Genomic DNA, 72,089 nt, shown 5'->3' on the forward strand with positions numbered 1-72,089 from the left:
ACGTGGCTGTGGACTCTTGCTGACCACTCTCTCTGGCCTACACTGCAGACAGCAGTGTTCACAATTCAGATTCAGTTGTTATTGCAGATGATGCAGTTCTGTAGGCAACCGACATTGCTCCTAGTACGGCCCGCCCGCAGCACACATCATCGCTGGCTGTGTACATGCTGAATGCTTTCGATGTGGCTATCTGAGTGCACTAGAACTGATGGACCTTTATGATACAATGTTTTTGTATATTATTTCAGATCTACTGCCTGTGTCTCAGTATACCACAAGTAATGGTTCTTTTACAATAGAATCTTGTGTGTATTATTTTACATATACTGTCCCTACCTTACTGCAGCACAAACTATTAACCCTGGTATTATTGAATCTCTGTGTGTGATCCAATGATTACTGTTGTAGTTGATGCTAGCAGCAACTAGTCCCTGAGGGCTAATTTACACTCATCCCACATGCATCCAGCACAGATGTCACTGGATATGTGACCCTGGTAATTAAAAGGAGTTGAGCGCACATGCCTGTACCCACTTCCACTATCTGTGTCCGTGTGTTCATTATCTATGCTTGATACTGCCCCTGGGCCATACCACATTACATTGTGCTGTGGACAGCGTATGCAACCATGTTACCTCTGGCAGTGGGGAAAACTTTGGTTATGTAACTTTTAGGTGCATGGCTATCACAGGTTTAAGGCTGCTTTACAGACCTTGAATATTGATGAAGATGATGGTTGCATGTAGTGTGTAGTGTAAGGTATGTGTACATAGCAAAAAGCTTTCAAAAAAGCTGTCTAAGCAGAAGAGGTGTGTCTCATCAAATGCTGTACAGAGAATGATTAAAGTGGGTGGCGTTCTCCAACTGCTACAATGGGAAATTTGATGAACTAATCGAATGCTTTTTTTTAAGATCACATGGCAATCGCACACCCAGTACGCAAGGAGACCGCACCTGGCGTGATGTTGAGAAAATATATTTACTATAAGTACATTACAGTTAGGAATATATATAGGTTTAAATTATTTTAGATTATTGCTAGTTCTCATGTACACTTTAAAGTTATTTAGATATAGTTTTGAGACATAAAGAAAAATGAGGCAATGGTGGACCCGGCGTGACACCATACGTCTATGATGTAACCAGGGCCTGGCAGCGTGCACTTGTCGTATACACAACACGCAGCAGGCGTGACTCCATAGATTCATGACGTACAGCTTGGTAGTGCGTACCCATTGCATACCAAAGTAGCAGCTGGCACGACCTCATATGTATATGATGTTACGCGAGACGTGGTGCCATGAACCCGTCAGATACGAAATGCGCATCATTTACGAGTTTAGCAATATGGCAAATAGGATTCACATGCTGATGGAGCTTGGTACACTACCGGAAATGGGACTCCAGTTTTATACAAAAAAAAAAGATATAAATTTTTTTTTGAAGATATAAAACATTACACAATTTTGTTTTGTTAACTTTATTTTTATTGAGTTCCAGACAATGTAAATTACATCATACAATGAGTACATAGTGCAGCAATCGATCAAGGCCTTATCGTGCCTCCCACTTGCCCACCAAGTGACTACCTGAACCAAAGGGAGATCCACCAGCTTGTTAAAGGTCCCGGATTGCCGACATAGCCAATACACATACTAAGTTCTCCTAGCCGAAACTCACTTTCCCAAGAAGAACTAAGAAGAAAGAACCCCCAACCACCCCCCCGTCCCACCCCACCCAGAACCAGTGTGCCCAAGGTAGTCCCATTGTGTGTATATCCATGTGTATCAAGTATCCACCTATCCCCCCTTGTTCCCCTCTGGAGAAGGAGAGTCCAAGAGTCTGAGCAAACGTAGGTATTTCGGGCATGTGACTTTGTTGAATTCTGCCGACAGGAGTGCAAGCATCGGTCGCCAAGTGGTCGCATAAGTTGACAGAGACTGGGTGAGGGAAGCCTGGAGACGCTCCATGCCCCCTATGTACCAAATTCTGTGGAGCCACCCTGTATGGGTCGGCCGTGTCTGTGTGCCCCAAAGTGATAGTATGTGCTGTACTGCTGCACCCAAGACCAGGCCCATCTGTTTGCCACAAATGGATTTCAGGGGAAAAGTAATTTTGTTGAGTAGGCCTAGGAGTGTGTATGCTGGAAACATAGGGATTTCGGTGTCAAACTGTCTGTCAACGTCATTGAGAAATTCTTCCCAGAATCCCTCCACCTCCCGACAACCCCACAGCAGATGGATTAGAGTGCCTTCCTCCCGGCAGCTACTCCTTGCTCACTTTGCCACTGGATTCAACGGTGATGGATCAAACCCAGAACTTTTGACTGGGTGTGAGTGTTTGATTAGTTCTGATGCTCCGTCCATCACCACCCCCTTTTGTACCACTTTGGCTGCCATAAGTGTGGCAGGGTATGCTCAGACGTGAGTCCCTTGCTCACATTGCCACTGGATTCAAGCAAGCTGGGCTGAAGACGGCTGGAATGCCAGAAACTGGTCCTCGGAAGCTTCTTTCCGGTCCAGGGAAGGCATGGCTTGGCAGTTCTGATGCTCCGTCCATCACCACCACCCCCTTTTGTACCGCTACTCCAGCAAGCGGCACTCTGACGTGGATTACCACGATTCAAACGGACGGGGGTCAGGAACAAGTAGGTGGCTAATTTCACCGCCGCCTCCCTACTCGCAGTGTTCCATGCAGTGTGGTTTGCTCTGTAGTATATGGCCTGCCATTCCTGGTCAGAAAGAGCCATGCCCAGTTCACCCTCCCACCGCTTCTGACCCGCGGAGCGCGATGTGGGGGTCTCAGGGTAAAGCATACGATAGAACTCTGAGATTAGTTCCCGATCTGATTCCTTAGTGACAAACCATTTGTCGAAGGCCAATCATTTCCAACCCACCAGCGGGCTTACTGATATCTGTGTGGGTTGGGAAGGTCATAAAACCGAATAAGGTCAAAAAATTGCATGAAGATTTGAGATCGAATAGGAGGCCAGCGGACTTGAATGCGGATGTGCGCCATTTTGGGAAGGCCAGTTTATCCATCCCGGGCTCAAATTCTGTATTCTCAAACAGCGGTGTCAGCGGAGAGGGAATTGTAGTGAGCCCCTTCCGGGTAGCGACGGCATCCCAAACCCAGATGATTGTCCGCGTTCCAGGGGATTTGTTGAGATATTTCGGCCTGTCCGTGTGCCTATTGAACGGAATCCTCCATAGGGCAGTTTGTGCCATCGCATGGTCTTGAAAAAGCCACAGTTTTTTCGACTCAGGCCGGCTTCATTCCACCAAATACCGGAGTTGGGCTGCCTGCAAATACTGTAGGAGGTTAGGGATACCCAGTCCTCCCTCGTCTGGAGGTTGATGGGACAAGTCCCTGCGCAACCCCAGCCTTTTCCCTGCCAAGATGAACTGTTGAATGGCATCTTGTAGCTTACAGATAGCTCCTGTGGGGGGGCCAACTGGGATGGTTTGGAAGACGTATAAGATTTTGGGCAAGATGGACATCTTTACTGCAGCAATGAGATCCTGCAGTGACAGTGAGTGGTGTTGCCATCTACTTAGATATAACTAAACTCAAAGAAAGGGTCCCAGGGGAATGTTTTAAGACCCCGACTGCTAAACCCCCTGACTCGAAATTACACCAACAACAATTAGCAGTGAGTTTGAGTGGAAACCTATCCCAACATGTACCCAAACAAAAATAGAAAAAGGGAAAGGTCAACTATTGGAACGAGTTCCCATCAGTCCACCATCGAGACCGCCCTTCATCATCTGGGATCTCTTGTACAAATCAAGGTTATCTGGGAAACCCCTAATGACCCGGCAGATGATATAACCAAGTCAATGGATACCCCAAATAATATACCACGTGAGTGAATATGGTGTGTCTAGTGGGGAACTGAATAGCAGTGCTTAAGAAAAGTGTAAGTGAAAAAAGGAGAGAAAAAGACTCTAAAATTAGGTCGTGATCGGGGAAAAAAACTTTAATATGCACCCTCACACTCCTAAATCAATAAAAAACAGTGCGATTAGTAGTATAGAGCTCTAATGGTCCTGAAGAAGCAGCTGGTGACCTATAGGCTCCAATAACTGCAGAAACATGTCGACCTTACATCTCTTTTAGTAGTTATTTGTTATACTACTAATCGCACTGTTTTTTATTGATGTAGGAGTGTGAGGGTGCATATTAAAGTTTTTTTCTTCATCTACTTAGATCTCCTTGGATTTGAGAGATGAGCCGTCCATAATTTGAGGAAACTGTTTGCTCTGTGGACAGGGTCAAAGTTATTCCTAAGTATGGGATCTCTGGGTAAACGCGCAAGTCCCAAAAGTCCGAAGGAGTATGCACGAGCCCTGAGGCATTGCTACCCAAGGGGAGAATCAAGGATTTCTCTGTGTTAACTTTGAAACCCGACACCGCCCCAAAGGCTTCCAGTTCGCGTAAAAACATGGGCACCGACCTCCGAGGTGAATCACGAGCTGCCAGGATATCATCCGCGTATAGACTGAGCGCGTGCTGCTCCCCCCCCCCAAAAGAAACCCCCTGGATGTCAGGGTTGTCCCAGATTCATTGGGCAAGGGGTTCCACATAGAGCGCGAACAGGAGTGGGGACAAAGGGCACCCCTGCCTCGTGCCCCTCTGGATGTCAAATGGTCTCGAAGTCGTGCCATTCACCTGGATCGATGCCCTCGGCTTATCGTAGCAGCTCGCGACCCAGGCCCTATAGCGATACCCAATGCCAAAGTGTGCTAGCGTCTTGTCTAGGAACCCCCAGTTCACCCGATCAAATGCCTTTTCAGCATCAATTGATAATAGCATGGCATCCGATTGATTATAATGGGTTTTGTCAATGAGATGTAGGAGGAGTTTGGTATTGTCCCTGCATTGGCGTTTCGGAATGAAACCAGACTGGTCCGACTCAATGATGCCAGGGAGACGCAGACCCAACCTGGAAGCTAAGACCCCTGTGAACAATTTTAAGTCAAGGTTTAGTAAGGAGATGGGTCTATACGCCGAGCATTGGGTGGCACCCTTACCTGGTTTAGGCAGCACAATGATGTCCGCTTCTAACATATCTGGCAGGATAGAGACTGGTCCCTGGAAAGATTTGAAGAGCCAGGTTAAAATTGGCGCTAACAACAGGCAAAATGACTTGTAGAAGCCTGCCGAGAAGCTGTCGGGCCCCGGGAATTTCAAAGGTTTGAGTCTAGATATCGCTCTGTTGACCTCCTCTAACCGGATAGGTGCACCCATAGCTGCTGCCCCGACGACGTTGAGGGCCGTGGTCGCTGCTTGACTAAGAAAGTTCTCCCCCGCCGTGTCTATAGTCTGATCCCTGCTGTACAGGGATGCATAGTACTCCCTAAAAGCATCAGCAATCTGATCATCGGAGGTGACCGATGTGCCCCGAGCATCCCGAATGGTAGTAACCTTGGCTTGTTGGGTACGGGCTCTAAGTTTTCTCACCAGAAGTCACCCTGTTTTGTTGCCCCCCACATAATAGGTGTGTTTAAGCCACAGGGTCACAAATTCCACGCGGTCTAAATCTAAACCCGCGAGCTGTGCCCTTGCCGCCTTCAATTGGTGCAAGACCCTAGGGGCCCCCGTACAGCAAAGAACCCGCTCGAGCTCTGTAACCTTGGCCATGCGGAGTCCTCTCTGTTCTGCGTGGAAAGTGCTATCAGCTCCCCCCTCACCAATGCATTCAGTGCCCCCCACAGTGCTGGGAGGGGTACGTCAGGCTGATCATTAAGTGAGAGATAGTCGGTGATATATTTCCTAAGCTGCTGGAACACCCCATCCCTGTGTAATAAGGATTCTCGCAAACCTCCATCTGCCCTTAGGTCTCTGTGTACGGGGGACTGTAAGGGAGAGTGACAAGGCATCATGGTCTGAAAGTGCAGCAGGAATTATTTCCACATCATCTATTAACAGGTAAAGTTCTGAGGAAATAGTCAAGCCGCGCACACATGTGGTGTACGTGTGAGTAAAATGTATATTGAGTACCCTTGGGGTGGGTCTCTCGCCAAAAATCCATAAGCCCTCTCTGGCTCAATCAAGTCCTCCAGTCAAGTGAAATCGCCCCAGTCATGCCATAGTGATGCCCCGACCTGTCCCTGTCTCTGTCCATAACAAGGTTGAGGTCTCCCCCTATCAGAACATATTTATCTTGGTACTGTAAGACGTCCGACACTGCACCCTTAAGAAAGGATTTCTGCCCTGTGTTGGGAACATAAAGAGATCCCACTACCATAGTCATGCCTCCCAACGTGACCTTATGCACCAACAGCCGACCTTTAACCTCCACCACTCTCTCCCCCATCGAGCCCTGGAAGTGTTTGACTACCAGTATGGCTACCCCCACCTTTTTATCTGCGGTTGAGGAATAATATTGATGTGGAAAGATGCGAGAATGCATCCTATGCCAGTCCCTTGAGAGAAAGTGTGTTTCTTGAATGAGACAAATGGAAGCCCCCGAGTTCTCCAGGTAGGACAAAATGGCTCTTCATTTGATGGAAATATTGAGACCCTTAGCATTGAGGGTAACTATCTTCATGGTGGGGCCTGGCACAGTGACAGGACGCGGCAACATCGCAACCTCCAGGGAATCTCAGACACCATAAGCCACCCCATAACGGGTCCTCCCTCCTGCAGACACACCGGTTCACCCTCCACATTCCCACCCCCTGCCTCCGCCCCCCGCCCCCACCTGACCCACTCATTCCCCTCCCTTCCCCAAACTCTTCCAAACTCCCCCTCACCCACCCTAACTCCAACTGAATGTCCCCAACAGGCAATCACTGTCCCATGTCTACCGTCCAACCTCACAGACATGTGGAAAAGCACGTATTCACACGTGCAACCTCGACCCCTAGTGGCCCCCCACTCCGCCCTAAGCAGCTATGACTTAGTGCAACTGTAGCCCCCGCTATATGTTCATTCAGGCTATAGGAGAGGTGTCTCTGAGTACAGCCGTCACTGCAGCCTCTAGTTCTTGCGACACAGTGGCCAGGTCAGGTTTCAAGCTCGTCGCCGGTGAGGATCGTCGTCTGCGCACCGTTTACCATCCGCCGTCGTGGAGTTGCTGGGACCGGGGTGGTGAACCTCCAGAGTCTGTGTGATCAAGGCCCAAAAGGTCTCAGGTTTCCTCAGAGGGACCTCATCTGATGCAGCATGCCATTCCACTTAAAAATCAGTCTGAATGGATGGCCCCAGGCATATGCAACTCCTTTGTCTCTGAAAAAGGATGTGACCTCCTTGAACGCCTTCCTTTTCTGGAGGGTTATAGCAGAGAGGTCTTGAAAGAGTGCCACCGTGTGACCCAGGTATTGTAATGGTTGCTTCCGCCTAACTTCCTTGAGAATCTTTTCTTCCAGGGGGAAATCCGGCAGAAAAGCAAAAATGTCCGGAGGAGGAGCCGAGGCCCGTCGTGGCTGGCCCACCCTTTGCGCCCTGTCAATCTGAATGTCCACCTCGGGACCGGCGCCCAGGATGTTCCTGAAAAGGCCCTGTAGATATGAGGCAACTTCTGCTCCTTCTGCGGACGGTAGAACCCCCTGGACTCATATGTTGTACCTGTGTGATCTATTTTCAAGATCCTCCGCATAGACTTGCAGATCCCCCTGTTGTTCCTTGAGACAGATCAGTTCCTGTTGGAGTTGTTCCACTTCGGCACTCCTGGCTTGATCATTGCCTTCTAGAGCAGCCACTCTTTCCCCCAGACCATCCACATTGCGTCGTATCTCCCTCATTTCACCTGCCACCTCTTGTTTAAGCGTCTGAAAGTCCTCTCTAAGTGAATTAAACAGTGTCTAAAGAAATGTGCGGGTGATTGGAGCCTCCCCCGTAGTGTCCTGCGGCTGCGGCTTGGATGGGGATGTGGCTGGGGGGCCTTTATCACCTTTGGAGGGGCCTTTGACAAGCATGTCCGTGAGGGTGCGCTCCCCCTTTTTGCACGCCGATGCCATGATTTCCCACCACCACCTGCGGCAGGCGCTCAAGTTTCTTGTGATGTGCCTCCTTCTGTGAGCCCCTGCCTAGCGGAGACCCCAAAGGTTGCAGCCAAGTATTCCTGGTGGTCGACACGGGTGCCCAATGGCTAAAGTGATCCTTCGGCAGTAGGCTATGGCCCCACCCTGAGGGGCGTGATCTGACCTCTGCCATCGGTCTAGCACACCTCTCCTGTGTGCCCCGTTGTTGTGAGGATTAGCCGGTGGCCGGCAGTGCGGAGGATTGGGCACCAGTCCAACTCTGTCCCTCCAGTTGCTGGCTGCTTGTGGTGCAGCAATGCGGGGGGGGCAGGAATCCCGCGAAGAGGCGGCGAAAAGCTGGACCGGCCACCGGGCACCCAGTCACGAGCACCCACCCATCTGTTCTCCAGGTGTGCTTCCCTGTGTGCACTCCACAGACTAAGCGCTCACCAGTGGCGCAGTGCTCCTCATTGCTCCCTGCCAACCCGGGAGTGATGCTGTGGGGCCTCGGTCAGGGCAATTGCAATTGCGGCGGGGCAGGTCCTGCTGTTACGAATCAGCGGGTCCTCCTCTCTCTCTGGGCCAGGGCCCCAGCTTCAGCCTCCACCAGCACACCACCACACGGGGGTCACATCCTCAACCCAGCCCCGCTCCAGCAGACCGCTCGCCTCTGCACCGCTGAGAATTACCCAGGCGGGGGGAAACAGCAAGGCCCCCCAACAACGCTGCAGGGCCTCTTCCCTGGGCCTGGCCGCCAACCCACTCACGCACCCTCAGCGCCGTGCTGTGACGTTAGGACCCAGTCCGGCAGTGCCCCAGCTTCCAGTCGGTCGCCGTTCCAGAGACCTCACGCAGTGTCCGCCTTGTGTAGGCAAAGGGGGCCTTGGGGTCAGCTTCACGGGACAGGGCCCTCCCTGCCTCGAGGTCCGCGGTGCCGGGCTACGGCTACGTGCAATGTCCCTGGCCCTCTCGGTACACAGATGCGCTGTGTCAATGTCTCAGCCCCAGGCTCGATGGGCGCCCACTCCTCACCTTGGGTTGTCACACGGGGGCAAGCGGGCCAAAATCCCAGCGGGCCACGCGTCGGTCGTCTATAGGCCAGCCCTGCAGCCTCGGCCTCGATTTTCGTGGCTCCGGCGATAGGAGCCAGCAGGTCCCGCTGGCTTCTCATACTGGGCAGCGGCGGGGTGAACCGCACACCCACCGCCACCGATTCGCTGCAGCCCTCTCACTGCCTCTACTGCGATGGGCAGGCGCCCCGAGGGAAAGCCAGCCAGGCTCCGGGGTACCTCCGCAGAGCTGGAGTCCGCCACCCAGCCATTTCTAAAATGGTGGGCAGTGTGGTGCACAGCACGGATGGCCCCGCAGCTGCTGTGTCGTCTCACAGCGCCCCAGAGACTGTCTCTGTAAGTAGCTCCCACACCCCCACACTCAGGGGCCAAAAAATCTATACTTTTGGGGGCATTTAAGCTAATTGGCCAGGCGAAGGAGCCTGGACCAGGGAGCCTCACGAAAGCACGTCCGACTAGTCCGCCATCTTGGCCACGCCCCTACATAATTTTTTAAGTAAAAAAAAAGGATAATAGAGTTCCAAAATATTACAACAAATTTGGAAAAATATAGTTTTATAAATATTAAAACATGAAATTAACATTTAAAACACTTTCAAAATGCACTGAAAAACCATAGGTTTTGTAGATGTTAGAGTTAGGAATTAGCATTTAAAAAACCTTTGAAAATTTAATAAAAAACCATAGGTTTCAGGGACATTACAGTTAGTTGGACATTTGACTCATATAAAACCAGAGAAATGTGCCCATTGTAGTTAGCTGAGCGAAATATAACTCGCGCGCCTGCAATGCACTGCTGATGACGTCACATATTACAGCACTCATGACATGGGCAGTGACATCACTGATGACATCTCAAATGACATCACTTATATATATATGGAAATTAACATGGAAAAAACACTTATTGTGACCCCCTTTTTTCTGAGCCCCGCTTGATGAATCACCCCCAAACTTTCAGTATAGGAGCTGAGCTGGATAGACTTTTATTTTTGGGAGAATTTCACAAATATATATATATATATACATATATATATCAAACACAAAGTGCCCGTTTTGAGAGGCACACAACAGTACCCCGCCCTCCGGGCTTTAACACATGACATGCCTTTCTGCTCCTTAATATTATGTTTGCCGACGCGTTTCGGGGGAAGCACCCCCTTCTTCATGGGCTGCAGCAGGAAACACTCGATGTGCAACATTGACATTGGGTGACCTTTTATTAATTCAAGCCTCCAGATGGGCGTGTGCTGCGCACACCGCTCACACTGCATGATGGGACTTGAGGTCCTGAATGATGCAAATTGGGTTTCTTTACCTTTGGTAAGGTCGAGTGTTCTTGCTCCGGTTGTGCATTAATGTTCATTGCCTATAGTAGGCTGGGATACAGTCCGGCACGTTTTCATTTCAGTTTGGAGTCCTGTGCTCATAAGGTCCCAAACAGTTTAGAACTCAGAGCCTCGTGTAGCTGTCAGTTCCGCTTCGATGTCAGCACACGATGGTGCACTCTCCACGGCCGAGCAAAGGAATCTTTGTGAAATTCTCCCAAAAATAAAAGTCTATCCAGCTCAGCTCCTATACTGAAAGTTTGGGGGTGATTCATCAAGCGGGGCTGAGAAAAAAGGGGGGGCTAAAAAGTGTTTTTTCCATGTTAATTTCCATAGGAAAGGTAGCGCTTGGTTCAGAAAGCTACCTTTTTTTAAATGGTGTAAATCCTGCTCAGTAGTTGCTGAGAAATTAAAAAAAATAGAATCAAAAAATCAATTTCCCATAGGAAACTTTAGCCAAGTCTACATCCTGAACTGCTTAACGGAAGGACCCCAAATTTGCCAAAAAGGTACTGCTTGGCTCAGACTGCAAGCTTTTTAAAAATGGTGTAATTCCGTTCAGTAGTTGCTGATAAATTAAAAAAATAAAAATATCGCTATCTAGATGCATGGTGGATCCGCAGACCCTCCCGAACACAAGCTTTTTTCTTATTGGCTGTCAACACTCCAAACCAGGAAGTGTTGGCAGCCATCTTGTGAAACAAATGCGAAAAACAAGAAAAGGGGGCAGGGTAGAAATACCCTGGCCCCCTAGGCCTGCTCAGGGGGTCGGACAAGGACCCTCAGGGTCAGCGGCATTTACTCTGGGGTCATGAATCTAGCCGAGAAAATAATTGAAAAACTAAGCACGGGCTCCCGTGCTTCGTTGTGTTGAAGCCCCCGGGTGGGCCAGGTCCCGAGGGAACAGAATTTTTTTTATGGGGGACCCTCATACCCCCCACACTGCCCCGGAGACCACCACCTCCCCGGGGATTGATTTATGAGTTGTGGGGGGCACGCAGCCCCCCACAGCCCCGGCACTGCCACCCCCTGGGGCTCATTTTTAAATGTGTGGGGGGACCTCCAAGGGCCCCCAAGCCCCGGGGACCACCACCCCGGGGCTTTCATTAATTATTTGCAGGGGACACGCGGCCCCTGCTACCCCGGGAACAGCCACCCTGGGCTTTTTAATTAAATAAATAAACCAGTGGGTGCGTTTGCACAGTGGTGCAGGAGGGGGCGTGGCCTGATGTGACAAGTGAGCAAGCGCACCCTGTGGCACGTTTTAATTTGGGGAATTAAGTCCCCTTGAATCCTGAGGGTCCCTGGGGGCCAGCTAGCCCACTAGGTACGTCCAGTATGCGCCACAGAGTTGCATTGCAGAGAGATGTAAAAAGGGCGTTGCCTTGGACCACCTCTCTGCAACGCAACTCTGTGGCGCTAGCTGGAGGTACATGGTGGGCTAGTTGGCCCCCAGGGACCCTCAGGATTCAACGGGAATTAATCCCCCAAATTAAATCCTGCCAGGGGGCATGTTTGCACAGTGGTGACAGGAGGGGGTGGGGTCTGATGTGACATGTGTGTACTTATGCAATCACTCCACCAAAACCCAAGAACTTATAAATTCACCATGCACTGTCCTTGCAGCACTCTAATCACTCAGTCACTACCAATGCACTCATGAAATGACCCGTGCACTAACTCATGCACTGCTACAATACCCTGAGTAGTACCCATACTGTCCAGCCATTGCCCAGTCACTATCCATGCACTCCTCCAATCACCCAGAGAGCACCATGTACTTATCCAATCACTCTGCCAAAACCCAGGCAATTATAACTTCACCATGCACTCTCCTTGCAGTACTCTAATCTTCCAGTCAGTACCCATGTACTCATGGAGTGACCCAGGCACTAACACATGCACTGCTACAATCCCCTGTGCACTACCCATTCAGACCTCTAATCACCTACACAGTACTGATTCACTCCTCAAATTACCCAGGTTGTACCCATGCACTCTAGAAATCACCCTGTCACTACCCATGCACTCCTCCAATCACCCATCCAGCATCAGGTACTTATCCAATCACTCCGCCAAAACACAAGCAGTTATAAAATCACCATGCACTGTCCTTGCAGCATTCTAATCATCCAGTCACTACCCATGTACTCATGCAGTGACCCAGGCACTAACTCATGGCAAATACGAACGGGGTCATGCTCATTACAGGGGTACCCCAACGCATAGTGTTCCCTAGTGTATGTATGTGTTTTCACTGTATTCTAACATGGTCAGTGACATCACAGATGAAATTACTGATGACATCTCAAACGACATCACTGACGACATCATCCAAGTCAAAATCTGATGCACCTCCTCACACTCTAATATAATCTTTGAGACACCCACTGTAAAATACAGACTACCATTTTTTAAACAATCAACACACTAATGCCAATTACTACATACGCACTCACTGATTCCTAGGTCGACACACACATCCACTCATTCACCCATACAATCACTCATACATATAGTCACTCATCAATACAACACTATTATATGCACTCATACACCTATACAGACACTCACACACCACCACTCATTTATGGAGTTAATCACACACCTAGTCAGTCATGCAAAGAATCAATCACTCCCCCATTTCCTCACCTATACAGTTATACACACACGACCTCACTTATTCAAACATATACTAACACATACTTACTCTCTTATACAATCACTGATAAAAGTACACACTCATCCATACAGCCACTCTCACAGTCTCTGACTCTCACGTATAGTCATTTATATACTCCAAGTCTCACATACACTGCTTTTTACATATGTAGTTACTTGGACATGTACCACTGAGACATCCAATCTCTCACCAACACACCCATACTCACACTCACCCGCCTATAGAGCTGTTTCCACATGCACTCTTGAACCCATACACCCAGTGAATCAACCACTCACACATCTATGCACAGAGTCACACACCTCCCACCCACACACACACACACACTCAGTCTCCCATACAAATACTCAGGCAACCAATCAATAACCCATATAGACACTCATGTAGCTACTGACCAGCACATGCAGCAGCTTATACAACACCAGACATGCTGATACACACATTCAGATAGTTTAGACACTAACCCATGCATTCAGTTAGACACATTTAATCACTCACATATACAGTCACTCATGCACATATTAAATCCTCCATCCAGACACTTATACACCCACTTATTCTTCAATACACCATGGCATATATATAAAAATTTAGAGAAACACACAGTCACTGGATGATGTATGTATGTATATATAGTAGTATATATGTAGTTCGAGTACCAACAGTACGAACTACCTGTGGTGGAGTCCTTCAGGGGGGAGGAGCAACGGCAGCCAACCCAGCTGCGGCAGGACATCTAAAGGTGCAGACTCACTTCCTTCTTCCCATTATTTCCACTGCTCTGACGAAGGCTAAAGACGCCGAAATGCAATCGCCTATGTGGAATTTTGTTTAAATAAAGGCTTCCTACCTGTCCCCGTGTTGGTCTCCGCCTTTTCAGTTTGGGAAGGACTTTTGTGCACATATATATATATATATTCACTGAAAAAACCATAGGTTATAGACCATATATAGTTAGGAATTAGCATTTAAAAAACCTTATTTTACTCACACAAAACCATTGAAATTCCATATATAGTTAGTTGCACTAACTATATATCGCGCACCTGCAATCCACTGCTGATGATGTCACATATTACATCATTCATGACATGGTCAGTGACATCACTGATGACATCACTGATGACATCTCAAATGACATCACTGATGACATCACTGATGACATCTCATTTGACATCAATGACCACATCACTGATGATATCATTCATGTGACAATACAATGCATCTCCTCACATTTTAATATAACCTCTGTTTCACCCAGTGTTAAATACAGAATATAATTTTTGAAACCATTGACACACCAATACTAGTTACTACATACGCACTCACTGATTCCTACGTCTACACACACCTTCACTCATTCACCCATACTATCATTCATACATACAATCACTCATCTTTACAACACTATCATATGCACTCATACACCTATACAGACACTCACAGTCTGCCACTCATCCATGGAGTTACTCACACACCTAGTCAGTCCTGTAAAGAATCAATGACACTTCCATTTTCTTGTCTACACAGTTAAACATAGAGCACCTTACATTTTCAAACATATACTAACACATACTTACCTTGTTATACAATCATTGATACAAGTACACATTGATCTGCACAGAGTCACACACCTCCCAGCCAGCCACACACACACTCAGTCTCCCATACAAATACTTGGACAATCAATCAGTAACCCATATAGTTAATTATATAGCTACTGATCAAAACATGCAGCAGTTTACAGAACAACAGACATAATGATGCACAAATTAAGACACTTTAGTCACTAACCCATGCACTCAGTGAGACACATTTAATCACTCACTCATGCATTCAGTCATGCACCTACTAAATCCTTTGTCCAGACACTTATACTTCCACTCATTCTTCAATATGTAAGACACATTTTAACTTTACAGAAACATACAGTCACTGGATGTTGTCATCAGTGATGTCATCAGTGATGTCATTTGAGATGTCATCAGTGATGTCATCAGTGATGTCACTGACCATGTCATGAATGATGTAATATGTGACATCATCAGCAGTGGATTGCAGGTGCGCGATATATAGTTAGTGCAACTAACTATATATGGAATTTCAATGGTTTTGTGTGAGTAAAATAAGGTTTTTTAAATGCTAATTCCTAACTATATATGGTCTATAACCTATGGTTTTTTCAGTGAATTTTCAAGGTTTTGTAAATGCTAATTCCTAACTATATATGGTCTATAACCTATGGTTTTTTCAGTGAATTTCAATGGTTTTTTAATAGCAAATATCATAAGCTGTCGAATGTCAAGTACGTGGTAAGTGAAAACATTTTCGTGTTTATGCACACTGATCTGCTTTGAATGGTGCCCCCCCCCCCTCATTTCTATTAGGAGTACTCTCTCTTTGCAGATAGTGAAAGGTAGTTAACGCAGGTCTTTGCCCCCATTGTAATCCGTCGTGCCTGCTTCTCTCTCCATTTGATTCATTGTTATCCAAGTATTTACTGTTTTAGAATTAGTTCTCTTTGGTTCATTCTCTATTTACAAACAAACACAGAGTCGCAATACTCTGTTTAGTCTTTGCAGATAACGAAAAATCGTGTAAAAAAAAAGAAAAGGAATCGAGCAAAATCAGTAGGCCACTAATAGGATCTCTTTTTGACCTCGCTAAAATAGAAACATTAGGAACAACCCCTCATGACAAATACAAAACTAGTGAGATGAACTGAACTCCACACAATGATGGCTGCAAAACAGCTCGGCTCCGCCACCCACCCCGCCCAAAATAACGATAAAGAACGGCTGCCATGATTGGTTGCGGAATGACCACGACGGAGCTACGAAATGGTGCTGCTCTCATGCTAACCCCAGCTTCAGTCTGAAACATCCAGAAACACTGTAGACTACCAATTCGATCAGTTCCGGTAGTGCCCCAATGTAACCCGGTAGAGAAGAACTAGCCCTCCCCTCTTTGACTGATGGTTCTTGTTGCCTGTCCCTTCTGTTGTCATTTAACAGAACTATTTAGCCTGCTGAAAGGGGTTGTGTTCCGACCGCTGGTTGGTGGAGACATTTTGACTATATTCTGTACCTGCGTTGTCGCGTAATGCGTCATATGACGCGCCGCGTTAGCGCATCCGGAAGTCATCCGGGGCGCGCAGCGCGTAACGTAAGCATAACAAGTCATGTGACTTGTTAATAAAACTTTTCATTGGTTCATTTTACTTTTCTTATTGTAATGATGAAAGGCTTGGTCATATGACCTAAAAATTACGCTTTTCATTACTTCCGAACATTATTTTTTCTTAAATATATGTTATAATGTTCCAGGCTAATGTACTTTCCCGGAAATTTTACAACTGTCCTGCAAGTAAAATATATTCTTTTTTCGAGAAAAAGAGCGTTTCTTCGTCCCATGACGGAGCCGTTGAGCAAAAGAGGGTCGACCTGCTGTCTTAGTCGCCGATACGCCTGAATATGAGATTCTTATCGATCACTTTATGTTGCAGGAATAGAAAACACAACAGCCCTTGACCATTTATCTTTACTGCGTTCCTTCGTATTATACCTTTTACCCTTCATGTAATTGGTCTGCTTTATTTCACTTGCCTTTTAATGATTCTAAAACAGTGACTATTATTAAAAACTTTACCAATGTATATACTACTACCATGTTTTCTTTTAAAAACCTTTATTGTGAAAATTTCATTATACAAATACGAGCCTATAACCACGTGGGCCGGCCACGGAGCAAACTGTAATCGTATATGATGAATAGACATTTACACTGTAGAGGAACGTAACGGGCGGGCCATTAGGTTGCAAGAACTAAGGTGTCTAACAGTTACGGAATCGGTGGACGTACATTTTATAATTAAAATACGACAGGGCCAGTTACAATAAAATTATCTAGATATACATTTGCGGGCAAGTACCATGGGTGACGTTAATTTGAACTTTCAACAGTACAGTAATCAATAACACATCAGAACTTAATATCAATAGGGATGTCGAAATATTCAATCAATTCTCGTCCCCGCCCGCCATGTGCTTCAAAACTGCATACGTATCTCGTGATTTCAAGGTTCTGCAACCAGTACACAACAAGGAGTTACGAGTCCCATTTATTCTGGCGCCATTTTGGGCGAGGACGGGCAGGTCCAGGATATAGTCAAAATGTCTCTACCAACCATCGACTATGATGATGTTCATATGCTGTATTTATTAGAGTAACACTCATCTGTCCACATGAAATTAATTTGCCACAATCTAAACATGTCATTTTAATCTTTCCAAAGTTCTTCTAAATATTTGGGACCGTTTCCCTTGCCTCTGAAGCTCTCAGTGCCACTTCTTTGATGAATGTACTAGCAGGTCACGGGTTCTCCTCCAAATCTCTCTTTTATGCAGCACTATAATTAATTGGTGCCACCTCTCCATATGACGATGCATGGTATAGTTACCACAACTATATTTTTTTTCGGTTCCTCTGGAGAGTTCATCGTGGCAGATGAAGCGTGTAACGTACCGGGCATTTACCTTTTTTTGCATGTACAGGAAAGGAAAAAAAAATCGAGCGTCCGAGTTCTAAGGTGTCCCAGGGCCATTTTAGTGGACCAGGCCCAAATCCAAAGAACAGGCCGCCATTTTGAGAGTCCTGTTGCAGCCGCCTGTCGCTGTAGCATCAAGAGCAGCCGAAACTCAGCTGAATGGCAACTGAAACGGTAAAGGGGCGCCCCACTACAGCAGACGAGCCAGGCCCAAATCCAAAGAACAGCTATCTCACAGGCTAATGGGGCAACCCACGCCGAGTTTCAGCATTGTAGGATGACCACACAAGTACAGCAACTTGCTAGACATCACCTCGGTGCCATCCGGATCTCGGCGCCCCACTGCAGATGAAGTGCCTCTCAACTATGAAACCACCACGGTGACATCCGGATCTTGGCGCGTTGTGCTGCCTTCGGCCTATTCGCACATCGGTCCGCTACTGACGCCATCTCACAGGCTAATGGGGCGACCCACGCCGAGTTTCAGCATTGTAGGATGACCACACCAGTACAGCAACTTGCTAGACATCACCTCGGTGCCATCCGGATCTCGGCGCCCCACTGCAGATGAAGTGCCTCTCAACTATGAAACCACCACGGTGACATCCGGATCTTGGCGCGTTGTGCTGCCTTCGGCCTATTCGCACATCGGTCCGCTACTGACGCCATCTCACAGGCTAATGGGGCGACCCACGCCGAGTTTCAGCATTGTAGGATGACCACACCAGTACAGCAACTTGCTAGACATCACCTCGGTGCCATCCGGATCTCGGCGCTCCACTGCAGATGAAGTGCCTCTCAACTATGAAACCACCACGGTGACATCCGGATCTTGGCGCGTTGTGCTGCCTTCGGCCTATTCGCACATCGGTCCGCTACTGACGCCATCTCACAGGCTAATGGGGTGACCCACGCCGAGTTTCAGCATTGTAGGATGACCACACCAACTTGCTAGACATCACCTCAGTGCCATCCGAATCTTGGCATCTCAACGCCTAGTGGTATCTTCCATACAAAAAATATTGTTACGCTGCCTTTGGCCCCATTCGCACATCAGTCCGCAACTTAGACATCACCTCGGTGCCATCCGGATCTTGGCATCTCAGCGCCTTGTGGTGTCAGTCAGAAAATATTGTTGTGCTGCCTTCGGCCTATTCGCACATCGGTCCGCTACTGACGCCATCTCACAGGCCAACGGGGCGCCCCACGCTGACTTTCAGCATTGTAGGATGGCCACACCAGTGCGGCAACATGCTACACACCACCTCGGTGCCATCCGGATCTTGGCATCTCAGCGCCTTGTGGTGTCTTCTACACCGGAAATATAGTAGAAAATATTGTTGCGCTGCCTTTGGCCCCATTTACACATCAGTCCGCTACTGACACCATCTCACAGGCCAACGGGGCGCCCCACGCCGACTTTCAACATTGTAGGATGGCCACAGAAGTGCGACAACTTACTAGACACCACCTCGGTGCCATCCGGATCTTGGCGCGTTGTGCTGCCTTCGGCCTATTCGCACATCGGTCCGCTACTGACGCAAACTCACAGGCCAACGGGGCGCCCCACGCCGACTTTCAGCATTGTAGGATGGCCACACCAGTGCGGCAACTTCCTACACACCACCTCGGTGCCATCCGGATCTTGGCGCGTAGTGAAGCTGCAGCAGCTGCAAATAAGCTTCAGACAGTGTTACAACCGCTGCTCAGAACTCTCAACTATGACACCACCTCGGTGCCATCCGGATCTTGGCGCGTTGTATTGCCTTCGGCCTATTCGCACATCGGTCCGCTACTGACGCCGCCTCACGTGCCAACGTATTTTCTCCGCATTTTATACCCTATGCCGCATAACAGGTCATGTGACTTGTTTATAAAACTTTTCATTGGTTCATTTTACTTTTGGTTTCCTAATGATGGAAGGCTTGATCATATGACCTAAAAACAACACTTTTCATTGGATGAAAACTTTTTTTTTCCCCCAAACGATGAAAGCCCCACCTTGTTTCTGGATGTTTCAGACTGAAGCTGGCGTCAGCATGAAAGCACCACCATCTCGTAGCTCAGTCGTGGTCATTCCGCGAGCAATCATGGCAGCCGCTCCCCACCAGAAGCCTGCAGGAGTCGGAGCCCCCAAAACTTTTGATGAATTCTCAAGGCGGAGGGGACGCTTTCGAGAATGGGGTCCAAGACCTAGCAGACAAGCGTCCGATTTCCAAGGTGTCCCAGGGCCATTTCAGTGGACCAGGCCCAAAAAGGAAACAGCCTGCCGCCATTTTGAGAGTCCTGTGACAGCCGCCTATCGCTGCACCGCAAGAGTGGGCGCAACTCAGCTGAATGGCGGATTTTGACACAGTGGACCAAAAGCGGACGGAATGGCAACTGAAACGGTAAAGGGGCGCCCCACTAAAACAGATGAGACTCCACCTGGAGAGGCCCGTTCACGCCGCCTCCCCCGGGGCGCTCCACGCCGTTATTCGGAGCAGCATTGTAGGATACCAAAACCAGTGCGGCAACTTACTGGACATCACCTTGGTGCCATCGTTCTGCTGCCTTGGAACTATTCGCACAACAGTTTGCTACTGATGACCCACCCCCCGCGACGCCCCACGCCGTTATTTGCTGGGTGGCAACTTACTAGACATCACTTTCGTGTCATCTAGATTTCGGCGCGTTCTGCTGCCTTGGAACTATTCGCACAACAGTTTGCTACTGATCACCCACCCCCCGCGACGCCCCACGCCGGAAATCTGGACGTTGTGCTGCGTTGGGACTATTCGCACAGCCGACCGCTACTTCGTTGTTTTTCTCTAAAAATGTTTATATGTTATTACTATTTTTGTTTTCTTGTATATATTTATAAATTATTAAAGTTTTATAATCTTACTACTTTGTCGGAGTGCTATATATTTTTAATGTGACACATAATTGTAAAAACTTTGATGTACAAAGAGTCATCCCTTGAATCTTCCGCTTCACGCTCGGTCCCCTCCCCAATCACAATACAGGATGGTTTTCAGATAATAGCAACGCTTCTGCTGTGACGGATCTCATCGAGTGTGGGCCTTGATCTACTATAACTCCTTTGAAGACGGGTGATTCTTTACAGCTGTGGCCATAAACTACATCTGCAGGGCTAGCTGATAGCCTAGGACCGGCCTGGACAATCGGACACAGAGGAAAAGGAGTGTCAGAGGGTGCGGTAGTGAATAGGGCGAAAGGGAGGTGTCGGGCGGGCACAGGGTGTGATTCTCAGGGAAGAACAGCGCAGATGGGGGGAGGTTTATTACCCATGCATAAAACAGAGAGCGGGGGTGACCACTGCCTGGGGGAGATGCTTGCGAGGGTGGGGAGCCATGCTAAGGATCGACAGCGTGCACAGAGTGGATCTGGTCAAGGCATCTAAAATGGCTGCCGTGCACGACAAAAGTGTGGCATTTGAAAAAAGACAAGATGGCGCACACAATGTTTTTCAACAATTCCTGATTTCCTTCGAATCGAACGTTAACAGACGTTGGGGCATATTACCAAAGTTAAGCGATATTTATCCCTAACGATGCATTGCAAAGATTTTTTTACCGTCAGAAATTATCGCAGATAAACCTTGCTATTATCAAGGTTTATCGCAAATACGATAAAAAACGAGCGCAATGCATTAATATCGCTGAAAACTCCGCGATATTCATGCATTACCGAGCTAATGCTCTTAGCCATGTTATCCACCTCCCATTGGATAACATGGCTAAGAACTGCTCAGGGCAGCTGTTACTTTTTGGAGATATTCGCGCTTATCTCGAATATTTCCAAAAGTTGATAATAGGAGATAGCGATGTTAGCGACTGTTTCCAGTCGCTAACATCTTGGCATGCCCACTTTGCATGTCATTAGTGATAAATATCACTCACATGCAAAGTGGGACCCAAGATGGTCGCTATCTCCTACTAGCCGTCGCTAACTGGTGTTAGCAACAGCTAGGTAATACACATATAATTTTATCTCCGCGAAGCGGAGCGCTGTTACAGATATATATCTTGTTTTTGAACGTTAATTTCTCAAAATGCACTGAAGCACATATATTGAGACATAGCAAAGGCACATCGGGCTACCAGTCCCTAATATTTTACCAAGTTTCGTGCAAATCCATTCAGCCGTTCGATTATTATTATTATTTTTTTTTTTTGCCCCGCGGGGCCCTTTTAAAACCTCCACATCAAACCTAGGGGGTCAGCGAGGATCTACTATGCCCCCTTATGGTCATCAGCCGTTCGATTATTATTATTATTTATTTTTTTTGCCCCGCGGGGCCCTTTTAAAACCTCCACATCAAACCTAGGGGGTCAGAGAGGATCTACTATGCCCCCTTATGGTCATTTGCCCCTTCGCTTTGGCCTCCTCTTGTCTCTCGATCCTACCGAGAGACAAGATGGCAGCCGCTACGTACTGTTTGGAATGTTTACAGACACCGGAGAGCCAATCAGCTTCGCTTCGCAAAGCTCCGTAACGCGAAAAGTACGCGAAGCGGTGCGCTGTTACAGATATATATCTTTTTTTGAACGTTAATTTCTCAAAATCCACTGAAGCACATATATTGAGACCTAGCAAAGGCACATCGGGCTACCAGTCCCTACAATTTTGCCAAGTTTCGTGCAAATCCATTCAGCCGTTCGATTATTATTATTATTTTTTTTTTTTGCCCCGCGGGGCCCTTTTAAAACCTCCACATCAAACCTAGGGGGTCAGCGAGGATCTACTATGCCCCCTTATAGTTATTTCCCCCTTTGTTTTGACCTCCTCTTGTCTCTCGATCCTACCGAGAGACAAGATGGCGGCCGCTACGGACTGTTTGGAATGTTGACAGACGCCGGAGAACCAATCAGCTTCGCTTCACAAAGCTCCGTTGCGCGAAAAGTCCGCGAACCAGAGCGCTAACCGGTCCGCTGTTACAGATATATATCTTTTTTTAAACGTTAATTTCTCAAAATCCACTGGAGCACATATATTGAGACCTACAAAAGGCACATCGGGCTACCAGTCCCTACAATTTTGCCAAGTTTCGTGCAAATCCATTCAGCCGTTCGGGCTAAAAGTGAGGCCAACCGCCCTATGGAAAACTCAATGTTAAAAACACGTTTTGGGACCCCCCTTTTTTCTCGGCCCCCACTGGACGAACCCCCCCCAAATTTTCAAGGGCTGCTCAGAAACAAAATGTGCCATTTTCCTGAAAATTTCAGCCGATTCCGTCCACAAACGCCAAAGTTATTAGACATAGAATTTTCAAAAAACCCATAGAGAAAAAATCCTAACTATATATACCTACTGGCGACCGCCAGTAGGTAATATATATATATATATATAAATTCAAATAGCCCAGCAGCCGCCAAGCTCCGCTCTCCTCAAGCCTCAGAGCGAAGGCGGTTCGTGTGTAGGTAGCGAACCTACATATCAAATCAACAACTTGGCTTTCCGTTTCTTTGCCAAATAACACACGAACTCAAATTGCTGAAGAAAAAGCCTTTAATGCAGTTTAAAGGCTACCAGAATACTCTACGCGTTTTGGGAGCTTACCTCCCTTGCTCACGAGTGAAAGTGTTTAGAATCTCGATAGGTTTTAAATCAACATGTGACATTTCCTGTGCATAATCATAGAAAGCAGACTAGTGCTGCAAAAATTAAATGTGAATAGTAACTAACGCAAACATTACTACATATTCCCAATTCATATGCTAGACAGCTATATAATTCATATTCTGAAGAAAAATGTTTTGTAGTTTCTCATAAACCCAATTATTACAATAAGTTTATAAGTTTATGGAAGTTCCAGTCCTGGTTAATTTTCCCTTGGATTAACAAAAAATGTTTTTCTTCACTAGCTCTTGGCTAATTAATTACTCTATATTTTTTCATAGAGCTTCCACTTTTCTCTTGCCCCAGTGGGCATATGTAATTCAGTTTGTTTCTTTTTGTCCAATTAGTTATTCCGCCCAAGTGGGCATCACCTCCAACCTCCCTCTATATGCTCATAGGCTCTGAAACATTCATTCTCTTCATATATCGTCTCACTTGAAAGCTGCCACTAGTTCATATTTTCTTCCTCTTTCTGTCTTCGTTAGTATCTAAGAAATATATAAACAAAGAAAACAATTACCACTTATATTCTCCCATTCCCCTTTGTGATTAAAAATCATTCTATTCTTATTGTGAGACAAATATACTTCATCATTTCGGTCCTAAAGACTTACATGGTTCAAAAAACTGTGGTAACTCCTCAGACAATTAACAGAAAATTCACATTTAGGTCCGCCATTAACTTCTTACAAAGTATCTCTACTCTCATTACCTCTAAAACCTCTTAAAAGTTCTCAAAACAAAACTCATACCCCTGATTCTTCTTAGCTATTTCTGACAAGGCATAGTTTGCTCAATCCTTTACCCTAGATGTGTTTCTAGTTCCTCGTCACAGTTATGTCCTATCGGGGCTGTTGTTTGATACTTAATAATGAATCTGGATTCCAACCTCCGAATATATATATATATAGCGATGCAAGATATTCTGGAGAATCCTGTGCTCCATCTCCCTTAGAAATACAGTTCAAAGTTCATAAACAGTGAGAACATACTATCGGGTCAGAAGTAGCCATTTCAAAACTAAATATACAAAAAGCAGCATATGTGAAATTATATTGAAAATAAGTAAATAAATATAGCAGCAATAAATATTAATGCATCCTATCCAGCTAGGTGCAATTATGTTATGATACTATTTATCGATCATCGACATTGAGCAAATACTCCGTAGTATTATATATATATATATATATATATATATATATATATATATATATATCCCGATTTCTCGGCCCACACTCCTTTCTTTTTTTGAAAAAGACGATACAGACCCAAATTTTACTGGTCCTTTTTTTTATTTAGCTTTTGCCCTGCACCAACCGCAATTATTCATTTCGGCCTCCCAAAGGCCTTGATCACATGACGTGCATCATCATCCCTTACTGTAATTTAAAGTGACAGTGCATAAAACTTGTGACTAATCTGATAATAGACATAGATGAGTACTTTAAAACATCAGCACATTTGACTGCATATAAAGGTAAAGATAAAACCATGTAAATGTAAAATACACTTACAGAGAGATTAATATATTATCATTGACAATGCATCCATAAAATTAAATATTTAAATAGTTGCAACATCTCTAAAAAAAAATGTAAATGCAATATACAGCTAAGATGGTAAAATGCATGGTAAAATACACATTGAAAAAGTTAATTAAATAAAAAACTTTTTGGGGAAACAAATATCATCCAACAGTGTAAAACCATCATAAGCTGTTAGACGTGCTAAATGTTAAATCTTTCACGCCCAAGTGGGTCTTTCAGACCTTCAAAGTCTACTAATCATAAAAGTGCAAGTGCAACTAACATAAAGTGCCACCAAAGAGTACAAATGTGCAAAAAGTGCAATATGATAAATAGATGATAATTTAAAAGCAATTGCAGAGGCAGCGGCTACAAAATTATTATTTACCCATAGTTGTGCTTGGCTACTGAAACTTCAGTACTATAAACAGGTATAAAAATCTTCACTAGAGTTGAGACCCTGAGGTGTTTTACAGTCCAACTCTAGTATATACCTGGTCTCAAGTTGTCTGAGGAGAGCTTCTCATTCCCCACCTCTTCTCAGCGGGGAGACAGTGTCCACCACAAAATATTTCAAGACACTCACATCCTTCTTGTGAAATTCTCCAAAGTGCCTAGCAACGGGATAAGCCTGATCACCATTGATGATTGCCCTCATGTGCTGGAGTATCCTCTTGTGGACCTGCAACCTCGTGCTACCCAGGTAGCGCAGGGACACTCAGGCACATAAACTGCAAACTCAATTTTGCACGTTGGTTTTTTATCAATGCGTGTAGGCTCATTTTTAAATGGTGTTGTGTATTCAGTTCTGTTTATCCCGTATTTACAGGCCTTACAAATTGAGCACTTGCAGAAACCCTTGCTAACATCCAACTAGGTACTGCTAGATCTCAACTCGGGACTGCTCTTAACTGACGAGTCACTCATAGATCTGGCCTTCCTGAATGTAATATTGGGTGACCTTGTTACGTTGCCACCCAATACAGGATCGTTGTCTACTAGTAACAAGTTTTTATTCACTATATTACGGATCAATCAATCAATCAATCAAAGCATTTATATAGCGCACTACTCACCCAGATGGTCTCAAGGCGCTAGGGGAGGGGGGTCCGCTACTGCTCGAACAGCCAGGTCTTGAGTTGCTTCCTGAAGGCGAGGTGGTCCTGGGTCAGGCGGAGGTGGGTCGGGAGGGAGTTCCATGTCTTGGCGGCGAGGTAGGAGAAGGACCGTCCCCCTGTGGTGGCTCTTCGAATGTGGGGGACGGCAGCGAGGGCGTGGCCGGTCGATCGGAGCTGGCGTTTGGGAGCGTAGAAGTTGAGGCGACTGTTGAGGTACCCTGGGCCTTGGTTGTGTAGGGCTTTGTGTGCGTGGGTGAGGAGACGGAAGGTGATCCTCTTGTTGACCGGGAGCCAGTGCAGGTCTCTCAGGTGTCCGGAGATGTGGCTGCGACGGGGGATGTCCAGGATGAGTCGTGCTGAGGCGTTCTGGATAGGCTGGAGTCTCTTCTGGAGTTTGGCGGTGGTTCCGGCGTAGAGGGAGTTGCCGTAGTCCAGGCGGCTGGTGACGAGGGCCTGGGTGACCGTCTTCCTGGTCTCGGTGGGGATCCACCGGAAGATTTTACGTAGCATGCGCAGGATGTTGAAGCACGACGAGGAGACGGCGTTGACTTGTCTGGTCATGGAGAGGGAGGAGTCCAGGATGAATCCCAGGTTGCGTGCGTGGTCTGTAGGTTTGGGTGTGCTGCCCAGGGCGGGGGGCCACCAGGAGTCGTCCCAGGCGGAGGGTGAGGATCCCAGAATGAGGACTTCCGTCTTGTCCGAGTTCAGTTTCAGGCGGCTGTTCTTCATCCATTCGGCTACATCTTTCATCCCTTCGTGAAGGTTGGCTCTGGCGGTGGCGGGGTCGTTGGTGAGGGAGAGGATCAGCTGGGTGTCATCAGCATAGGAGATGATGTTGAAGTTGTGCTGGCGTGCGATGGCTGCGAGGGGGCTCATGTAGACGTTGAAGAGGGTAGGGCTGAGCAAGGAGCCTTGGGGAATGCCGCAGATGACTTCGGTGGCTTCAGATCTGAACGGTGGGAGGCGGACTCTCTGTGTCCTTCCAGCGAGGAAGGAGGTGATCCACTCCAGTGCCTTCTCCTGGATTCCGACGTTGCTGAGACGCTGTACTAGTGTACGGTGGCAGACAGTGTCGAAGGCCGCGGAGAGGTCTAGGAGGATGAGGGCTGCTGTTTCTCCGTTGTCGAGCAGTGCTCGGATGTCATCGGTGGCTGCGATCAGGGCTGTCTCGGTGCTGTGGTTGGCCCGGAAGCCAGACTGCGAGAGGTCGAGGGATCCGTTCGTCTCGAGGAAGGCGGCCAGCTGCTTGTTGACGGTCTTCTCGATGACTTTTGCAGGGAACGGGAGCAGCGAGATGGGGCGGTAGTTCTTGAGGTCGGTGGGGTCGGCTGATGGCTTCTTGAGAAGAGCGCTGAGTTCGGCGTGCTTCCAACTCTCCAGGAAGGTAGCGGTGTCGAAGGAGGTGTTGATGATGTCCCGCAGGTGGGGTGCGATGACAGCGTCGGCCTTGTTGAAGACGTGGTGGGGGCAGGGGTCGGTCGGAGATCCGGAGTGGATGGAGTTCATCGTGCGGACGGTGTCTTCGGTGCTGATCGGGGTCCAGGTGCGGAGGGTGGTGGTGGGGGGGCGGTGGTTCGGTCATGGCGTGCGTTGGTTGAGTGCTGAAGCTGTTGTGTTTGTCCGCGATCTTGTTGTGGAAGTAGGTGGCGAGGGAGTTGCAGAGGTCTTGCGAAGGGGTGATGTCGTTGTTTCCGGCATTGGGGTTGGAGAGCTCTTTAACGATGTTGAAGAGTTCCTTGCTGTTGTGTGCGTTGTAGTCCAGTCGTTCCTTGAAAGCAGTTTTCTTGGTGGCACGGATGAGTTGGTGGTGTTTTCGGGTGGCGAGCTTGAGGGCAGTCATGTTGTCCGGTGTTGGGTCTCTGCGCCAGGTTCTCTCGAGGTCTCGGCAGTTCTTCTTGGAGCTCTTGAGTTTGTCGGTGCACCATGGGGCTTTCTTGCTGCCGGGCCTGTGGGCGGGGTCCTCAGGGGGGCGAGGGCGTCTGCGCAGTCGCTGATCCACTTGGTGAGGTTGGTGGCCGCTTGGCTGGGGTTCGTTGCGCTGGTGGGTGGATTCTTGCTCAGGGAAGTCGTGAGCTGGTCGGCTGTGATCTTGTTCCAGCTTCTGCGTGGGGCCTGTTGTTGTTGGTGGTGGATCGTGGTCCTTTTGAAGCTGAAGTGGACGCAGCTGTGGTCCGTCCAGTGTAGTACGGTGGCGTGGCTGAAGGCGATGTCCTTGCTGGATGAGAAGACGGGGTCGAGTGTGTGTCCGGCGTAGTGGGTGGGGGTGGTCACCAGTTGCTTGAGTCCGAGGTTAGCAAGGTTGTCCAGCAGGGTGGTGGTGTTGCGGTCGTTGTTGTTCTCCAGGTGGAAGTTGAGGTCCCCGAGGAGGATGTAGTCAGCGGAGAGGAGGGCGTGTGGGCTGATGAAGTCGGCCATGTCCTCGCTGAATTGTGTGCGTGGTCCCGGGGGTCTGTAGATGAGGGTGCCTCTGAGGGTGGTCTTGGGGTTGATGTGGACCTGGAAGTGCAGGTGTTCGGCGGGTGTGAGGGAGTCGTCGGTGTTGGTCGTGATGCGGATCGTGTTCTTGTGGATGATGGCGATGCCTCCTCCGGTCTGGTTGATACGGTCCCTACGGATGATCTTGTAGCCGTCTGGGATGGCGATGGCGATGTCGGGCGCTGAAGAGGCGTTCATCCAGGTTTCCGTGAGGAAGGCGACGTCTGGGGCTGTGGTGTCAAGCAGGTTCCAGAGCTCGACGGCGTGTCTGTGGACGGAGCGGGTGTTGAGCAGGATGCATTTCAGGTGGCTGCTGCTGTTGCTCGTCTTGGTCTTGGTCGGTGCTGGAGAGGTGCAGGTCCGGATGCAGGTGAACTTGCAGGAGTGGCAGCAGAAGGGTCCGTAGGTGCGTCTCGGGGTGGCTCGGTAGCAGCCTGGGAGTCTGCCGGCGTTGAGTGCGTAGAGATCGGTGGCGGCGTAGGTCCGGCGGGAGGGCTGGTGACTGCGGGAGCCAGAGGTCCTGGCACTGGGGGCCGTCCAGGCGCGGACGGGCGCAGACGTGCTTACCTTTGGCGCACCTTCGGCGCTCATTCGGTGCTCCCGCTGCGCGCGTCCGCTGCGCGGTCGCTCAGGGGGCGTCATAAGAAGGAAGCCGGGAGGGAGGGTCCGCTGGGAGGTGGGAGCTTGATGTCCAATCGGCTGGCGTGGGGGCGGGGCCGCAGGCAGGCAGCGGCGGGAAAGCGGGTGCAGGCAGGCTAGGCGGGCGGCCCTGCGGCGGCTGGGGCGCTGAAATCGGCGTCGGCGCAGTGCGGCGTTGGTCACAGGCAGCAGGAGGCTCAGGAGGGCTCAGGAAGCAGGAGAGGTGAGGAGCGTGGGGGCGACCAGGCCGAGGGCGCAGTGGTCGCTCCCACGGATAGCCTTGTGCTGGTTACTGTAAGTCAGGATAAGCCGTGATGGTTGTTCAACTACTATTGGCGACTCAATAATTTTTTGAGCTTTGCACATTAGAGCCTGAGATCTTTCCATCTACCTGGTTTTCTCTATGGCTAGCTTACCTTCTCCAATAGAGTATCCCCTAGCCGAAAATCCCCTACAGCTATACAGTTGATCTTTATCACATTCAGAGTTAGTGCTGCAAATTCTACAAATTCGCAGCATCTCACCATACGGGATGCTGTGGACCAAATGTGCGGGATGATGGCTAGTAATAATATGTTGCCAGATGCCGGTTTCCAAAACAATCTAGTCTCAAGATTATTATTGATAACCATTATTTCAACATCCAAAAAGAAAACAGATTCTCTGCTGAGTTGGCCGGTAAATTGCAGATTCAAGCTATTATCGTTGGTCTGCTCTATAAAATGCAGGGCACTCTCTTCGGTTCCCTTCCAATTTATAAGCAGATCATCGATGTAGGGATACCAGCGCATGACATGATCAGACAAAGTTTCAGCAAACAATACTCTCAAAACCTGTTCTTCCCAGAACCCCATGTGCAAGCAGGCATAGCTAGGGGAAAAACATGTTCCCTTAGCTACGCCTCTAACTTGTTGGAATCCCTGATTCTGAAAAAAGAAAATAGTTATGTTTTAGGCAGGTTGTAATCATGGCTATTAACATCTTGTTATGCTCATGAAAATTCACAGGTCGAGTATCGTTTGATACCCACAATTGCATAAATTTACTGTTTCACTAAAAAGCGTTAAATGGCATCTTCTTGATAAAGAATAGCTTTATATTTAACCACACCCATAATTGCTATTTCACAGTACGCTGTTTGTGTGCATATAACGATTGTCAATAGTTTTGTACAACTTATATTCACACTGTGAATGCTGAGGTGTTTACACAGCAAACTCTCTGATATAATCTAGCCCCAGTGGGCAAGGCACTGTAGGAACTAATGCATTGTGTGTGGTAGAACACTCCGAACACAGATACTACTCAAACAAATGCCATATTCATTCAATTCTGCCCATCTTTCAGGGCTGGCTCCATCTATGTCCTTGGGTGCCCCCAAGGGGCTGAAATCAACCTGGGGATGGGGGCCACGTGGTTCTCCTCTTAATTAAATAGACACCAGGGATGGGTTCCATGTGGCCAATAGTGGCCCGGTGAGGGAGCTGTATGCCTCACTCCCCCTTTTTAATATATAGTGGGTCCACTGGATGAGCTGCAGGGCACCCACCTGTAGTTGGCAGGCCTCAAATCAATATTGGCCCTGGGAGGGGCCTACATGCCTGCTTCCTCATTCATAATAAGGTGGGCCCTAGGAGATGGAGGCCCCAGGGTCCCCTCCCCAGATATTAATAAGGAGGGGTCCCTGGGGCCAATATTGGCCAATATGGGGGTTGCACTCCCCTGATCCAAGGGGATGAGGTCCCCAGGGCCAAATTCAGCCAGGGAGGGGGGCTGAATGCCCTCCTCCTGGGTTGGCTGCCTTTGGTGGGTTTTCAACAGGGCCTGGCTACATGCCAGGCCCTGTGGCCAACCCCTGCAACATAAGGCCGAAGACCGTGTGCACATGGGGTTGGCTGGATGCGGGGGATTGGCCAAAGGGTCTGGCCACAGGCAAAGCTATGCGACAAACCGTGCACTGTGCACAGCCTTACGGCAGCAGTTTGATTTAAGTATGGTAATCTATGTAACCATAGAAAACCTTTGAAATTCACTAGAAAAAGCAAAACGTTACAGAGAAGTTAGGTTCACATTTTACACAGACAAAACCATAGAAATACAGCAGTTATAATCATATTTATCAGAAGAAATTAAGTATTTTTAGGCAATGGACTATAGTTTCTTAGCATACGTATAACTATAGCTGCTGAATCTCTATGGTTTTGTGTCTGTAGAATGTTAAACTAAATATAACGTCTCTGGAACCTTCGCTTTTGTCAGTGAATATATATATTCACACACATATATATATGTATATATATATATATATATATATATATATATATATATATATATATATATATATATATATGCGGGACCTGGAATGTTTCCACAGGAGAGAGATGACCTAAGGGAGTAAAAGCCCTCACGACAATCGCTCTACGTTTGTTTTTATTCGGGGGTCCCGTGGGACAATGCTTTCAGATGTCTATCTTTTTTAACCTCAAGTTCTCAAAAACAGCTCAACAAATACACTCAAAATTACATAAATCTCACTTTCTGAATAAAGATGTATCCTTCTTCCGAATTTGGTGTAATGCTTTTTGGCAGTTTTTCCTGCAGTGCTGTATAAAGTTTTCCTTGGGCTAAACTTACCAAAACAGGTTTTGGTAACCCCCCCTTTTCCTCAGCTTAACGTATCACCCCAAAACCTTTCAAGAAGAAGCTGAGGTAAATAAATGATTTTCTTATGGAAACTTTTGTGAAGATTTGTCAGACAGTGAACTAAATGTAACTACACCGTGGTGACTATAATAAACACACACACATATATATGGATGACAGTGGTGGTTGCCACTGTGTAGTTATAGTTAGGCCAGAGTTTTCATAGGAAGCTTGTGTTCTAAGAATGGCATTTCCCTCCTTTTCACCTGTTATGCCCTCCTACCTTCTTCCCCTCTCCTCCCCTCCCCCCTGCTCTTTGTTCCACATTAGTACGCCCAGTAGTGCACCTTAGAATGTTCAGGTTGCACTCCTATGATTCTGTAGAAATGACTTGGGGTTGTCTGGTGAATAGAGGTTGTTTTTCACACGCTACCCCTGACTTCATTTTAACAGCATGTGTTTTTATTTTGCTAATAACTTTGGTTTAATTTAACACATCTTTTTTTAAAATTCAACTCTGCCCTGTCCTGGAACTTTTTGGGCTGATTTGTCAAGACGGGACCAAGAAAAACATTGATTCCCCGTGTTAATTCCCATAGGAACCTTCTTTTGGAAGGACAGAAAAATAGTGCAACAGATTTACAGCAAATCTGGCAGAACATTCAGCCATTTCTGAGAAGTACACAGTGTGGTTATGAAGGGTCTAGAAAATAGGTATAAGTGAACAGTTGGTCCTGCAGGTGTCCCACAGTACCAAACAAAACAAATACTTGGTCATCTGATCGGCTGTGAAAAGTTTTTCTCCCATTGGCTATTTCATTAGTGCAGGACCTGTGCTTCACCCATGCACTGAGAGATTTGACTGGCTGGCCACAGACAAGAAATAAATGTTGCAGCCACCATTACAGGACTCACGGAATTGGTGCTCTTCTCCTGAAGTTAGAAACAAACACATAACATGGGATTGTAGGGACATGCTGACACCCTGGCATTTTAGGGAGGAACAAGAGGTATCATCACAGGGCCAAAAATAAATGTTTCCAGAAGCCAGAACCATGGTACTCCTGCGGGACCCACTACAAAGCTTCTGCAAGGTTACATGGTACTCCTGTGAGGGCAGCCACACAAGCTTCACCCCTACAGTGCCTCAGAATCATACAAGCTTCATTGGGTGAAGGTTGTGTGTAACCCAGGGCAATGAACTATGCTCCGCTCTCTGAGTTTGCTGAGATTTGTTAGCTATGCATTCCATGAGAAACACGTAGTCAGGGAAAACATCCACTCAACCACCTAGCGGAGTCAGCTTCTAAACTGGACCCACAAATGCTTTGATAAAGCAACTTTACATGTTGAAAAGCATATAACCAATTCACAAAAGTGAACTTTGAAATTGAAAAATATCAGGCAATGAGAGAGGTGATGATTGTGGGGTCCCTCCTAACCTAGGGGGAGGACCAAGCAGATGCTTGAACACAAAGAACATATCATGCTGAACGATTCAGTGGTGGTCTCATCCTCTTAGCACCACCCCAAGCACAGTTATTATGGACAAAAATACAATCCCAACCAAAGGCCCTGCAAAGCATTATGGGATGATATTAGCAGTGGGCAGTGAATATTATAGTATCCAATATCAAAATAATTCTACAAAGAGCTGCAGTTCAACTCGTTACTAGGTGTCCCTCACGAGTCAAATGCAAACGATTTGTATCAAGCTGCAGTGCCACTAGTCGTCACTAGATGTCCCTCATGAGTCAAATACTCCCCACAGAGGGTTTGGCAAAGGGAGGTTGACCATTTAGGGAGGGATGGTCACTGGGCCAAAGCCCATGAGTAGCAGGTGGTCAGCCCTGTGTCCAAACTTCACGTACTATTAGGGGTTAGCCATAGTAGTCCATTTTGACAGAGGCTGTGAGTATCGGGTGACAGACCCTCCTACTAACTCCAGGGCCACCCCCACAGGTGGCCAACACACAGCAGCCTGGTCTCTTTGATCTGTTTGTTGCCCTTGCCTGCCTGCCCTCTGTCCTATGCACTTTCTCTGGATGCCCCTTTCATGGCCAGCATGATGCCCATGCCAGCCTGCCATGCATAATCATCTTACTGCCCCCTCACCCCTCACACCAGATCCCCATTTTCTGTATATGTGTACCTCCCATCTGCCCATTGTTGTCAATCTACTGCTCCTGCTGCCCTGCCTGCCCTATGTTCTCTGTGTGATTGCTCCAGCTCCCTTCCTACTGCCCTCTGTAGACTATTTTGCATCCCGCTGATCATGCTAACTTTACCTCTGTAGTCAGCTTACTGCCCCTACCCCTGGCCGTTCCCCCACAGCCCTCCAATATTTGCTTGTTTGCCCTGCCCCCTCTCTACTGTAATGTGTTATCCATTGTGCTTCTTCTACCTATGCCGCCCTACCTTTTATCTTCATCTTGCTGGCCCTGTGTCCCTACCCTAATCCCCCATGCTGTCTCTGTGTGCCCCTACATCCTCTTCCCCATGCTTTCCAGGGTCAGACTGCTGCCCTTGCCCATACCAGCATTCCATCCATGGACAGTTTGCTGCCCCTCCAGAAGGCCCATCTCCCTTTGATTTCTGTGAGAATGCTCCTGTCCCCTTCATCCTCCCTTTGTGGTCCATTATGCTTCCGCTGCCCATGCCAGCCTGCTCTGAATGATCAGTTGTCTGCCCCTAACCCTGCCAGCTCTGTTCTGCCGTCAATGGTAAGCTTTCTGCCCAATGATCAAATATCAACCATTACAGAAAACAGGGCTAACACATTAGCTTATACACCAGAACAAGCTTCCGATATCTATTCATTAATCCAAGAAGTTAGAACTTCCAATGTGCAAGGCAACACAATCTTATAGCAGTTGAAACAACTAGAATTTTTGCAGAAAAGAGAAGTTAACCAAAAACTCCATGCGTCAACCTTGGTGCAGTACCACAGGGTGAAGAGCATCTCACGAGGATTGAGGATGTCAATAAAACCAATGCTATACAGATTCCACACGAACAAGCAGTTCATGGAGAAGTGGTACTCCATTTTAAACAAATGTTCTTTGGATCTGATTTTATTACTAATAGAGGAACTTGCAAGAGTAATTCATGAATTGAGCAACGAAATAGATTAAATTAAACACAACTTAGAAAGTCGTGTGGACAAGGATGATTGGGAAAAAGCTTTAAATGACATCAATACAAAACTGGATAAGTATTCCAAAGAACTTCAAGAAGGAAAACTAAGGAAATTCAAAAGAGACACGCTTGATTACAAGTTAAACGAAGTCTACACTTGGGCGGAGGTGTACGCCCAAAGAAGAGTTTATCCAAAAAAGAAAGCGCCGACAACATCTGAAGAGAGTCTGGTCTCTGACACTGATCTGAGTGTAAACAGACCATCTGCACAGATCCAAATCTCAGGTAAACAAGCATCAGCAGAACCAGGTGAAAAAGAGACAACTACCGGAGGAACTCAGCATTTTTTGTCCAATGTTGGGGACTTAAGCCAACCGCCAGGAAAAACAAAACCCCAAACAAAACCAGGAGAGGCAACAGAAGGGGCACACATAAGGAGCCACAGACAAACCTAGTGATTAATATTTCTAGAACTGAACTAACACCAGATGAACAAAGAGTATTAAATAAAGGCTTGGGATTTGTCCCGACATATGATACCAACATTCTGGAATGTGAAGTAGCTCTTTTTAAATTCATGAGAGTTCTAAATCTGCGACATTTTTTTACAAACATAGTCCCAAAGCAACCAGACAAAGAAACAACAGAGCTCTCCGAGTTTAGACCAAAATCTAGATTCCAGGCTCCAGTATCACACAAAATTTTGGATGCTTTAGAAAAATCTGTGCGCAATGATTTAGACAAATTAAACATGCGGAAATCAAAAAAGAAGAATCTTTCAATCCATGACAGGAACACACTCAAAGGCCTTCAGGAAAATAATAAAGTGATCATACAAAAAACTGATAAAGGAGGAGCCATTATTGTTATGGATAAAGATTTTTATCCACAAAAAGTGAATGAACATGTTTCAGATGAACTGACATACTTAAAATTGGACAAGGATCCCACGGAAGAACTGGAGTTGACATTACAAATCATTCTAGATCAAGCCCATGATTCAGGCTACATTTTGATAGCAACTAAACAATTTTTATCTGTCCAACATCCCAGGAGACCATGCCTCTACATGCTCCCAAAGGTCCATAAGGACCTGAACAATCCACCCATGAGACCAATTGTAACAGGTTGTGGCACTATATTCGAGCCACTCGGGCAATATATTGACAAATTCCTGCAACCATTTGCACAACAATGGCCTTCTTACGTAAAAGACACTAATGATTTTATTTTGAAACTCAGGGAAATAACACAGAAACAGAAGATGTTGTTGTGTACAATAGATGTAAAATCTTTGTACCCATCTATCCCGCATCAATCCGGTCTGGAAGCTGTGGAATGGGCTCTGTTGAACCAACCCACCATCAGAGCTGAAAAAGTTTTCATTTTGAAACTTTTACATTTTTGTTTATATCACAGTTATTTTCAGTACAATTCTGAGTTTTTTCTTCAACAGAATGGAACGTCCATGGGATTTGCTGGGGCCCCAGCTTATGCCAACACTTTCATGGCAAAGTTTGGATCAGATTTTATTTACAGTGACAAAGATTGGCAAGAACAATCAATTGTGTACCGTAGGTTCATTGATGACATTTTCGTTTTATGGTCAGGAAGCAGAGAAAGTTTGGAGAACAAAATTCAACTATTGAATAATCATGTTGATCAAATTAAATTCACTCATACCATCAGTGAGAATGAGATTTCCTTCCTGGATGTGGCCATTAGTATAAAAAAACAAAAAATTCAAACTGAAGTATTTCGGAAAAAAACAGATGTTAACATCTCATTAGTATTCCAAAGCTTTCATCCGCAGAATCTTAAAAACAATTTACCATTTTCACAATATATGAGGATTAAAAGAATTTGTTTAGAGCCAGAGGACTTGGAAAAACATTTGAATTTGCAACACCAAAAATATGCAGAAAGGGGTTACCCACAAGAGGTACTGGAGAAAGCCAAATGTTGTATCACGGCCTGCGACAGAGAAAATTGGCTCAAACAAAAACCCAAGAAAACGGTGGAAAGACATGTATTTGTATCAAAATATTCCACAAGCTCTTGAAGATTAAAAACATTGTGAATCGACACTGGGAATTGTTACAACATGAACCTGATTTCGAGGGAATTTTCTCCCAAAGACCAATTTTTGCTTTTACAAGATCTAAAAATGTGAAGGAATTATTCATGAATCCATCTATTCAACATCAAAAAGTTCACAAAGGAATGAAACAATGTGCGAACTGTGTTCACTGTCACAATGTAATTGTTGGTACAACCTTACATCACCCACAGTCTGGAAAAAACATTTCACTATACCATGATTGTGACTGTAATTCTAACAATTTAATCTACTATATAAAATGCCCTTGTGGTAAATTATATGTAGGTAAGACGGAGAGAAAACTTAAAATCCGCATATCGGAACATAAAAGTACTATCAGAAATCAAAACATTAAAAGCAATCTGGCCAAACATTGGATAGATAGTAAGCACAACATTTCCCAGATTCAGTTTTCAGCACTGGAAAAAATTAAATTACACGAAGGGGCGGATCTCACCAGATCCCTCCTTCAAAGAGAGATATATTGGATCAGAAGATTAGGAACACAGGAGCCTAGGGGGCTCAATGAGAAATTAGATTACTCATGTTTTTTATAAACATTTTAGAGAAGCCTTTACATCAGTCACCCTGAGCCTGCTGGTTGTTGCAAGAGAGGGTTTGTAAAATGAATCAAGAGTTTCAGATCAAAGGAATGTATTTATGTTATTTCCACAGTAAACACTATGTTAATTGTATTTTAGTTTACACCTTTTTTCTTCTTTATTTTTTCTTTCTCTTTCTCCTTTATTTCGTACTTTAGCAGCACTTGAATAGTACAGGGAGAAATCATGGCTTTGGAAATCATCGGATCTGAGTGATTCGGGACGGTTTTAGCTTTGTTCAATATGGGGCTCCATTGTAGTTGATTTTACAGACAACCGAGAAGTCCTTTGTTTGTGTTAGTGACAGTCAGGGTTGATAGAATCTGCGTACGGACAGCGTGTACACAGCGGGAAGAAACAGTGAGGAGTTTGATAACGGCGAAAGTGAAGGGTGTGAAGATTGTGGAAGGCGAGAAGGTTTTGGCCGGGATAGTGTGTTACTTTTCGATAAGCAAGGAAAACAACGTCGCGTTAAAACGGAGTGGGGAACATGGAAATCAGTAGTTAAGAACTGGTTACTTTGTTTTTGAAGGTGGCAGGAGAAGCAAAGCATTGGGTAGATGGTACAGACAGACGTTGGTTACACCTGAGAGACAGCACGCATGTCGTTTTTGAATACATCGAGGTAAGCTGAACATCTTAGGTTTGTGTTTTGTGGTTGAGTTAGAGGAAGCGTCTGTCTAAGAAGTTTTAAGGAAATTTTTCAGTGTTTTTAATTTCTTTGATCAAAGAATCCAAACCCCCGGTTTTTTGAGTGAGTATCAATTTGATTAGCTATGAACCACGCAGTGGTGTGGTGATGGGAATCTTTGAGCACTCGTTTTTCATTAAAATCCAATGTCAATTTGACTTTCAACATGTAATTTCCAGAGAATTGTTTCCAGTGTGTTTCCTGCATGTAATTGGAAGTTTGCTTAAAAAAGAATATTTTTAGTTGATCCACAAAATGATTGTGTTTATGTTACATGTTCAGTTCCAGGCCCCTGAGGAAGAGCCCACACAGGGCTCGAAATGCATCAGGCATCATTAAGGAATCAACGTGAAAGCAATATTGTTACATGAAAATAACATTGCGAAGGATTGTATTCTTATTTCTATTTTTTGCAAAGTGTTGCAGTTAAAGATGAATAAATTGTTTAACTGTTTGGTGTGAAACTACATATTCAGTAGTATTATTTCTATGTTAGTTAAAACAAGTGATAAACATTTTGTTAACCATTGAGTTTAATAATGAAACAGTAGTGATGTTCTATTCAGAACCACAATAGCGATTGTGCACAGAGGTCGAGTGGAATGTCCATTCGAGACAGGTGGCAGTAAAGGCAGGCACGGTTTGAGGACAAACGTGCTACCTCTGTGGCACGCTTAGAGATAATTCAGTCTCCTTAAAAAAAAAGGGAATAAATAAGAAAGGGTCAAAATTAAGGTGTGCTTCTCCATCCAATATTATTTCATTAAGCTTTCTGCCAATGCCAGCCTGCCATCTGTGATCCGCTTCTTGCTCCTTCCCTGCCCATCCCTCATTCTACATCTGCGTGCTCATGACTACTTTCACCTGCCCTTGAGGGTTAGCTTGCTGCTCCTGCAAGTGCTGGACTCGCCTTCATGGTCAGCTTGCTGCCTCTGCCACCATTGTCCTCTATTCTGTGTGTGTATTTCCTTGCCTACTCAGTCCTTTTCCTCTGTGGTCTACAATGCTCTTGCAATAAGTTGCTAATGCAACTTATTGCCCATGCCCACTCCCTTTCCCCCAGACCCTTGTTTCCCATGTGTGTGCTATGGCCCCTCCCTGCTGGCCTCTGTGGTGCATTGTGCTGCCCCCTGCTCAAGCTGACCTGCCATGCATGGTCAGCAGGCTGCTATGCTACACTCTTGTCAGCCCTTTATTCATTGTATGCATACCTCCCACACACCTGCCCTTCGTGCTCTGTTGTGCTGCTGTTGTCCTTGACACCTACTTATGATCAATTTAGCTTTCTAGAGCACTAACCATAATTTCAATGACAAAAAGAACCCCTATCTCTTGTTGATTTCTGAAGAAAATGTTTTAGATTTTACAGTTTGGGTTCCATCAAGATGGCTTCAACTGTGCCACATTTCTATAAAGACAAATGTTAGTAATTTAGTAATTTATTAAAAAGAACACTGTGGGAAGCTGCAATACATGTGTCCTCATTTCAGCTTGCTAGAGTACAGAGCACAATTTTTCAGTCAAAACAAACTACATCATTTTGTTCATTTCTAAAGGAAATATTTTTAGGTTTTACAGTTTTCAATTCATGAAGAAAACTTCAGATGTGCCACACTTCTGTCAGAAATAGTGTATGTTTGCTGTCTAGTTCTTCATTAGAGCACTGTGGGAGGCTGCAGCAGAACAACGAGGAATCAACTGAAAGGCTGCTGCTTCTGTTTGAAGTACATGTTTGCTCAGATTGTCAGACTTTATCCTCACATAGCTGAGGAAGATAGTATTAATTTATAGAAAATGTGTTGCCGTTTTATCTTCTAGCGATACAAAAAGGGATAATGGACGGAGCGTTTGAACAAATCAAACACTCACCCCCAGTCAACTGATCTGAGTTTAATCCATCACCATTCTTTAGTTCACTCAGCCACCCCAGTTCAGACATGGCTATATGCAAATCAGTCTGACCCTGTGCCTCATGGGAACAGTCCAGCCCGAACTGCCAAGCCATGTCTTCCCTGGACCGGAAACAAGCATCCTGGGACCGGTTTTGGATTCATAATCCTCATTAGCCAGGCTATCTTGAATCCAGTGGCCAAGTGAACAAGGGACTCACGTCTGAGCATACCCTGCCACCCTTAGGGCGAACAAAGCGATACAAAAGGGGATGATGGACGGAGCGTTTGAACAAATCAAACACTCACCCCCAGTCAACTGATCTTGGTTTAATCCATCACCATTCTTTAGTTCACTCAGCCACCCCAGTTCAGACATGGCTATATGCAAATCAGTCTGACCCTGTGCCTCATGGGAACAGTCCAGCCCGAACTGCCAAGCCATGTCTTCCCTGGACCAGAAACAAGCATCCTGGGACCGGTTTTATCTTCTAGAGCACCTTCCTTAACATCTATTGGAAAAGCATGATGAAAAATTGTTTATCTCAAACATGGTTCATCACATCCCAGCAGAGGATCAGCATTGTTCACTGGGAATATCACCTTAGAACACTGCCCAATTTCTAAATTAGTATGGGACCACCAACACATCTTTTATAATATGGTTAAAGTCTGGTATCAACCTTCTTATTTGTTACTTTTTATGACCCTCTAGACCTGCATTTCAATGGTGCCCATGACCCTGAGGTCTGTAATGGCTGCCACAACATATTGTCCATGCTGTGGCCCATTAATAAAGAGGGTGCCTCCAACATGCCCTTTTGCTCATACTACCCCTTTACCTATCTTTGTTAATTCATTTTTAGAACACACAAACCATGTCCCTGTGCGTCCTTTAATGGCTGCCACAAAATATAATTCAGGTTGTAGGCGACAGCCAATTAGGATTGACAATTCCCTTCTAAAATGGCCAGTCAGCGCACATCTGTACAGCTATACCTACTTTTTGAAAGCTCCTTAATGACCACATGAGTAGCTCTTTAAACATCAATGTATTTAAATTGATGGACAAATTTACACCCCATAGCAAAAAGTACGATTTCTGAGTTAAGTTTTATCTTTTTTCCACATTTGATCTTATTCCGTTCAGCAGTTTTTTGTAATCACTTCCCAAGACTTCCTATTGGAATTAATGTGGGAAATGGGACATCAATGTTTTGAGAGCCCCCTTTTTCTTGGCCCCCACTTGATAGATCACAATCAAACATTTCAGGAGGGAGCTGAAGTGAATTACTTTTTGGGGGAATATTTTGTGAAGATTTGTCAAACTGCTCCAAAGTTATTGGAGAGCCAAAAAATAATCTTCCTATAGAAACCTTGGCCACTGACATATTTTTGTAAATGGATTTACACTAAACTACTGTCCATTTCTGAGGAGAGAACCCTTCTAATATAAACTAGAATATTTCTCTTATCTGAATAAGGCAGTGGGAAGAACCAATTGAAACTGTTTTCACCTTTTAAGTGCATAGAGCGCCCTGTTGACGTCCTATGCACTATCTTCAAAGTGTGAAGGATATCAACAGGTAATCCTCCATACCTGAAAGGAAAATGTATCTGGCGAAAACTTCAGGAACACTTTTTTTTCAGAAATCAAACTCAGGATTTTCCTTAGCATCCTGAGTTTGATTTGTATTTTGTTTTGCTGTAAAGTCAATGAGCATAGTGTGCTGGCATCACAGCAAAACAAAAATGAAAGCCCCAAATCTGTCCTCTGTGGGGTAGAAAGCCCACTAGACACCAGTGTTTTTGCTACTTTCCGTAGGGGGGGGGACAAGTGCCCCAACAATACCAATACTTCTTAGAGGCAGATTGGGGGTTTGCCCCCAGAAGGGTGGTAAGCCCACTAGACACCAGGGATTAGAAACAACAGGGGGTGGCCAATCCTTGCATGAGGCCATGCCCCCTCCCAAAGTTGGCAATACAGTCCTGATGCTCCTCCTCAGTGGTGATTTGTGTAGTCTGCCCCCTTGCAAGGGTAGAAACGCTACTAGACACCAGACATTTTGAATGCCAATTTTTTTAAGGGGTGGGGCTTAGCCACCCTGGGTTAGGGCAAGCACTACTTCAAAAAGGACAACAGTCTTTCTGCCTCACTATGACCAGAGGGAGGTTTGCCCCAAATGCATTCACTCAATATATTTCTAAAGCACCTGGCTACTCTTAAAGAGTTTCCAAGCACTATACATCAAGACGGGGTCAAAAAAAATTAAAACAACTACATTTTCAATTTTTGAAACTACAAAAGCAAAGAAGATGTACACATTTTCCAGGGAAGTGAGTTCCACAAAGGCAGACCAAAAACAAAAAAGACCTACCACCCTGCCTAACACATTGACAGTGGTTCAGAGTGGCAAGGTGCTGGTATCCCAAACGAAGACTGCATCGAGGGGAGTAGCGATGCACCAATGTCTTAAGATGTAAAGGGCCATTCTCTTATAAGGCCTTCTGCATAAATCATAGTGTCTTAATATGTATACTCTTCTTCACTGTCAGCCAATGAAGGAATCGGATGTGGGAGGTGACGAACATTGTCTAGGCACATGGCAAAGCAAACATGATGTATAGTTTTTCACCAACTGAAGCCTTTTCATAGCTTTTTTAGGAGTACCCAGATAGAGCACATTGTCATAGTTCAGCCTAGTTATGATCAAAGTCCCTAGGGTGCAGAAATCCCACAAGACACACAGGAAGTCAAAATGGTGCTGAAAATGGAGGACCCCATGCTTTGGACCATACTCCTAACCAAAAAGTGACAAGTCTTGGGTCCCCTTCCTCCCAAATCATCCCAGAAAAAAGACAGAGCACTGGGCTACCTGCCCAGGCACTGGGCTGGGCCACCACGCCAGAAAGAGCCCAAAGGTTTTTCTGGAGAGTATCCTGATCAACTTGGCAAGCGAGGAAAAGAAGATTCTTTGGATGTAATTTGGACATACAGACTGGTAAAGTAGTGCTTATCCAAATGTCTTCTTACCTGCCATGCTGAAGAACACCACTATGTGTACCTGTGCACAGTCACCACCCAGAAAAACCTACCACACCCAGATATTTCTAAAAAGTAGACACTGAGTGGAGTCAAGGTTGCCTTGCACGATACTATGACATTTACTTACCCACAATGCCCTTAAAACCTCAAACCTTAGAAAAAACAAGCATTTTTCTCACATGTGTATGAGAGAATGTTTAAGAACATGCTGGGATTTACAAATTCCCTACCCACCCAGTGTTCCCACACTTCTTCGAATAAAAACACTACCCCTCTTGTGTGTCTCAGCCCATCACCACCGACATCAAAGGCCTCATTTGTTTACCATGTAGTCAATTTATTCAACAAATTATATAAGGGCAGAACATGTAGGAAAAGTCACTCAGAAACTGTATAATAATGGGGGAGGGTTTAGAACACGCAGGCTCAAATGATACTTTTTATTGACCATAACCTTTCTTCCTAATTGCTTAATAACAGATGTGCTAATTCACAATAGTTATTGACAAATTGAGCAATTCAACTAAATTTTGCTTCCCATTACAAGGACTTTGATGTCTTATGTCTTTCCATTTTACTCACTGTAATTGGTTCATATAGAAAATAAATGTTATAGGAGCTATCCATGCTCCCACTCCATGCTGCTATATTGTTCTATGAGAGAACAGAAGACGTGTTAGTTAGAGACCATAGAAATGTGCACAGTGCCATACAAATTGTGTTGCACAGTGACCGACGTTCATCTAAGTTTTAAAGCCAATGGCTGGTTATTTCTGTGCTAATACATCTGCAAACAACGTCTCAAATTTAGAGATGATTTAGTCCATAAAAGTGTTTTAATGGTTCAGTCACACAACCAAGGGTATTCCTTTAAAGTCTCTTAGATCAGTATCACAGAGCTGCTTGCACCAACATTGGTACAGTATATCTGTACTTACAAGCTCCTCAGCATACATGTTTTTACTACAACTTTTTACAGCACACAAAGCAATGTGCAAGAGCACTAGAACTGTTTAAATAGCTTAGTGAGATATGGCAATGCATGCGAAGGTAAAAGAACCACAAATATATGACAACAGTAATTAAACACAGACACCACCAAGTCGTAGGAGTAAGGACTTGGGGTGAGAGGTTGGTAGGGTGGGATCTTGTAAGTAGCGAGATGACAGAGCCAGAATAGGAAAATACAGTTAGGAGATTAAAGGTCTACTGTCTGGTGGGATTTAACTTTAGGGTACTCAACAACTCTGATTTATCACTCACTCAGAATGAGAGAATTATAAAGAGCATATGATATGTGCCCTGTCAGGCGTGATTTCAACAAAGAACCTCGTCAAGCTTTTAATATTTTATGCACCAAGCAGTTGCTTTGAAAATATGTGTAAGGAAATACAATCCTGTGCTTCCAGTTACCCAGTCGATGGCAGAGCTGCTCTCCTCATGTTCTGTCGGTAGAGAAACTGCAGGAGGTCTGTGTATGAATAGCCTAAAAGAGAAGCATGATGGTTCCAACAAATATGGATTCATTTCCTCAACATCCAGACATCACCAACACCAGTGGGTGAATTGTGGTTCACTCACAGCTCACTTTCTCAAGAACTCCTGAACCCCTCATGTCTGAGTGTTGCCCATGTAAAGTCACCCAGGACAACCACTTAATTGCCATTGTGAATATAAATATTGCTCACATTCAATATTTCCAAAACCTAGACATTGTCAATGTCAAATGACCCTTTAAGCACCCTTTATATTACTCACATCTCATCCTTCTGAGCCAGAAACAAACTCAAAGGCAAAGTCAAAAGAACAGTAGTTAGTTACCCTTAATTTGAATAACATACTGAGCAGAATGGATTTTCATTAGCACATCCTATTGCAACCTGTGCTTCCATTTTATCCACCCACGGACGGTGCCGGGACATAATGACAAATGCTTTCAACTACTATTTCATCTTGCCCAAGTGGTCAAGAACTACACAATTGTGCTCATAAGTAGAGAAAAAAGGTAATGTAAACGGACTGTAGCTATCAATTCTGCAGCAGGTGCAGTGGCATACGAGCCCAGGACCTTGAGATACTCACTGCACCAAGTTACGACTGTCTTTTCTTGCCCTACCATGGATAGGGGGCGTTTAGCCTATTTGTATGTAGGCCCGTGATTACCTTGCTACGTTATTGACTGCATAATTTCTGTGATCTGTGTGGTACTACACTAGCAATCCATCAGTTCCTGAATCACCCCTGAGGCTGTCTACCTCATTCATAAATTAATCAACTGATCAGCCAACAACACCTCAGCACCAACATAGAGCACTCCTTTCCAAATTAGTCCTAATACCCTTCTGAAGGAAGGCTGCTGGACATGCCTCAATTATGGTGCAGTTCAAAAGTCGGTGGGCTCCCTGTGAGCCAAGGTCAACCACTAAGGGAGGGTTTCACTCTGAACCTTAACAATACAACCAAAAAAAAATTTTGGAAAAGCTTACCTGTTTGGAACACTGTACTCCATCTCCTACAAACCTGTCAGAGAGGATTCAAATTAAGGTGTTTACAGTGGACAGCAATGTAAGTGTGGGGTCATATCCCTAACAGAGGTAAAGGAGGGATCTGATGAAGTGAAATGTCTGGGTTTACAGCAGAACCTGAGGGCTCAATTATGTTACTAATCTTTAATATTTGTAATTTGTTACCATTCTTTTGAAGGAGAGGACAATTGCATGAAGAATGATTTGTTTTTATACAGTGCAAAATAACAGAAGAGGGACATTTCTAAGCACTGTACACAATAGGAGTTGTCATTGCTCAGTCCTCACTTTAACGACCTAGGGAGGATGGAAGTCTCAGCTTGCCTTGTTGGTATTCAAAACTCGAGAAATGCAGTTTAATTAATGTTTCAGCAGCTGACTGATCCGTCTTGATGGCATCTGGGGTGGTACCTCATGCAAGTGTGTTCACTACTGCAAGAGACATCCCTGCCGCACAAAAACACTAATATTGTTTGACAACCTTTGAAGTGTGCCTAGTTGACGCTAAGTGAATTTTAACATTCATGTTCAAGTCTGTGGCGATAGCTAATAATACATCTCAAACCTTTTAATGCCAAACGATAATTAATTTTTCTCGAGAATGGAGAATCTTCGGGCAAAGTATCATTTCTGACATATCATATTTTTCCTTAGTAGATGCTTTTTGCACCAGAACGAAATCTTTGCATTTTACAGAGATTAGCTCCGTAGATTTATGAAAATGTCACATTGTAATATCCATTTTAATGTGAAGAGAATGAAGAGTGACTTGCAGCTATGCCACAGTCCTCTAATCATTTTTCATCTGTTAAGTGTTGGAAAATGTCTGTTTCAAATCAAACTTCAGCCTGAACGGTGCACAAATGGCTGCTGTATGGTTCAGATGAGGGCCATAGAGACAGCTTGTAGAGGAGGGATGACGGTGGTTTTAAATGAGATGAATGAAATGATAGTATAACCCCAAACGTGCTGTTTCAAGACCGAAAAAAATGTGTCAGAGAAAATCCTGCAAGATATTAGGTCCACGATAGAGGTGGGAGAAATAGAGAAAGGTTTTGCTTCCATAATACATATAGGGACATATTTACAAGGGCTCATCGCCACCAGAACGTAACTTTTTTGATGTTCTGGAGGTGATAACACTTTTGCCTTATTTACAAGGCAGTGTTATGTAACTTTATGTGACTTAGGGCCACCTTGTAAATAATGCCCCTTTCACGCATGTAACTTAGTGTGAAAGGGGAGGGCAATGGCTGTTGCAGTGGGAATTCCGCCGCAACACCCATTACTTTTTGACGCTGCTCCCTATTTACAAGGGTGGCGTAAATATGGTGGCAGCGCCAAAAATAAGACCAGAAACAACCTGGTATTAAACAGGCGCAATGAGGAGAAATTGTTAATTTCTTCTAGTTTTTTGATGTTTCAGCAAATCGCCATTAGTGATTGTTCATGTGCACGAAGGTATCTATTCCTGCACATAATAAATCATTAGAAAATGACGTTTTTGCAACTTCTATATTTGTTGCCTTCTCCACCATACAAAGTAGTTACAAATTACCTTTATTGATTGTTTAGGGAAGGAAGGGAGACCTTCCTGCACATGAACAAACATTCCCATGCAACAGGGACATGATGCACTATGGTGCAAGGGTGCCTCTGTTGGCACTAGGCAGCTAAATTTAGTGCTAGAGGAAATGCAGCAGTGCGCCGTATTCCTGTAATTCGGTAAATCACAACGTTTTGAAATCTCTCAGCGCAGCGTTAGCAATTTTGGCTTAACACCATGCTTCAACAGTTTCCATGTAAATATGCTCCGTAGTTTCTCAAAAGTTTACATATTATTATTAATAATTATTATTATTATTAATAAATTTTATAAAGCGCGTTGTCACCCGTAAGTATCCCAGCGCTAAGATCCAAACAGCAGAGGGTCAGCCAAACGAAGAGGGGAGAGCCGATCAGGGAAAAAGGTGTGTTTTCAGCCGCTTCCTGAATCGAAGGTAGTCAGATTCCGTTCTAAGGTCACGGGGGAGGGAGTTCCAAAGATGGGCCGCATTAACAGAAAAGCGCCGTCCACCCGTGCGCACCTTTTTAACTCTAGGGATGGTGATAAGGTGTTCCTGATCAGAACGGAGGGATCTGGGAGCTTTTTAGGGCCTAATGAATTTTCTCAAAATAGGGGGGCCTTTATCTTGCAGAAGTCTGTGAGACAGACAGAGAGCCTTGAACCTTACCCGCTCTCTCACCGGCAGCCAGTGAAGGAGTTTCAGAGATGGTTTGGCCGAGGATCTGGCCGGGGTGTTAGTAAGGATCCGCGCCGCGGCATTCTGGATCCTTTGTAATTTGTTAAGGGTTTCCTCAGGGGCACCCAAATATATGGAATTACTATAATCCAGCCTTGATAAAATAAGGCCTTGGATTAACAGTTTCTGGGAGGCCGGGGGGAGTAAAGGCAGAATCTTCCTGATTGATTTGAGGAGCCCAAAGCAAATACTCGCGATTTTCTTGGCCTGCGTCCTAAAGGACAGGTCTTTCTCAAGCCAGATTCCCAGGCTTTTGATCTCAGACCTAGGAGCGGGGGGATCACCCAAGCAAGAGGGCCAGATAGTCTGTGAAAGGGAAAGCCCCTTCTGACCAAGGAGGAGAATGTCAGTCTTTGATCCGTTAAGTTTCAGAGACGAGCGGTTCATCCATCCTTGTATTGCTGTCAGGCAGTTGTAAAGATCAGATGGTTTTTGGTTCGGGTGGGATAAGGACACCACTAATTTCGTATCATCAGCGTAGCTGATGATGTGCACTCCAAACGGGTTAACCACCTCCTCCAGTGGGGACATGTAGACATTGAACAATGTCGGGCTTAGGGATGAGCCCTGGGGCACGCCGCACTGGAGGGGGAAGTTGGGGGAGCGAGTGTCGTTCTCCCAGACCTGAAAAGAGCGCTCGCCAAGGAAAGAGGTGAACCACGTCAACGCGGTGTCCTCCACACCGATGTTCTTAAGTCGTTGGATTAAGACCTGGTGGTTGACGGTGTCGAATGCCGCACTAAGGTCCAGGAGGATCACTGCCACTGATCCTCCTGCGTCCAAAAGTGCTCTGGCCTCCTCCACCGCTGCGAGAAGGGCGATGTCAGTGCCCTGCCCTGGGCGGAATCCAGTCTGCGAGTATCTGAGCAGGTTGTTAGCTTCCAGGTACTGCGAGAGTCTTTTGTTCACTATCTTTTCAGCGATTTTACTGGTTCCGGGGAGGAGAGAGATTGGCCTATAATTGGCCAGATCCATGGGGTCCAGAGAGGGTTTTTTTAGTAGCGCCTTGACGACGGCCGCCTTCCAGCTCGAGGGAACTTTTCCCTGTAGTAGAGAGGCGTTTATGAGGTGGGTGAGTGGGGGAACAATAGTGGTGGCCACTTTTTTAAGGATGCGAAGCGGAACGGGGTCTCTAGGGAATCCGCTTTTAATGGTGTCTAGCGTGGTAGCGACCTCCTCGGCCGTTACTGGTCCCAAAGAAGTAAGACGGGGAGAGGTAGGATTCGTGTCGGTGTCATCTTCCAGGCTAGGATTAATGGGTGGAATGGAGGCGAGGATTTTCTGAACCTTTTCCTCGAAGAATTTGGCCAGTTTACGTGAAATACATTCTGTTGATCGTCTGAGTGCAAATTGTTTGCAAGGGCACACCTTCCATACAAAAATCATGCACAATACCAGCAGGAGACTAAGTCAAGCAGTACATATTTTGCGGCCGCACCACAAATCAATATCATAATTGTCGTTAGACATTTACTATTCAACCCAATCATATGCAGATGAAAATTACAAGAAAACGCTTAACCAGGAGAAATAAAAACATGCAAAATGTTTAAACCTATACACTTAGAACATTTGTGAGATTTCACTTGTATGAAAGAATTCCAGGACCAACTTCACACATATCGAAGAATAAGGACCTTTTTGTGGTTGAAAGAAGCAATGAAACAAACCATTTCGGGCATCTCACTAACTGGGTGCAAAGACGACCTTCTTCAATTCTATACCTAAGCAAAGTAAGTAGCAGATGGTACATGATGAATAACGAGCCTGCCAACATTGATTTCTAAACACAGAAGATTTTTTTTTGAGAGAAAGGGAACCACTTCTTTCGAGAAGGATCCGTTGCTGACTTCAATCAGCAATGGAGTTACCCACAAAAGAGTCTCTTTGAGAAACTTTATTGAGGAGAGGTTGAAGCAAAAGTATGCGCCATGAAATAATTTAAGAAAATAAAAAATATACAAATTATAAATTTATTCAACAAATTATTATAAAATTGCATAGATATGTTTGAAAAGTGAATCATAGCCTTATGCTTTATATTGATCCTGGCTTTATACATACCACTCAAAATACAAAAGGACATTAATGAACTCCCCCCCCCTCCCCTCGTACACCTACTGTGGCAGGTGGTGGGTCACTTCTTGAACCCTTATCATAATATATTGATTTTTTTTTCTAGAAACATTTTATCAAATCCTTTGTGGGGGGACCCCTTGCATTTCACCAATTTGACTGAAAACACACCGTTTGACTCTCAAACTGTCCTAGTCAGTTTTGATGTGGAATTAATGTATACAAACATTCCGCAGGATGATGCAACACCATCAGCGAGAGGGAGGGCACAAATAATGTCCCTATTACTTAATAATTCAGTATCACCTATACTTCCCTCTAAGTAATGCTTTCATCATTGATCAGGATATCTATCTTCAGATAAAAAGAGTGGCTATGGACTGTGCCTTTGCTCTTGAGTTGGTTAACATATTCATGAACAAACTAGTCTGATTTGAATACATACATAGAGTGCATTCCCTTTTGGTTTAGATAACTAGACAATATATTTTTAGTGTCGAGGGGATCGGAGACTGAATTACAGTGAGTTGTATACTGGTTTAACAGAAGATCTTGAGACTTGAGGTGTACTATGAACAGTAATCAATGTCAAATTTATTTCCTGGATGTACAGGTCTTATTTGAGGACAAAATAATTATTACAAGTCTTTATGTCAAACCCACAGACCCTAATACAACTTTACACTTCTACAGTTTTCACTCAGGTCCAATGAGAGAGAATCCACAGTTTGGGCAATTCCTCCTCATCAAGAAAAGAGAAACTGCCAGAGAAGACAGGTTTATGTTGACAATACTGAGCATCTATGTGTAAAATCGATCAATAGAGGGTACCCAACAAAATGGTACAACAAGCGCTTAAAATGCCATGGTACACACCCAGGGAAAGATTCTTAACCCCAAAAAGTCAAAACAGATGCAGTTCCACCGATATCTGTGATAGCATATAGTCCCACAGCAAATCGTATTTGAGGCTCCATTAAAAAACATTGACGCCTCTTGGAAATATAAGGTCTAGAGGAGTCCTTGCCTTCTTTCCCGAAGGGCAAAAATCTAAGACAATCAAAGGTGAGATCCGAACTCATAAAAAAGAAACATTTGCAACACAGGCAACACTCTGAGTTCTCTGAAAAGAATAACAACAGCCACCATATAGTCTTTATGTTATCACAGTCTGATATTCTCAAAATAATATGCTCGGTGTGTACTCCTCTATCCACTCATTACAGCACAGGGAAGGTACCTCATGTTCGTTTGTAGGACTTTAGTTGGTTATTTTGCAGTGGCCAGCGCTCATCTGTGTAGAGATGATTCCCAAAGCGTCCTGATCTGTATATATTGTCAACAAATATACAGATCGGGACGCTTTGGGAATCATCTCTACACAGATGAGCGCTGGCCACTGCAAAATAACCGACATAAGTCCTACAAACGAACAGGAGGTACCTTCCCTGTGCTGTACTGAGTGGATAGAGGGGTACACACCGAGCATATTATTTTGAGAATATCAGACTGTGATAACATAAAGACTATATGGTGCCTGTCGTTATTCTTTTCAGAAAATTACCAATTGAGCCCTGAAGAAGTCATGGATGTGACGAAACGCGTTGGCAGCAAGCAATTCTGTTACTTTAATTGAAGCATTGAATAAAGAACATTTGAAAATCTTCAATCAAGCTCTTTTTGAGATTCTTATTTGTGAGAAGTTTCCTATTGAACATCAACAATACTTGTGAACTATAGAACTTTGAGAATACAGTACTTGTACACAAACCTTGGTGCGGGTCAATTTTTGTGGTATATGTTTAAGTGACTGTTTAGTTACTATTAGGGGATGTATATGGGTCACATCCTCGACCTTGTCGCACAAGGAACCAATTACTAGATAGGCATCACCAATAGTGAAAATTTGTGCTGGTCATTTTAGCTCTGACCCTCGAGCGTTTTTGTTTTATAACACTCTGAGTTCTCCCTGAAGTCAGAAGGAATAACAGATGTGGCATTTGTTCTGTATGTCAATTCACTTTTGGCGCTATAGAGATTAATAGGATTAAGCATGTGTAAAAATCTTTTACAGCTACTATAGTGATAAAGTCATACATATACAGTCACAGGGCCATGTCTAAGGACTATAAACGAATGGCTTTTCAACAGGTGAGAAAAAGCATCTGACAGCACAGATCACATATAAATGTAGCGTTATGACAGCACCTTTAGCTAGCTACTATAAAGAAACTGTCCACTCCACATCAGGCCTTAGAGATGGATGGTTCTTGCGAGTATTTACTCGAACAAAAGAGGCGGCAACACAGAAATGCAGTTGGAGGCCTTAGAATCACGCTACATCCAGAAACTCTGATCTGCATTTGATGCATCTTTCATTCATTCATCCATTAGATGTAATGTCCAGTGTTAATTCCATTCACTCATCGCTGTTTTTCCCCTGATTTGCTTCATCTGCTTCAAGGTCTCTATGTTCTGCAATCACATGTACTAATCAAGCTTGATTCCCCTTTTTAAAAAATTAAATGCCGATGGATTTTGTGAAAAGATTTGGAGGAATACAATGCCATTGAAAGTCCACCTCGTTCTTGGACCTCTATTCATTCCCTCATTTAATATAATCACTGTTGACGTTTAGTCGTCTTACTCCTTAACCGGTCCTAGGTATCTGTGAATTGGAATATTGTTATTGTTATATATTTTATTATTTTGTTTCTTTGACTGTAAATATACAAAATTCTTTGTCACTGAATTCTTCAATCCTGGATTTTTCATCGTGTGTACAACACATGTATGTTTAGAGTATCTAGACTATTTTAAATATGTCTAAAACAGCAGATAGAATCTGTGTATAGTCTTAATGTTGATTTATTTCTTTTTTGAAAAGCATCTATTTGTGGGTACTCAGACGTATAGTCGTAATGAGGATTCATGTCCTTTCCTTATTTATAAAACGCTTATACATGTATGCAATCAATCTATTTCTCTGTATATGCGTACACTTTATTATAACGCAACTGTCAGTAAGTACAAATACTTCCAACATGGAGGAGATTCCGACACCCCGAAGTCTAGCAGTGCATGTTGCACACAGCAGCCATGCTGCCGGGCTGATTATTTTGAAACTCTCCATGCACACTCTCCATGCTGCGTGGACAGACTTACACACCTACCTTCCCCCGGCCAGTTATCTGTGCCAGGGCATATTTCAGGTGTGGCTTCTCCATGTGGGAGGAGGAGCGTCATAAATACCATATTATGGGCCAGATGTAGGTAATTTTTATTTACCGACCTCTTAAATACCGAGTCACACCGACTCGGTATTTAAGAGGTCGGAAAATAAAAATACCGAGATGTAGGTAATTGCAGATGTGCAATTACCGAATCGGAAACAGTCGGTAATTTCCGATGTGGTAAATACCGACCAGTTAATGCCCATGCATTCCTATGGGCTTTGAAGCCCATAGGATTGATTGGGCATATACCGGTCGGTATTTACCACATCGGAAAATACCGACTGTCACAAGGGTGCAGGGGGTGTCACTTTGACACCCTCTGGCACCCCCAAAAGAGGCTCGGGTGCCATGTGGCAGGCATACCTGCCCTAAGGGCAGGTCTGCCTGTCATATGGCATAGGTGTGCATGCACACATGTGCATGCACACCAGAAACGGTATTTTACCATCAAGTAGTATTTGATGGTAAAATACCGATGTGGTACTGCTTGTGGGACTCAGAAGAGTCCCACCTACATACCAATTGTCCGGAATCAGTAATGATACCGACTCGGTATTTTACATACTCGGTAAATTTACCTACCGGTAAATTTACCGAGTCTGTAAATTACAGGGACCTACATGTCAAATTGCTTTTACCGGGTGGTAACGGCCGAATTCGGCCGTTACCACCCGGTAAAAGCCTACCTACATCTGGCCCAAAGTGTCTGCTTCTCACACTTCCAGAAAGCAAAAAGGTTTGGTTGGGGGGGCAGGTGAACGATCCTGCTCCAAGGCAGCGGAGAAGTGGCTTGCCCACTGTTGTTGGCGCTGACTGTTTGGTCAGCCCCAGGGCCGACCAAACCAGTCATACACACTCTCCCTTTTCTCCATGTAGGCTGCATGCAGCCTACATGGAGAAAATGGCATGCCCATAGACGCCTGAGTGGGCGGCATCCCAGCCAATCACAACGCTGTCATTCCAGCATTGTGATTGGCTGAGGGGAGGGAGGCTGCCTGCTTCCTTTTAGGAACAGAGACACACAGGACGACGCGACGCAGGACTGGACTGGGCTGACAAAGGTAAGTTAAGTTTATTTTTTTTTATTTAAAATGACACTCCCCCATCTCTCCCCAAGTGACCCTGCCACCCCAACTGAGAATCATGCTGGCCGCGACTGGCATCTTTACCTGTTAGACAAAGTTAATGGCCTTTGCTTCCTTTGGCAATGGTGTAACAAAACATGAGGGGGGGGGCAGCAAGTTACATGGAGGGGGCCCCTCATGGTCGGGAGCCATTCAAGTCTGCCGCCCTTGCACAGTGCAGGAGGAGGCCCCTTGGAGCTCACCCACCCCCGCATTGCTGGGACTATCGTTATGCCACTACTGTCCATTGGGCGATGCCGATTTTCTGGCAACTGCACCGATATTACAGAAAGAGAGCCCCTTTGAATCACCAAGCCCAAGTTAATTACTTTCACCAACGGCATACAAGTCCACCAGCCGAGGCCCCATGCCTCAGTATTTCTCTGAGATTTATGTTTCATGGAGCTAAATTATTTGTTCCAGGAATTCGTGAGTAGCAGTTTTCAACGTGGCACAATCTTTGACATCGTGTTTGTTAATATGTCTAGGTTTTATTAAACAGAACATGTCATGTAAAGTCAAATACCTGACAATTTCAAGTACAGGTACTTGCTTCCCTCTGCAATTCTAGTACTCAACCATGAGTACCCAAGCATGTCCCTTTACCTCCAATTTGGGAGTAGTTGGAGCACAAACATATTCACTTTACCCAACCTTCGGGACAGCTCACTTGTGAGGAGCTTTAACTCACGCTCGCTGGTTGTTGGTACGGATTATGTCCAATTGCACTTGCAATACCAATTGTCAGCATTGATTGAATTTCCTACTGTTGGTCTTGGAATCTGCATTGGCTTTTTAACAGATTCACCTTCCAATTACATTGGCGCATGCTCACACAAACTTCTACCCATGCAGGCATTTGGGCTCCATGCTATATTGTTAGATCTGCCAGCCTTAGGTTGGTCTTTCCCCCAAACCTTTTGTTTCCCTTCTACATTTTTGCTTGCCTCGTTTTCACTGGCCTTAGTACTCAGCGCATTTTACCATTGCTAAAGTGCACCTGCTCACTGCTTAAAACATGGCACATTTAATTTACTTAGACGTTCCTAGTAAAAGGGTACTGAGTGTACACAGGGCCTGTAAAATATATGCTACTAGTGGGCACGCAGCAATGATTGTGTCACCTGCTTAAGTAGCCCTTTAAACATGTCTCAAGTCTGTCACTGCAGCCTATGTAATTGTAATTGCAATTGTAGTTTTGATTTGTAGCGCGCGTTATCACCCAAAGGTCTCTAAGCACTGTCAGAAGGCGAACCTGAACAAGGTGGGGAAGAAGGGGGGGGCTGCTTAAGTCGTGCCCCATGCTTCCAGGAAGAGCATGGTTTTAAGCTTTTTCCTGAAGGGAAGGAGATTCACTTCCTTGCGTAGGCTCACAGGGAGGCTATTCCAGACCAAGGGAATAGCGGTTGAGAATGCTCGCCCTCCCATGGAGGACAGTTTGAAACGGGGGCAGACCAGTAGGGTGGCCTCTGCTGACCGCAGTGCCTTGCTGGGAACATAAGTGGCAATGTGGTCCTTGATGTAACTTGGAGCTTGGCCGTACAGGGCTTTATGTGTTATGCAGAGACCCTTAAACTTAATTCTCTGCATGATTGGGAGCAAATGAAGCTTGTGTAGTAGGGGAGTGGCATGTGCTCATCTTGGTTTTTTTAAAATTAGTCTGGCTGCTTCGTACATGACAACCTGTAATCTGGCCAACAATTGTTGTGGGAGGCCGGCATACAGAGAGGTGCCATAGTCCAGGCACAACAGTATCATTGCTGAAACCGCCTGTCTGAGTGTGGAAAAAGTAAGGAGTGGAGACAATTTTCGCAATTGTCTCAGGAAGCCAACACAAGTTCCTACGACTGCAGAGACTTGTTGTGTCATGGATAGTTTGGCATCAATTTTGATTCCCAGGCTTTTCACGACGACGGCTGGTTCAGGAAAAGGCCTGAGTTCTTTTGGCCAAATGAGGTCATTCTATGGGCTGGAGACTGAGGTAACCGCCAGTACCTCAAATTTCTCATGCTTTATTTTTAGTGAGGTAGCCGACATCCAATTAACAGTAAATTTTAAGATGTTTTGCATTCTTAAATGTGCTGTTGCAGAATTGTGAATTTGGATAATAATTTGAGTGTCGTCAGCATAGTTATAAATCCAGCACTCCATCTGATACAGTGCGGCAATGAGGGGCTGTAAATAGGAATTAAAGAGGAGGGGCGATAATGCTGAGCCTTGGGGCACTCCGCAAGAGAGAGTAGCTGGGTTGGATATCAGATCTGCTAGCTGGACTCTCTGAGAGCAGTTTTTAGAAAAGATGTGAACCAAGTAAGCCAAGTGTGGTTGTCGCACAGGGAGGGGGTTTTAATACATTTTTAAAAACCTTCCTTTTGCTGAATTCAGCGTTTTCCTGCTCTCCTGCCTCTGACAGGAACAGGAAGAAGCCAGCCTTCCTCCCCTCCCCTAAGCCAATCACAATGCTGCAATGGCAGCGTTATGATTGGTCGGGACACTGACCAGCCAGGCACCTATGGGGAGGACATTATATCCATGTAGGCTGCATGCATCCTACATGGAGAAAAGGCAGAGTGCTCATGACTTGTTTGGTTGGCCCTACCATTTTATGTTTCTGCTTCTCGCACTCCAAGAAAACAGTGGGGCGATGCTCCTCCCCTATAATGGAGGGTCCGCCCCTGGTTGATGCCATGTAGCACATAAACTCTGGTACTTACAGTCACAGCAGCTACGAAACAAAGTCATGGTTAATGCGTGTGCAAGGGAGAATAAAAAGGAAACACAAGAAGCAAGAAACCCAACAAAAGCATTGTCCCAGTAAAAACAATCAAATAATACATCAATGCAAATGAGGTCTTGCTAAAGTGCGTGAGCAAAGGGCATAAAAGGGAACCACAGAGAATAGAAAGGCCCCTGCAAAGGTTGTTCCAACTAAAGTCAATTAATTAATAACTCAGTGCATAATAAATAAAATAAAAAAAATACAGTCTAGCAAATGAATCGTCAACCTTCAACACACGGCAGTAATGCCTACATAGGATGAGCAGCTACATCAACATCATATTAAAGGTATGTGTGTGTAAAATTATTGAAGAAATACAGGAATATAAAAGCACAAGAGGAGGCGCAATCAATGGAGTGCTATCCTTGATAGATGCTGCATACAAAATCAATCAAGTAATACAGCCATATAATGAATAAAAGAGGTGACATTCCACAGAGATCGATCAAGTAGGCAAATTAACACCCTATGGCATATGACAATAGGGCTGGTACAAATGACTGCTTAGAGACAACTTCGTAATAAAAGGGAACGTGCATGAAAGCATGAAGAGGGGACCCAGAAGCATAGGACTCTCCATGATGGGTCATCCAGTTAATTCACTGAGTTCCTAAAACAGCAGGCAACTCTCTCAGGCATAGCCAAGCAGCCCATATGTATGATGCCACAGAGGTTAGAACATTGTCATCATCAGTTCTAAGACAGCAAAACAGTGCCCATTTAACATGCATAACCCCATATAATCTAAAAAGGGGAAGAAGCCTCCACCTATGTGCGGAGTCATATTTTGTGCAAAACAGCAGAAAGTGTGGTATGTTATCCTTCCCTCAAAATTTGCCATCGGAACCAACAGTGAGCCTGTAGCTTCTAGCTAGGCATTTCCTGGTCGATAAAATACATAGTTTGTATTTTACATACCATGTTTGTTTAAGCTCAGTGTAAATCAAGTCCAGGTAGAACATACAAGGAGGGTTATGGTCACTGCCGAAAAAACTTTGCAATAAAGACCCTGACTTCAATGCTGTATGCTTCCTTGTCTGCTTGTGCTCATGGTAGTGGTCCTTAATCAGATCAGTTTGGTCAGACCAAAGGAACCCCAAATTTAGTTCATTCAGAATATTCTATACATGAAACGACAAGGTGTTCCTACCATATCGTCACAGAGGCTGCATCTTCCACGGATCTTAAGCATGTTGCTGCATTTATTTTTCTCACCAGCCTTATCCAACATAGCACCGGCATGAGAGCTGCTACCTCCACTATTTGAGTAAAACTGAGTTTTGCATACAGTGCTAATAAGGGGTTGCCTGCCCCCAGCCTCAGTCGAGCTCTTAAGTTGTTCTCGGCCACTTGCAATGGGTGTAAATTTGCATATCCCCAAAGGTCAGCCCCATAGAGTACTGCCTATTGTTTGTAAACTTGCAAGATAATACTAACACTTCTGAAACCTGCCCTATGTCTAAACTTCAAAATTGCCCCAGCCATAAGTCTCAATACCGTGGTTGCCTTCTGAATATAGCTTCTCATTGCAGTTTCTCAGCAAACCGTATCCCCTGATAGTGGTACTATTAAACAGTCTCGATGGGCACACCTTCTACCATACTCTTTGTTTTGTTTTCATTAATGGTCAGAGATTTCCTATCACAGTAGTCTAAAAAACACTTTAATAACCAGTGAATTGCATTTTCTATTTGTGCCATCAATACTGCATCATCATTGAACAGTAATATCGCAGCCCTACTTTCAGTCATGGTAGGTACATCTAGGGGTTCTTCCTATAAAGTATTCCACTGCATCGTTTAAAAAAGGCTGAAGAGTACAGGCACAAGTTCAAAACCTTCCTATCCACCCTTTTCTACTGGGAAGGTATCAGTGCACTCGTCTCCCAAACCATACCTAACTCTAGCGATATTATCAAAATGAAGAGCCATTATTGCCTTTACCAAGGTGATATCAGCCTTTTGGTCTACCAATGATCTCCATCATTTCATAGGATGAATTAGGTAAAAATATACTTTCAGGTCCATGAATATTAGATACAATGAAGATTTCCTTTTGATTGTATACTTGTGTGAAATCCTATATAATCACACTTCTTGATCAATAGCACCTATCCTTAATCTGAAACCATCTTGAGCCTCCACCACAGTTATGTGGCTGTCCAACCAGCCCTGCAGCAAATTAAGCAGGACTTTCTCAAGAATTTTCCATACCCCATCCAGGAGGAAGATTGGGCAATAGTTAGTGTGACTACCATGATCAACATTCTTAAATATGGGTACAAGAATGGCAGAATGCCAAGAAGATGGAACAATATTCAAGGCAAGAGCCGAGTTGAATATTTTTGTAGGGACTCTAGCTCACAAGTGGGACTCCTTCTGATAAGTGTCAATAGGCACTAGGTCAGAGCCTGGGGCCTGGTTTTTTTTCATGCTTCTCAATGTTCGTTCCACCTCCGGTACAAAAATATAGATTGCACAGTAACCCCTGTAGAAATGTTCACAAGCTAACAGGGGGTGGGGCATCCTTTGGTCTCAGCACTGTACAAGGTACTAACAGGTTGTATTCTTACTGTTTAGCCAATATGGTTCTCTAGTGTATTGGGGTCACTTGTCCACCCATGCAACAAGTTCTGATTTCTTAATATTTAGGAGGTGTTTAAACTCTTTGAAATAATGCTTCACTCTGGGAGTTGCCGTGATGCCATATCTAAAATTTTGTGACAACTGCCTTCATAAAAAAATGTTTATCATCATACTAGCTATAGCATTTTTTTCTACCTCCCGCCAATAGTCACTGCGGTTTTTGTCCCAATTGGTTTAGACCATAGAACCTTCAACTTTTCTACCATGTCATCATAGGCCACTATAATTCATCCAATATAATCGGCTGAGATCTTCATAATGATAGCTCCAAACTTAGCCATTATACATTTAATAATTGAGAGTTCATGCTGGTATTTTTCTTTACTCCATCTTATAATACTCCTACTGTTGGTTTGCACAGTCCTGTGGCCATAGTTCGCTTTGCTCAAACTATTGGTGATAGCACACCACATGGGGCTCAACTTCATGCAGAGAACCACAGGATCATGGTAGCTCTCTCCTAGGAACTGGGTGGAGTTCGTGGTGTTCTGCTGAAAGTTGCATAGTGCCAAAAAACCTCCGCCGTGCTCCAAGGAGTTCCGTGAGTGGTGGAGTGTGGTAAGTAGAGCTGTTTACGCTGAGTTTTAGAGCCAGGAGTTTGCCCCACTCTGTAAATCACCACAAATGGCAATACAAGTCGTACCAGAGGGCGTTGCTTCTCTCTGCCGTTTGAGTAGGCCACCCATTTCAGTAACCCTAGGCACCACATAAAAATGTATAGCTTGAGTGATGAACTCCCAGATACTCAATCTGACTCCCTTCTAGATGTAACTCTACTGCTGGTAATCAATCCTGTTGCTATCCACGACCAGTCTCAACAGCCTGTCTTGGTCACTTTGGTAACAGGATTTAAGAGCTTGATTAGCCTTGTGCTGTTGTTTATAGCGAATACATAAGTTGTGATTGACATCCAGATGATCCCCTCTACTGCCCTATGATTGGATGAGTGGAAGGATCATGAAGGCCAGAGTTCTCTTTCTGCGGCCAACATTACCCTGATAGGGCTCCTTCACCTAGGTCAATGTCATCACGAGACCTGGAAGTGAAATTCCGCTTTGCTCGAAGAGTTTGCGGAACTTTTCTGACTCCGCACAGCACCACACTCAGAATTTTTTCTTCACTCGCTCTCAATGCGGGCGGTTGCAGACGGCCATGACCGGTCGCTTTGAGAAACCTTCCATTCCCATTGAGGAAGCTGCTGCTCGAGTAGGACTTCTACTCAAGCAGCAGAAAGTAGCAGCGCCCTCTTGTGCTTTGCATGGTGATGTTCGAGCTGATTTTCCAGCGTGGGACTAACACCTGGTGCAGAAATTCTGTGCAAATGGCGCAAGCTAATGCATTTTGCTGCTTGTGGAACTCTGCGTATCATGGCAGAGTGTTTTGGTCACTTTGTGGAGTTCTGCGTAGCAAAACGTTACACAGGCCTAGTAGTAACACAGCAAGAGGTCTACATCCATTGCACCAAAATGTAGTATGAGCCGTCAAACTAAGTGGTTCAGATGCAGTTTCTGACCAGCAGCATGTTCCTTCTAGAATGTGTTGTAAACTTTTGACCTACTGTTTCCACTAGGTTGCTAGGTACACAGAGCTAAGACTGTAGTGGTGGGGGGGAGAGTGTTAAAGAGATAAAACATTTTTTTGCAGTTTTAATTTCTAACTCAGGACTATGTAATAAACTGTATAGGTTTGAACTCCCAGGTTACAGGGATGTTATAGTTTGGAATTAGCATTTAAAAAACTTTGGAAATTCACTGAAAAAACACAAAGGTTACAGGGGCATTATAGTTAGGTAATAGAATTTAAAAAACCTTAGGAATTCACTGACAAAAAACAGGTTACAGGGACGTTACAGTTAGACTGACATTTCACCAGGGAAATTCAGCAGTTATAGTTAACTATAACTCACACCCCACAATGCACTGTTTATGACTCACATGTCACATAACTCATGACATGTTCAGTGACATCACTGATGACATCTCAAATGGCATCACTGATGACATCATCCACAGAATCTCTGATGCATCCCTCATACCCCTATATATCCTTTCATCCACCCACTCCAACTTCCACACTAACAGTCTCAGAACCATTGACATACCCGTACCAGTACTTACACACCCACTCACTGATTCTTAGGTCTACAAACACATCCACACAGTTACCCATGCAGTCACTCATACACCGACTCACTCACTAATACAGCTACTGATATATCCACTCATATACCCATACGGCCACTTACATACTGTCAGTCACTCAAAGAGCTACCCACGCACCTACTCACTCACCTATAAAGTTAGACACACAGCCATTTACTTACCTATACAAGTATACACACACCTGTTCACTTATTCATGCAGATACTAACATATACTCACTCACCATACAGCCCCTTACACAGGCACTCACTAACATATACAGCCGCTATCACAATCCCTCACTCACACATATAGTCACTCATATACTCCAACACAGCTATACTGCATTTCACATATCCAGTTACTAACGCATATACCACTGACACATCCATTCACTCAACGACACAGCTATAAACACACACAGTCACTTATACAGCCCTTCACTCATATACTCACTGACCCATACAGCCAATGACTCACTCGCTCACTCATCCATGCAGACATCCAAACACTCCCCTCACCCACCCACACAGGTGCTCAGACAACCAATCACCCACACAGCCACTCATTTACCCACTCACCAACCTATACAGCCACTTAGACATCAACTGACAGACTGATACAGACATTCACGAAACCTAATCACTCACCCATACATTCACTGAGACACCAAATCACTCACTTATACAGTCATTAATGTACCCACTGAATCATCCATACAGGAAATCCTACACCCACTGATACATTAATACAATTTTGTACATATATTTAACACTCATAAACATTTTAAAAACACTCACAGTCACTGGATGATGTCATCTTGACGTCATCAGTGATGTCATTTGAGATGTCATCAGTGATGTTACTGACCATGTCATGATGAGTGATGTAATATGAGAGATCGTAAGCAGTGCATTGCGGGGGCTCGAGTAATAATTAGCTCAGACATGAATTTAATGTTAGATCTTTGTGAATTACAAAATAAAACATCATGAAATTGGACGAACTGTCAAAGAAGAAGATATGTTCATGGAGGAAGGGTTGAAAATGAGTAGCGAAGCTCAAACTAACTTCAGACTCAAGTCAAAATATACTCCGATAATGGCAAAAGAGCCAATAGATATCTTTAGTGAATTGGTCATCAATGAATTGAAGGACCTATACAGTAGAAGCATCAAAAAGAATGTAAAGAAACCATTTTCTGTATAATACTTGAACTGATTAATAAATTGCAAGCCGAAACTGAGTGTGTAATAAGAAATTCTGACAAAGGTGGTAACATTGTTCTGTGGGACAAAAATTAGTATTTATCCGAGGCCTACAAACAATTAAACAATCGATTGTATTATCGTAAAGTTACTAAAGAAATTATGGTAGTAGTACAAAGACAATGTACATCGGAGCTTCAGGGTTAGAAGGAAAATGGGCTATTCAGCCATGAGGAATTTATGTTTCTGAAAAGGGAGCATCCAATAACACCTCTAATGTACCTCAATCCCAAAGTCCACAAAGATCTTAAAAATCCCGTGGGTTGCCTCATCATTCCAGCAAAAGGGAGCACTTTTGAGAGTATATCACAATATGTTGATCAATTTTTGGGTGAATTTGTTTGAAATCTCCCATCCTACAAGCAAAATACAGGAGATTTTCTGCGTAGGATGTATGATCTCCCATGGAAAAAGGATTTTGTTTTGATAACGATAGATGTTGCAACATTATACAACAGTATCAAACACAAAGTTGGCTTGAGAGAAGTTGGTACATTTTTTGCAGGCCAGGCCAATAAAGATGTGGCAACATACCCAAATGCTACTAACTATGATTGATAGATGTTTAAACAACAACTTTTTTATTTTCAATGGTGAGTACTCCCATCAGATAAGAGGAATGGCAATGGGTACCTGCTACACCCCCAGCTATCCAAATCTGCATATGGGCTGGTGGGAGGAGCAGGTAGTCCTAATCCGTTCCCATGACATATGGGAGAAGAACATCGTTCATTGGTGTTATTTTATCAATGAACTCTTAATAGTTTGGAAAGTCTTGGAGGAGTCTGCAAAGGTATTCCTAAATCAAAATAATGATCTCAACTTACATTTTACCAATGTAATTAGGAAAACTGAGGTCAACTTTTTAGATTTAATGGTTTATATCAAAGATAGTAAACTACAAACCAAATTGTACAGAAAACCCACAGCTGGAAATACGATTCTGAATGCTACGCGTTTCCATCCAAGTAATTTAGTATGTAGTATTCTCTAAGGAGAGACAAGAAGGGAAATGGGCAACTGTAGTGAGCCTATAGAAGAAGAAACTGAAATCTAAGTTTTGAAGGCGAGATTATCCATCAACTTGCATTGACATAGCGATTGGGAAAACCAAGCAGAGATCAAGGGAACAAATACTGTTCCAAAAATGCAAATCTAAGACTCAGGCCAGTCAAAAACAAAATGTTAAACTCACCTCCTTCAATAAACAAGAAGAATCAATTTGTGCAATACTACACAAATATTGGCATTTAGTACGTAATGACCCAGTAATAGGGAAGATTGTACCACCTAAACCTGGTATAATTTTCCGAAGAGCCAAAGCAATAAGACAAGAATTAGTAGAAAATAACATTGTAAGTAGTAAGCGAAGTAGAACCACATGGTTAACACAATACTTGAACACTAATACAATAGGATTCACTAAATGCAATAGAATTTAAGGCCTTCCAATATGGTATAACTACAAGGGGATATAAGCTACCAGAAACTTCTCAGATGAGAAGTATCAGAAGCAATTATAGTTGCAAGACAGATGTTGCTGTATATAATTAGAAATGTCCCTGTGCCCTATCCTATATAAGAAGTACAACTTTGGCAGTACACAAATGGATTCTGCTACATTTGCGGCAATCAAAATCTGTAATAGAAGTTATCCAGTAGATTGCCATTTTGAATCAATGCATAAAGGTGATGTGAGTGGTTTAGTATATTTTGTCCTGGATGCGGTACCCACCCAAATTAAGAGGAGGGTACAGGGAGAAGCAGATCAGACAGTTAGAGTCTAACTATATCGTACTGTTGAATTCCAAACAACCATGGGGTTTGAATAGTGATGAAGATTTACACACACATTTATGAAGATGTAGAGTGTAATCCCTTCCTGTAATATCCTTTTATCAATATTTCAACCACAGGCACATTGCACTTTATTCAGAGCACTTTATTTTGTATGTTGTAGAGTCTCAATTGATTTAAATAATTGTTAAGCCAAAGAGTTCTCTGAAGAGACTGAATGCCCACCTGGGCGTTATTACATGAATGTGGTTATGAGGATTAATATTGTCATCCTTGGTGAAAAGAAAGAAAAAAGAATATTCTTAGTATAATTGTGTACACTGTGACCGACATCTGCTAACAAGCACTTGCACTTTATATGATTATGATGATTATTATCGCCATCTTTGATGAAAAGAACAAAAAAGAATATTCTTAACATATTTGTGTACATTTTCGCCGACATCTGTTATTAAGCACTTGCATTTTAATCCTATAGAGAGGTTACAAGGTTTTGATGACGCTTTGTAAGTGCGATTCATAAACAGAAACAATATGATATTGCCATGGCTATTTTGAATATGTTTTATCATTTAAACAATGCAATTCATTGCCACAAATTGCCATATATTTTATTATTCATTTTGAAAGTTTTTACATGCTTAAAATAACCTTCCATCTTTTTATCAGTTTGTCTTTCAGAACTAATAGGGGGTGAGAGTATAGGGGTTAGCAATTATAGTTGGTACCACTCCTAGGGGCCAGATGTACAATCATTCACTTTTGAGAGTCGTGAATTCCGACTTGCAACTTGCAACTCAGACACTGTTTGCGTTTGGAAAAAGGGCTGCATTTAAAAAGAAAACTTCTTTATTAGAAAGCATCCACAGACGGTGGTCTGCTGACCCCCGCAGGCCACCATTCCTGGGAGTGCTAGTCATTCCCAATGGGGTCGCAAATTGCATGCCTCATCAATATTCATGAGGCAAACTCAATTTGCGACCCCATTGGGAATGACTAGCACTCCCAGGAATGGTGGCCTGCGGGGGTCAGTAGACCACCGTCTGTGGATGCTTTCTAATAAAGAAGTTTTCTTTTTAAAAGCAGGCCTTTTTCCTTAAAGGAAAACTGGATGTATTTAAATAAGAAAAATAAAACTTTTCAGTTTCAAGTCAAGTCAAGTCAAAGATCTTTATTCGGATGTAGATACATCCATAAAAGTACATAAAATCACATCATCATCCACAACGCAAAATATCACAATCAAAAAGACACATAATAAAATCACGTAATTCATTGTAATATATGTTAAAAAGATAAAAATAGTTTCCATGAAAAATCCAACGGTAATTTTAAGGCACACAATGGTATATACAGGAATTAAAAAGCACTGCAAGGATGTCAGTAATATGTGCAAAGGGCAAAGCAGCTATTTGTGCAAATAGGCAAAGTGCAAGCTAGGCAGTAATGAAACATAATCTATTCGTATCATATTCAATAATACTCCAGAGCATACAACATTTCTAAAGGAGCAACAAACTCCGAAAATCACTGCAATACTGTCAGTGATATGTGCAAAAGAAGCTATCTGTGCAAATAAGCAGAGTGCAAACTAGGCAATAATAAAACAGAAACTTTTCATGTCATATTCAAAGATACTCTAGAGCGAACAGCATTTCTAAGAAACCAACTGACTCTGAAAATCACCTCATCTGTACCTAGGCTCAATAAGTCTTCAAAAGCTAGGTTAAAATCCAACTGGGCTGTTTTGCGGAGGTATGGCATTAAGAGGTGTTTGGTGTATTTTTCATAGAAGCCGCAGAAGAACAGAAAATGTAAAAGGCCTTGTTTCCCACCACGATTGTATGGACAGTTTAAGTTTTCTAAGTTTTTATTAAAACCCCGTGGAAAGCATAATACATTTTTGATGCTCCCGTCCCGGAACCGGAACAACAGGCTCCTGTTCCATTTGCTCATCTTTCTACACAAGTAGCTCTGCGGTAAATCATAAGGCCTGTCGCTAGGTACCACGATGGCTATGTACCTTAAGCTTGCGGGTCTTACGAATTCTTTCTTCTCTCTTTCGGTCTTAAAGAGGTTATATAGTGCGTTTTTTACAAAGTTCTTGTGTGAGCGGTCTATTGTGTGGGGAGATGTAAGTAAGTGGCCCTGCTCCACACTCGCTAGACTTTATTCCACCGCCCCCAGCCACGGTATATAACTGGCCCGTTCACTTTTCAGACAATCATTAATGATGTCACGTGTCAATGACGCAGATGGATTCGTCCATATTTTCAGCCAGAACAGGGCGGGTCTAGATTTTATAAAATCCTCCGTGTACTTAAGGCTAAGTTCTCGGTGACACACAAAGGTTGGTGCAGAAATACCCCCCCCCCCCAAGATCTTTCTGCAGAACCTATTCTCCATAGTTTGTATGTTGTTACAGTTCGTGTAGCCCCACACCTCGGCGCCGTAGATACCTGTAGGTAAGCATTGAGTCTTATAAATTTGCAACAGGGATGTAATAGCCTCAGCGTGTGGGGGTTGTCGAAGTGAGATTACAGAGTTAATGGCCTTGCCCAGTTTGTTTCTCCCCTGGGCAACATGAGGTTGCCATGAGCCAGAGTCAGCGAACAGCAGGCCTAGGTATGGAAAAGTGCTTGTGCATTTTAAAACATTATTCCCTATCAAAATTTGGTTGATCTTATGTTTTTTTGGGCCACAGCACATTATGAATGATTTGTTAAAATTCGTGCCGAGGCCAAGATTTGCCATGTACGAGACAAACCCAGAAATTAAAATACGCAGGGCATTCGGTGTGCGGGCCATAAGGACCGCATCGTCTGCGTAAAGAAGGGTGGGAAATGATTTGCCATTAATTTGCGGGACATCAGTTGTTAATTTACACACAGAGCTGCTTAGTTCGTTTATGTACAAAATAAAAAGCAAGGGAGCCAGAACACAGCCCTGTCTGACCCCCCTGCCAATAAAAATATCATTAGAAACTTCGCCAGAGGTATTCAAACGGACTCGAGCCCTCAAATCACTATGCAGATGGGCCAAAAAATAAACTAGGGATTCATCTAGCCCATAATTTAGCAAAACTGACCATAAACGGGAACGATTAACAAAATCAAATGCAGAACTTAAATCCATGAAACCTAAATAAAGGGGGGATTTTTTTGCGATGGTATATTTAGCCATTAATAGATTTAAGTTTAGGCATTGCTCCACAGTGCCGACGTGGCTTCTAAAGCCAAGCTGGCATGGGTGTAAAATTAAATTATCTTCTGCCCAAACTCTAATCCTGTTAAAAAGGACCCTGCCTAAGATCTTCAACGTGTTATCTATTAAAGATATTGGGCGATAACAGGCAGGGTCAGATCTATTTTCTTTTTTGAAAATAGGCACAATAGTGCTGTTAGACCAAGTTACCGGAAGGGTGGTATGTGATAAGTTGTTAAAAACATTACACATTTTCAGTTTCATTTTTTAAGGGCAGGTAGTGGTACCTGGGACCACTGTCTACTCTTAAGAAATATTTTCGCACACACTCGCAAAGGGGAAGGGGTCCCCTGGTGACCCTTACCCATTTGAAGTACGTGGTACCCATCGCAAAACATCAGTACATGGAATGGAGTCTCACTATTAGGAAGGAACGCCCCTTCCTAATAGCGAGAGTTACAAATGCTATTTTGCAAGTCAGTGACTCGCAAAAGTCAGTGACCGAATAGCGTTTGTACATGCCAGTACCCTTTTTTGCGGGCGCAAACGGGCAGATCTCCCGTTTACGAGCGCAAAGAAGCTTTGTACAGGTGGCCCCTAGTCAGTTACCCTTTCATTAATTTCCAACCATGTGAAAATCAAAATACAAATAGATGCAACATGTGACGCCTTGCCTGTCTCTTCTTCGCTCTTCTCCCCGTATCACTTAGAGAAAGAGCTGGTGAAATATCCCTGGGCAAGAAATCTTCTGTCGAATTTGCTGAGTCCAGCATGTGTCGGTCGAAAACAAGCACACACAGCCACCACCACAGCCAAAACAGGCCACTTTGCTTTCTGCAAAAACACTTCATTTCCACTGCTCTAACCGCTGCGATTCTAAATGTAATTGGATTGAAAATTGAATGTGCTTCATTCGCAGTAGGGCAGCATGACTGGTTTATGTCCAGCCTGGCTTTATGCAAGTGCAATCTTTACTCGCCTGGGAGGAGAATTTAGGAGGAAATTAACCCTTCCCACTCCCAAAGGGCAAAGTGAGAACAAAACTGATCAGCAAATGTGGTAACGAGGTTCTGTTTTATTGCAAGGGCATGTTGACTGAACGTCGAGATTTACATTTTATTGCCTTCCTTTGACATGTAACACTTGTTTTCAACCATATTACCATAGAGCACAATGTTTGTGGTAAATAAAATACCCACAGGCCAAGACTTAACCTTAGACAGCTTTAATTTCGTCATAATAAAGTATTGTATGCACGTCTTGCAATTAGAAATATTTCTATGTTTTAATAATGTAGGGCCATATGTATCAAAGCAAAATGGGTTCGCAAACGCCGAAATTCGCAGAATTCCGGCAATTGCGAACCCATTTTCGCTAAATGGTATGTATGAAACATTTTTGGTGCAAAATAAAGAATCGCTAAATTTGCCATTCCTTATTTTGCGATTGCATTTAAGGAATTGCAAATTTTGCGATTCCTTAAATGCAATGTATCAAGGAAAAAAAATAAATCCAAAATGCCATTAAGGATTCGCAAATTACCACCAACTTCTAGTTGGTGGTAAGTTGCGAATTCTTTTAAAAAAGCATTTTTTGAAACATCAAAAGGTGCCATGTGACGCTCATACATGCCCTATGTGCGCCATATGCGCACACATGTCATTTCCAGGGGTGCAGCAGGGTGTTCTTGAGACACCCCTGCACCCTTGAAAATATTCACAATTTGCAATTAGCAAATTGCGAATCGCGAATTTCCCCTTCATTCCTATGGGCCTCCTGGCCCATAGAAATGAATGGGAAATTATTCCTTAATTGTGATTAGCAATTTGCTAATCGCACTTAAGGAATTTTTAAGGAATCGCTAAAAAGAAGCGATTTCCTACATATATACCATTTTGCGATTTCTAAATAGCGATTCCTTAAAAATCGCTATTTAGGAATCGCAAAACGGAATGTTGATACATATGGCCCGTGAATCGTAATGTTTTGAACATAGCTCATTCGACCATAGGTTTGGTGTTTTACTCCACAGTATAAGGCGCACTGCTGACCAATTTGATTGTATCCAATGTAGCTAAATAGTAAAGATTAAAAGCCGGGTTTGCCTTCAAAGTATTTGCAGCTGTGATCAACAGCACATGCAGAAATGTTACTCATAACGCTTTTACACATTGAGCCATCCAACCATACTTTTGTTACCTCACTCATAAACAAAATTGATACTGAAAAATACCATTGTAGCCACTACAACCCATCAGTGCCCAGGAATCACATTATAAGTCTCTAAAGCTGCAACACCTTGTGATCCTTCAATACAAAATGAGAGCACAACCTACAAGTAATAGTAATGCAGAGGATAAACTCAACTCAGAGGAATGGCCTGAATGACTTGTCTTAGAGGAAGCCAACCACCTAGTAGGAACCTCCAAAATCAGAGTCAAGTGAACTTATGTCAACCACAGTAAAAGCAAGGGGAGAGAGATTTAATTCAGGACTGAAAGGGCACAGTAATTCATTCTTAACTGAAGGTTATTAAAGGAACGAGGTGAAATGCCTAGGTGGGTCCACAGAATGTATATGTAATTCTGAGAAACCCTGCAATAGTGCCCACTGATCAGCAAGACTTTCACAGCATACATTTATAAAAGACACTAAGATATCTTTAGCTTCTTCAATTTTTAAATGGAGTCACTTAAAGTTCTACTCACAAATAACAGCATCAAGGGTCATCAAAATGCCCCACTCGAAGGCCTCCCAGACTCAATAGTGGCACCCCATTAGGGCATCCTACATGCATCAGAACTCATCAAGGGCCTGAATTAAAAGGATCACAAAGTGATATGCCCATCCTTAAGGTACTTCCTTGGCTCCCTTTCCCGGTCCGTGCCACCTTTAAGACCAGTGTCATCATTTACAAAGCCATCAAGAACAGCACCCCCATTATCATGCAGACAAGATCACCATCTCTGGTGGATCTTGGCAAGTGTACAGTCAGGACACTATGAGACTGAAGACTACTGAGTGTAAAAAAGAATAAAACAAGACAAAAGGCCTTTCCCATCCACGCACCTAGAGTCTGGAACAACATTCACACATCCAACAGGACTGCCTTAATGCTGCTTCAGTTTAGGAAATAGTTGAACACTCAAGGCTTTTCAAAGAACACTACTTCACAATACATTAACTGTCCACGACCCAGCTTCCTCTCTGAATACTCATTGACTTTACACTTGTCTTTGGCCATATGCAGCCCTCCTCTCTCTTTTGGCTAAATTTGTGCTATAGAAATACAAATATATACATACAGTACACCTGATCTCCTAACTAAGGCTTATGATATAAATGAAAAGAAAAGGCACATTGATCAAATTATCTTTAATGAGAACCCTTGGAGCAGATAGTTGACTGATCAATGGGCAGGAAGTATTCCTTGATGCCATGAAGAAGACCTATGAGCATGAAGGTTGCTAGAAGCAGTGGACAGAAGATTATGAAGAGCAGTCAGCTCTAACAGCAGGCAGCTCACCCACATAATATGAGCCGACATAATTAGATCAAACAGAACTGTAGCCCAAACAACAGGGAGGTACCAGCAACAGCTGAATACTGGATGTAAAGATACATCCTGAATAAGAGGAACAAAGAGCATTGTGACCAAAATGTAGTGTGAGAAGAAGCCAAAGGCTGAAAGGATGTGGTTGATCTTCCCCAACAAACCACATCCACTAGCTACAAAACAATTCTGAGCCAACAAGACCACCTTTCCAGAGTCGATGAAGGAAGAGAATCAGCGTCTGATTACAGCTAACAGATCTCTACAGGTTTACAAAATCATCTATCTAAGATAAAATATTGAGCTAACCACCCTTATCAAGAAAATTGGCTTATAAGCACCAGCGTC

This window comes from Lissotriton helveticus, chromosome 3_1 (genome assembly GCF_964261635.1).
Source record: "Lissotriton helveticus chromosome 3_1, aLisHel1.1, whole genome shotgun sequence".
Taxonomy (NCBI): domain Eukaryota; kingdom Metazoa; phylum Chordata; class Amphibia; order Caudata; family Salamandridae; genus Lissotriton; species Lissotriton helveticus.